General features: G+C 41.7%; 3 protein-coding genes across 8 annotated transcripts; 2 read left to right on the top strand and 1 right to left on the bottom strand.

Annotated features, from left to right (window-relative positions):
• Positions 1-18,531: 18,531 nt before the first annotated feature.
• Positions 18,532-26,178, bottom strand: PTTG1 (PTTG1 regulator of sister chromatid separation, securin). Of its 5 annotated transcripts, none has more exons than XM_047781827.1 (6): positions 26,077-26,178; positions 25,560-25,660; positions 25,020-25,204; positions 23,377-23,470; positions 19,907-20,065; positions 18,532-18,681 (listed from the first exon to the last, which is right to left on the bottom strand). In XM_047781827.1, the coding sequence occupies exons 2-6, from the start codon at positions 25,648-25,650 to the stop codon at positions 18,602-18,604; spliced, it is 609 nt and encodes a 202-aa protein (XP_047637783.1). In that variant the 5' UTR covers positions 25,651-25,660; positions 26,077-26,178; the 3' UTR covers positions 18,532-18,601. The 5 variants fall into 5 exon arrangements, with proteins under 5 accessions (XP_047637783.1, XP_047638034.1, XP_047637945.1 ...); XM_047782078.1 differs by having other exon boundaries at positions 25,020-25,201; positions 26,043-26,175; XM_047781989.1 differs by having other exon boundaries at positions 25,020-25,201; positions 26,058-26,175.
• A 6,081-nt stretch (positions 26,179-32,259) lies between these two features.
• On the top strand, positions 32,260-48,996 carry SLU7 (SLU7 homolog, splicing factor). Of its 2 annotated transcripts, none has more exons than XM_047781602.1 (16): positions 32,260-32,374; positions 34,318-34,503; positions 35,589-35,742; positions 36,077-36,157; positions 36,712-36,876; positions 37,909-37,977; positions 40,556-40,603; positions 40,799-40,930; positions 41,426-41,523; positions 42,227-42,294; positions 42,429-42,568; positions 43,947-44,108; positions 46,551-46,655; positions 46,815-46,886; positions 47,143-47,259; positions 47,896-48,996. In XM_047781602.1, the coding sequence occupies exons 2-16, from the start codon at positions 34,334-34,336 to the stop codon at positions 48,073-48,075; spliced, it is 1,761 nt and encodes a 586-aa protein (XP_047637558.1). In that variant the 5' UTR covers positions 32,260-32,374; positions 34,318-34,333; the 3' UTR covers positions 48,076-48,996. The 2 variants fall into 2 exon arrangements, with proteins under 2 accessions (XP_047637558.1, XP_047637465.1); XM_047781509.1 differs by lacking the exon at positions 32,260-32,374 and adding an exon at positions 33,936-33,954.
• A 3,621-nt stretch (positions 48,997-52,617) lies between these two features.
• On the top strand, positions 52,618-58,596 carry FAM200C (family with sequence similarity 200 member C). The gene is made up of 3 exons (XM_047781367.1): positions 52,618-52,736; positions 53,577-53,654; positions 56,637-58,596. Exon 3 carries the CDS (start codon positions 56,686-56,688, stop codon positions 58,468-58,470), a length of 1,785 nt encoding a protein of 594 aa, XP_047637323.1. The 5' UTR covers positions 52,618-52,736; positions 53,577-53,654; positions 56,637-56,685; the 3' UTR covers positions 58,471-58,596.
• Positions 58,597-71,562: the final 12,966 nt, after the last annotated feature.

Below are 71,562 nucleotides of genomic sequence, written 5' to 3'. Positions count from 1 at the left end.
ACCACAGCTCATGGCAACAACCCACTGAGCAAGGCCAGGGACTGAACCTGCATCCTCATGGATGCTAGTCAGTTCATTATCCCTGAGCCACAAGGGGAACTCCTCCGGCCCAGTTTTATTTTAAAAGGTCTCGGTAAATCTGTACTGAGTGATAAAAACAGAATCAAGGTGGTTTTTTTGGAGAAAACTTAGCACGCTCATCAAGCTGAGAATGTCCTGAAGAAAAAATCTGGACTTGCCACCCATTTCAGCTAAAAGAATATTTCCACATTAGAGAAAGCAGCCGATGAATGAATAAGAAGGCAGGAGGCGCCCTCTGGTGGCACAGTTACATATCTCGGGGCCGGGGTTGGGGAGGGCGGTTCTGGAAATAGAAAGCGGGGAAGGAGAGCGTAAGTCTCAAGGAGGACAAATCCAAGTGTTAAGCTGAGTCAGGGGACGACAATGCCTGGAAGGTAGAACGGGAGTTTACTGTCTCCTCAGTGGACCACCACAGATGCCTTTACTGCCTGACTTTACCCACAGGAAGTGGCTCACTCAAGGCGAGGTCGTTAGTCAAGGGTAGGGCAGGGAATTGAACCCCAAAGTGCCAACTACAAATGCAGAACTCTCTACCCTAGTGGGCAGCAAACCCCTTCAGAGTTGGACCTGTGACTTATGTCATTTTACATCCTGCCAGCACTTAGCAAGGAATTATGCAATCAATCAAATATTTCAAGTAATAATCAACATTTATGAAACCATCACTCTGTACCCAAAGCTATGCAAAGTGAGATTACTACATTATTTCACTTATTCATAGTAACTGTAAGAGGTGGCCTAGTTCATGGACAAGGAAACTAAGTCTCAGAGAGGTTAAGTCCCTTACCTAAGATCACAAAGCCTAGATTCCCACCCAAGCACACTAACTCCAGAACCTGGTCTCTCATCCACTAGTTCTCACAGTTTGGTCTCAGGTTTCCTTTATAGTCTTATCTTTAAAATTATTAAGGACCACAAACTGCTTGCTTTTTGTTTATACCTATCAATACATTATAGCATTAGAAATTAAAATAGAAATTTAAAAGTATTTGCTAGTTGGTTTAAATATTGTAATGACCCTTTTGATATTAACATAATTAAAATATCTCTATGAAAAATATTTTCTCAGAGTTCCTATTGTGGCTCATTGGGTTAAGAACTAGTATCCATGAGGAGTCGGGTTTGATCCCTGGCCTCACTCAGGAGGTTAAGGATCAGGTGTTGCCATGAACTGTGGCATAGGTCACAGATGCGGCTTGGATCTGGCCTTGCTGTGGCTGTGGTGTAGGTCAGCAGCTACAGCCTGGATTCGATCCCTAGCCTGGGAACTTCCATATGCCATGGGTGTGGCCATAAAAAAAAAAAAAAAACTTTTGGATAGAAAACACTTAGTGATTCGGACATTGTTTAATTTTTTTTTTTTTTTTTCCTTTTTAGGGCTGCACATGTGGCACGTGGAAGTTCCCAGGCTAGGGATGGGATCAGAGCTGCAACTACCAGCCTACACCACAGCCACAGCAATGCAGGATCTGAACCGTGTCTGTGACCTACACAACTCACAGCTATGCCAGATCCTTAACCCATAGATCGAGGCCAGGGATCAAACCTGCATCCTCACGGATACTAGTTGGATTTGTTACTGCTGAGCCACGACAGGAATTCCTGTTATATGTTTTTGTAGATTTCTTTAATAGCTGGCTTACAAGAAGACAGCTGAATTCTCCAATCCTCTGCACCCAGTCAGCCATGAGATCACATTTCACAAAACTTCTACAAAACCATATGCTTGTGAGAAAGAATGAAAAGGGAAAATAATATCTTGGTACTATTATTGAAAAATGCTTGACATTCCTGATTGTTAGAGAAATGCAGATCAAAACTACCATGAGACACCACCTCACACCAGTCAGAATGGCCATCATTAATAAGTCCACAAATAACAAATGGAGGGGGTGTGAAGAAAAGGAAACCCTCCTGCATTGTTGGTGGGAATGTAAGCTGGTACAACCACTGTGGAGAACAATATGGAGGTACTTTAGAAATCTATACATAGAACTACCATATGATCCAGCAATCGCACTCTTGGGCATGTATCTGGACAAAACTTTCCTTAAAAAAGATGCGTGTTCATTGCAGCACTATTCACAATGGCCAAGACAGGGAATCAACCCAAATGTCCATCGACAGTAAATTGGATTAGGAAGACATGGTATATATACACAGTGGAATACTACTCAGCCATAAAAAAGAACAAAATAATGTCATTTGCAGCAACATGGATGGAACCAGAGATTCTCATACTGAGTGAAGTAAGCCAGAAAGACAAATACCATATGATATCACTTATATCTGGAATCTAATATACAGCGCAAATGAACCTTTTCATAGAAAGGAAAATCATAGACTTGGAGAATAGACTTGTGGTTGCAAGTGGGAGGGGGAGGGAGTGGGGTGGTTGGGGAGCTTAGGGTTAATAGATGCAAACTATTGCTTGTGGAATGGATTAGCAATGAGATCCTGCTGTGTAGCACTGAAAAACATGTCTAGTCACTTATGATGGAGCATGATAATGGAAGAAAAAAGAATGTGTACATGTATGTATAACTGCATCACCATGCTGTACAGTAGGGGAAAAAAACTGTATTGGGGAAATAACAATAATTTTTTTAATTTAAATTAAAATTTTTTAATTTAAAAAAAAAAAGAAACTTGACCTCACATACCTCTAACAGGGTCTCAGGCCCCCAGGGACCTAGGCACCCTTGGAGAACCGCTTTGGACATGCTATCTACAGGGCAAATGAGTCGCTTCTCCCCAAAGTTCATTCCACCTGAAACATTCCTATTGACATAAATTCCTTTTCTTCCTCTTTTTTCTTCCTCCATTCTCCCTCTTTTCCTGACAACTGCATGTCTTCTAAATGAAATTTTTCTTCCACTGTGCTGCTCTGGATGCAGCCTATCAAGGCACTGATGGGGAATTCCCACTGTGGCTCAGTGGAAATGAATCTGACTAGTATCCACGAGCAAGCAGGTTAGATCCCTGGCCTCGCTCAGTGGGTTAAGGATGAGGCGTTGCATGAGCTGGGATGTAGGCTGCAGGCACAGCTCGGATCTGGCATTGCTGTGGCTGTGGTATAGGCCAGCAGCTACAGCTCAGGTTGGACCCCTAGCCTGAGAACCTCCATATGTCATGGGTGAGGCCCTAAAAACAAACAAACAAAAAGGCAATGATGAACCTCAGGACAGAAACTTACAAGTAGTAAAGAGGGCTCTGCCTTAATCCCAGATGCCTTCATCTAAAGCCCATGGGGCAGGAGTCCCCGTTGTGGCTCAGTGGTTAACGAATCCGACTAGGAACCATGAGGTTGCAGGTTCCATCCCTGGCCTTGCTCAGTGGGTTAAGGATCCAGCGTTGCCATGAACTATGGTGTAGGTTGCAGACGCAGCTTGGATCCCGCATTGCTGTGGCTCTGGCGTAGGCCGGCAGCTACAGCTCCGATTTGACCCCTACCCTGGGAACCTCCATGTGCCATGGGTGCGGCCCTAGAAAAGACAAAAAGACAAAAAAATAAATAAATAAAGACCAAGGGGCAGAAATGGTTAATTCCTGTTATTCCATGTCTCAGGAAGAGAACTTCTGAAAAATCCTTGCTCAATTTCATCTAGATGCAGAGGCCTAGTATGAAGAAGTGATAGTTTCATTTGAGTTTTATTAAAATAAGTAGATGAGTCATTAATAGCAATATCCTAAAACACATTCACACTTCACAGCTGGAGGGAAAGAAGCATGGCCCCCCAGCTACCATCCCTCCCTGGGTCTCCCATGAGCATCAATGAAGAGGAGCCTGGGCTCTACTGCTGCTTCCAGACCACGCGCCCTCCCTCTGCCCAGCTCCAACCTCATGTCCGCAGACTGCACCACCCACTGCCTGTCATGCTGTGAACACCGGGCTCATTCCCTTTCCTCCTTGAAGAATCTGACTCCAGCTTCACTGCCATTCTCTATAACACCACTCCTCCGTTCTGTTTATTCCTTCCAAGACCCTGCTCTCAGAATTCCTTGTCAGTTCTCCTCCAATGAGCTTGCCCTCCAACTACCTCAGTCACTCATTCCTCTGGTCATCTAGACACCATCCCTGTGGATAACTTCCAGCTCTCCATGATCTGCTCCTCGAGTACCCCACTCTCCATCTTCCCAGCTTAGCACTGCCCTATTCCCAACAATCTTTTGCCCTCCCTGCCTCCAGGGACCTACACTTAAAATCCAAAGGCCTTTCCATGGCCTTCAAGATCCTACATGATTTAGCTCCCACCTACCTCTCTGGCATCATCTCCCAGTCCTCTCCCTATTACTCATGATCCTCCAGCCCTTCTGACCTTCCTGCAACTCCTCAAACAGGCTAAGTCCATTCCTACCTCAGGACCTGTGTACTTGCTCTCTCCTCTCTCTGCCTAGACAGTCCTTACCCTGGATGTCCTCAGGGATCCTCCCCCACCTACTTCAAATCTTTGTTCAAAATTACCTCCTCAGGAGTCCCCTTGTGGTGCACTGGGTTAAGGATGCATCATTGGCACTGCTGCAGCTCAAGTTACTGCTGTGGCTCAGGTTCAGCCCCTGGCCTGGGAACTTCTATGTGCCATGGGCAAAGCCAAAAAAAAAAAAAAAAGTACTTTCTCAGTCTTCTCGATGTGGCTCTCTATAACCTATTTAAAGTTTCAACCCACCTACAGGACATACCCCCATCCCTATTTTATTTTTTCCATGGCAACTATCACTTTATAGCATATGGTGTAACATTATTTTGCAGCTAGTTTGTCTCTTCCAGCTAGAATGAAGGCAAAGATTTATATCTGTTCTGTTAATTGTTCTATCCTTAGTACCAAGGACAGTGCCTGACACATATCAGCCACTGCACAAAAAAAGGAAACTGGATTTTGCAGATTTCAAACAAAAGTTAAAAGGATTATGAAGTCATCTTCCACATAAAATTTTAAACTAAAAGCACCTACCAATTTTTCAGAATTGACCAGAATCATCTTTAAAGTTTCAACAGGTTTAAAATTGAAGTGTAAGCTATGTTTTTGCCACTACCACTTAGCTTTGCCTCTTTGGTAGAAACACATGACATCTATTATGGGCTGAATTGTGTCTCTGCTCCTTTGCCACTGTCCTGAAATTCACATAGTGAAAGTCCTAGCCCCTGGTACCTCAAAAGGTGACTACATTTGGAGACAGGGCCTTTAAAGGGCTAATTAAATTAAAAATGAGGTCCTTAGGGTAGACCCTAATTCCTGGTAGACTGGTGCTTTTCAAGATTAGGACACAGACAACACAGAGAGAAGGCAGCTGTCTGCAAACCAAAGGAGAGAGGGCTTGGAAAGAAACAACCCGCAACTCCTTAACCTTGGACTTCTACCCTTTGGAATTATCAGAAAATAAAGTTTTGTTGTTTAAGCCCCCAGTATATGGTATTATTTTATGGTAGCCCAAGCACACTAATACAGCATTCATGCCAGATTAGTCTTCAAGTACATAAATCTTTAATTATACAGGATCTTTAGAGCACATCCCTCCCATAAAAGTCACCAGTCCTGAGCGTGAGCACCTGCTGGATGCCAAGCTCTGTGTGATCTTATGTCTTCTGCCTTCTTAGTTCCCAGTTCTGTCTATTTTTCAAGGTCTGAGTCATGCCAGCCTTCCTTATCTCTCTTCACCTGACTGTCCCCTTCAGCATCTCTGCACACCAGCCTCACCCCTGTGCCTCACACTACAAGGCAAGACAGAAAGGCAACTTGTTTGACTGCTCTAGTTACAGTTTTCAACCAGGGAAGGCAGAACACTGTGCTCAACTAGCTTTTCATCTTTCCAGAATGACAAAGATGCTTCTTAACTATGCACCCTGCTCCGGACTACCTGGGTTAGTCTCCGCACTGTGCCCCCAGTGGACTGTCCCCTCTGGTGTGTCAGTGCAAGTGTGCAGGACACCAAAAGCCAGCTGGGGCCTGGGCTCTGAGCAGCACACCAGTGGCCAGCAGCTCCCACCTCTGAAGCAGTGCTGCAAGATGGATGGGAGGGATGGTACGTGCCATCACTATGGAAACCCCCTCCCACTCCTCGGGCACCAAGGGAAGGCAGGGCTTGCAGTCTTTTCCATTCCCAGCTCCACTGGGAAGAGAAGTGGCTCTTCCATCCTGGTTCCTCTTACAGCAAAGAGGCCTCTTCATGAGGAATGCAGGCACACATGGACACAGGCAGCCACCTGGCTGTCTTACTTCCTGCTGTAACTGAATCCCACAAACTGATTGTCTCCCTATTCCAGGCAAAGCTGTAGACATGGAGACTGCAAAGATAAACCATCCCTCAGCAGGTGTTCACTCTAGCCAGAGAGGGATGGACGATCCGGCATTTTTCATTGTTCCAGTTGCTTGAGCACATGAGGCTAAGGTCCCCAAAAGCCACTAAGTGCAACATGTTCTCAAGTTATTTATGAGCTTGGTGAGAGATGCCAGAACCAGCCCTGAGAGCATCAACCATTAGGAAAGAAAGCAGCCTGATACAGGTAGCCTTTGGGTGTCTGCAAGGAAAACCCATGTCCATGGTGGGAGAGTGAGATCCCTCCCCTCCTGTGGTCAAGGGTAGCTCTAAAGAAGTCACGTATGAAGGCTGGGGGACCTGCAAGAAGGAGGAGTGGCGCCTTGTCCCCTAGATGCACACCTTCTGAGATGCAGAAAGGATAGGCCCCCTGGTGTCAACAGAGCCAAGCATGGTGACAGGGAGGACTTGGGGAAGCATCCTGAGAGCCTGAGAATGTGGTTCTTTTCAGTCTTCTCACTGCACTATGGGAGGGTGGGGTAGGGATCTTCAGCATGTGGGGACTTGAACTCAAACACTGGTGGCCTGATCATGGCCCAGAGACTGCTCACCTGCCAAAGCAGCCCAGGACGACTGGGTAGAGCCTTTGAAAAGCCTCTGATGTGACGCCTGGGAAACCTTCACCCTAACCCATTCTCTGAGGTCCTCAAAGGGCATGGCTGTTGATGTGACACCGTTCCTGTGGAAAAGGACCCCAATGGCTTCGTTTGTTTTTGGTTTTTTGGTTTGTTTTGCTTTTTTAGGGCTGCACCTGCAGCATATGGCAGTTCCCAGGCTGGAGGTGGATCAGAGCTACAGCCTCTGGCCTACGCCACAGTCAGAGCCACAGCCACAGCCATGCAGGATCCAAGCTATGTCTGTGACATACACCATAGCTCACGGCAACACCGGATCCTTAACCCAACGAGCAAGGCCAGGGATCAAACCTGCATCCTCATGGATCCTAGTCAGGTTTGTTAACTGCTGAGCCATGAAGGGAACTCCCTGGATTTTTTTCGTTTTTTTATTGGTTTCTTTGTTTGACCCCACCAGCAGCATGTGATAGTTCCCAGGCCAGGGATCAAACCCGTACCACAGCAGCAACCTGAGCCACTGCACTGACAACAGCCAGATCCTTAACCTGCTGCACCACCAGGAAATTCTCACCAATGGTTATTAATGGAAGGGAAGAGGCCAGGGATGGCTCCTGGACCAAGCAAAAGGAGTCCCCTCCTAGGAGAAGCATGGGAAGAGGAGTGACTGATCTCACACACACACCCCCCCACAGTGGTAGGCATCAGCACCGCACAGAGCCCAACAGCCAGAGCAAAGCCAGGACACTCCCCATAACCAACATGAAGCCTGTCACACGAGCAGAATCCCTTCTCCCTCCAGCTGTCCGCCCTGGCACTGGGCTGCAGAAGGTCCACACGGGGCCTGACAGCTTCTGGGTGGGCAGCAGATGCACATGCTTGAGTCCCAGCTCCGGCCTCTGCCCAGGGACAGGGAAGAGAGTCTGCAATGAGTTTGAGATGGACGTTTTAAAACAAACAGGACTGAGGATCCTATGCTAAACCCCAAATTCTTTTTAACCAAAAGTGACCAGAGAGCTATGGAATCTGTTGAGATTATATTAAGCATCATGCACCACCTGGCAAGGAGGAGAGGTTGACAAAATACCACTGGTAGTAATTACTGAAGAAAGAAAACCACTTCACATTTCCACCTTAAACGCTACAATCTTCTTGATACACAGGTGGGCGGGGCTGAGAGAAAAACACAAATGCTTGTCTGTGGGTTTGGGGGGGAAGCAGGCCTCCCCACCCATGCCTCTGTGTGGAAACCTTTGATGGAGGAAGGCTCCTCAGTCCAGACTCTGAGCGATGCTGACACCGGGCACAGGGAAGTCTCTGGATCTCTAGAAACCAGAGACCGAGGACACAGTCATTAATTTCAGCAAATACCTGAGCACCTACCTTGTGCCAGGCAAGACTCAACAGCAGACAGACCTCAGCCAGTTCCCAGAGGGGCAGAAGAGAAAGCCAGCCAAACAAGCACACACAGTTTGGTAGGGTCAGTGCTAGAAGCTTAAGGATCTGGGGCTAATTGAGCAAAATGGAAGGAACGTAGCTCAATCTTGGAGTATCAGGAAAGGCTTCTGATAAGAGAAATGTGTCGGTGGAGAATTAAAGGACGGATACGTTTGAGCCAAGCAAAAAGGCAGAGCTTTCCAGGAGAGGAATCGTACCATCATCTCCCTGGGAGCCACCATGTGGCCTTGGGAGCCACGCAGACTTTATCCCAAGGGCAGTGGGGCATCATTAAAAAGTAAATGAAATGAGGAATGATTGCTTAATGGGCATGGGTTTCTTTTCCGGGGTGATGACATGTTCTGACATTAGGTAGTGGTGATGACCGAACAACACTGAAGGTACTAAAAGCCACTGAGTTACGTACTTCGAAACGGTTAAAATTTTTAAATTGTGAATTTTATGTTACGTGACTTTTACCTTATAAAAAGAAATAATAATAAGACGACGCCTGGAGGGAACTTTCAGTTCCAACCAAGATAGAGTAACAAGGAGCAATCTACCCCTCTGCTTGAAACAACTAAAACTGAGAAAAATATATGAAACACTGTTTCCGAGAGAATAGACATTGGGCAACAGTGATCCTTGAGGAATGGGAAATAAATGAGGTGAGCTCTAGGATTAGCCCAAGTTTAGTTTGGCGAGTTTTGAGTCCACAAAGCGAGGAAGAGAGGAGAGCCAAGCCAGCTCCCTGAGCTGAAGAGACAGAGCAGAGTTTGGGAAGCCCAAGGCAGCTGGAGTTCACAGGGCAGAGCACTGGAGAAAGAGCCGCACAGAGAGAAGCCTGAAAACATGCAGAGGATCTCCCTCTAGCAGTCATCACATGTTCCAAGAAAACTGCCTGGAAAGACAGAGGGAAGAGCATCCAGAACTCACACAGAGCTGGGAATAGTGTCTATTCCCAACAGTCAGACCATAAAAACCTCCTCACTCAGGGGACAGTGAATAGAGTATTAAGTGTCTCCATTTCTCAAAAAAATTAAAAATATGATCCAGCAATGCTACTTCTAGTACACAGCCAAAGGATAGGAAAATAGGATCCCGGAGAGATGTCTGCACTCCCATGTTCACTGTTGCATTATTCACCGCACATTATCCACAGACACAAAAACCACCTCAGCGTCCGTGAACAGATGAATGGATAAAAAAAAAGATGTGATATACATACATATCCTATTGAATAATAATCATGAGAAAGAAGGAAATCGTGTCATGTGCAACAACACAAAGGGACCTTAAGGACATTATGCTAAATGAACTAAGTCAGAGAAAGATAAATACTGTATGATATCATTTATAAATGGAATCTAAAACAGCCAAATTCATAGAAACCAAGTAGAGGGAGACGTTAGTCAAAGGGTACAAACTTCATTATAAGACAAATAAGGGAATTCCCACTGTGCTCAGCGATAGTGAATCTGCCTGGTATCCCTAACAATGCAGATTTGATCCCTGGGCTCACTCAGTGGGTTAAGCATCTGGCATTGCTGTGGCTATGGCATAGGCTGACACCTGCAGCTCCGATTTGACCCCTAGCCTGGGAATGTCCACATACTGTGGGTGTGGCCCTAAAAAGACAAAAAAAAAGACAAGTTCCAGGGTTCTAATGTACAGCATGGTATTATGGCGAATAATATTGTATTATGTGTTAGAAAGTTGCTAAGAGTAGATCTAAAAGGCTCCCACCCACCCCCCCAAAAAAGAAAAGATAATCTGGGGTACGATAGAGGTGTTAGCAAACACTAAGTGGTGATCATTTTGTAATACATAAGGCAATCAAATCAACACACTGTACACCTCAAACTTACACAGTGCTATGCGTCCACTGATCTCAATAAAGCTGAAAGGAAAAAAAAACACCAGGACACTGGGGCCAGAGAGATATGACTTCGATTCTAGGCTCCAACAACCTACCAGCTGTCACAAATTTGGAAGCTTGTTTCCTCATCTGCTAGGTAGGAATTCCTTTATTGCTGTAAAGAAAAATAGAAGAATACTTGTTCAAAGGGTTTTACCTCAATACTAAGAGGAAATTAGCCCAAGTCCTGTCTAACCTTAAAAGCAGGACTCAAACGAATCAAGCTGTTTCCAGTCAACTACATCCCAGAACAACATTTAAGAACATTTGTAGGAGTTCCCGTCATGGCGCAGTGGTTAACGAATCTGACTAGGAACCATGAGGTTGCGGGTTCGATCCCTGGCCATGCTCAGTGGCTTAAGGATCCGGTGTTGCCATGAGCTGAGGTGCAGGTGGAAGACGTGGCTTGGATCCCGCGTTGCTGTGGCTCTGGCATGGGCTGGTGGCTACAGCTCCAATTGGACCCCTAGCCTGGGAACCTCCATATGCCGCGAGAGTGGCCCAAGAAATGGCAAAAAGACAAAAAAAAAAAAAGAACATTTGTAATAGACTATATATATATATATATATTTTTTTTTTGTCTTTTTGTCTTTTCTAGGGTGGCTCCCACGGTATATGGAGGTTCCCAGGCTAAGGGTCGAATCAGAGCTGTAGCCGCCTGCCTACGCCACAGCCACAGCAACTCGGGATCCAAGCCGCGTCTTCCACCTGCACCTCAGCTCACGGCAACACCGGATCCTTAAGCCACTGAGCAAGGCCAGGGATCGAACCCGCAACCTCATGGTTCCTAGTCAGATTCGTTAACCACTGCGCCATGACGGGAACTCCAACTATAATTTTTAAAAATTTTAAAGAACATTTCTAAAAATGTAAAAATACCCATCACACACACACACACACAAAGGTAAAATTCACATGTGACATCCAATTAAAAACTGTCAGGCATATAAAGCAATGGGAAAACATGAACTGTAATGAGGGTAAAAAAATAAACGCTTGGAACCAACCCATAATTGACATAGATTCAGAATTAGCAGACAAGAACATTAAAAAAGATTATAACAATATTTCATGTGCTCAAAATGTGGGTTAGAGACATGGAAGGTATTTTAAAAACTGTAGTCAAACTTCTGCAGTTGAAAACTACAATGTCTGAAGTTGAATAATAACGTCACATTTGCTGCCTGCCTGGAGAATGGCTTTGGGGAAATATTTTTTTTTTTCTTTTTTTGGCCACACCCACAGCATAAGAAAGGTCACGAGGCACCCAGGGATCAAATCCAAGCCAGAGCTATGACCTACAACCATAGCCACAGAGAAAAGCTGGATCATTAACCCACTGCGCCACAGCAGGGACTCTGGGGAAATAATATGAAAGAATGAATAAGCTGTTAGAACATCGAGGTGAGAAATGAGGGTGGTCTGGGAGTTCCCGTCATGGCTCAGCAGAAACGACTGACTAGCATCCATGAGGACGCAGTTTCAATCCCTGACCTCGTTCAGCGGGTTAAGTATCCAGCGTTGTCTGCGAGCTGTGGTATAGGTCACAGACGTGGCTCAAATCCCATGTTGCTGTGGCTGTGGCGTATGCCGGTGGCTACAGCTCCGATTTGACCACTAGCCTGAGAACCACCACATGCCGCAGATGTGACCCTAAAAAGACAACAGAAAAGAATGCATGGACGGTGGGCAACTGGAAGAATCAGAGCTTTCTGAAACATTTAAGAGGTGGAATTGGCAGGATGTGGTGACTGCTCGGGTGTGTGAATGAGGTGATGAGCTAAGACACAGAATGAAGGAAGCAAGCAGTCCCTGCACTTGACATGAGATCACAGAGCACCAACAATGCCTCAGGTAGAATCAGTGATGGAAAAAGGAATCCAAAATGCAATTCAGGAGGCCACGAAGAGCCACACAACCAAGTAATGCCTCTTGCAGAGGCCACATCAGGAGCAGGAACAGTGCACTCAAGAACTCAAAGACGGGTGCAGCCAGGTTCTGGGGAGACAGAGTGTGGCATAAGGGAACACTGAAAGGCCAGGCAGGGGTCAGAGCAGGCAGGGCCTCCAGGGCCAGGGAGGCGAGTTCAGATGTAACCCAAGGCCCAGTGGCAAACTGCTTAGATTGCAGTCAGAGCAGGGCACGCACAATTAGATTTGCCTTTTTAATGTCACTCTGTCAATGTTTGGAATGAACTGGAAGGGGAGTGAGCAGAAGCAGAATGACCAGTTAGAGGGCCCCTTGGTCGTAGTGACAGATAATGCCTTGCATTGGAGGAGTGGAAAAGAAGTGAGCCAAGGAGAAATATGCCCTAGAAGCAGAACCATGAGGTTTGGTTTGGAATAAGTAAATGCCATTTATTGCTGTAGAGAAGGCTCGCAAAGGGCAGATTCGGAAGGGGTGAATCGAGAGTTCTAATTCAGATTACTAGAACTAAGATCTCAAGAAGTAACTCTTGATAGCAGGTGTGGGAGTTCAGAGGAGACCTGGGTTAGAGACACAGATATGGGTTAGAGATAGAAATGCAACACAGAGGTGGGATTCTAAACCACAGCAGTAGGTAAGATCACATGGGGAGGGTTTGCAGAGTGAGAAAAGAGGCCAGCACTGAGCCCTTACAATCTGACATTTAAGCAAGATGTGGAGATAAGGAAGGAAATTTACAGACAGGGTTGAGACTAGAGAAGCTGCAAACATAAAATAAAAAGTAGAGAAATGTGATTACTGACGAGAGGAGGGGACCCAGAGCATATGTGGAGGGACTGGCCCATGAGAAGGAGAGACACCTCAGCTGTAAGATGCAGGTGACTTTGTAGGATAAACAGTAGCAAGATGAAGGCATTCCTGACTGCTGGCAGGAGTCATCCTCTACTGCAGGGAGGTACAGCACCAAAGAGGCAGGGGTACCGGGGGAAAGGTACAAGTTTCATGGGTAGAAAAGCTATGAAAACTGGAGTTCCCGTCATGGCTTGGCAGAAACGAATCTGACTAGCATCCATGAGGACACAGTTTCGATCCCTGGCTTCACTCAATGGGTTAGGGATCCAGTGTTGCCGTGAGCTGTGGTGTAGGTCACAGACACAGCTCGGATCTGGTCCAATCCAGGTCTGATTGGACCCCTAGCCTGGGAACCTCCATATGCTGCAGGAGCGGCCCTAGAAAAGGCAAAAAGACCAAAAAGAAAAGAAAAGCTATGAAAACAGTAGACTCACACACTGTGGGCGAATGAATATGAGTAAACAGCAACACTGTCAGGCAGTGCTGCATGCCCAGGCCAGTTCCCCAAGTTGGTTGATCCTAAGCCCTTAGGGATGCTAACTTCCTCCATGGGGTAGTTTTTCACTAGGAACAAGTTTTTCACTAGGAACAATCTTCAGTTCTCAAAAGGCACTAAGACCAAAGTAGCTCATCCCACCCCTAGCTTCCTTTGAAGCTGTTTCAGAATCGGGTGCACTGTCACCAACCCTCATCACAAACTACCGGGTGTTCAGACACCCTAGAACCTTAGATGCAGGTATCAAGGTAAGGCTCAAACCCAGTGCCCTCACCCCTACAACGAGATCTGTGGGGAATCAGCGAGAGGAAGGCAATCTTTCTGGCCTCCAAGTTCTCAAGGTTCCAGAGGAAAGGGTGTTTTCTCATTCTTTAAATGGTATAATCCTATTAATATACAAATTTTCGTAAATTTAAAGTATGCTAATCTCTCATATGCATGCACACATAAGACAAGCCTGGTAAGAGATGAATATATACATTTACAGACATTTTTATACCCCAAAATAAACCAAACCATAACAGTAACTAAAACTCACAAAGGCTTTCTCCACAAAGAACCCATTTTGGGTGTTCACGCATCAGCTCGTATAATCCTCTGGACAACTTCCCAAGGTCACAGATTACGATGCTGAGCCAGGATCTGATTTTTGAGGCTGTACTCCTCACTACTCTGCTTTTCTGTCTCATGGAAGCACGTATGTATATAAATAAAAGTGATCGTAGAGACCACTACAACCCACATTTTATTTATCTATTTTCTTTTTAGGGCCACACCCACACCCATATGGAGTTCCCAGACTAGGGGTCGAGTCAGAGCTGCAGCCACTGGCCTACACCACAGCCACAGCAATGCCAGATCCCAGCCACATCTGCTAACTACACCACAGCTCATGACAATGCCGGATCCTTAACCTTAAACTTTTTATACCAAAAACTTTTCATGGTTATTTTTCCACGTCTACCTAAGTAGATCCGCCCTCTCCTTTTTAATGAACACATTTTATTCAATTGTATACCTGCACCATGGTTTTCCATTATAAACTATGCAGCAACGACCATCACACCTGTGGACGCTTGTATGTGGGGTTTTCCCATGCCTTCTCCCCACTATTTGCCATCCTGCCAGTTCCAACTCCTGGATCCCTCCTGAAATCTTGCTCTTTTCTCCACTGTCATCTCAAGGTTATTTCATCATCATCACCATTGTGATTCCAAATTGGTCTCCCTGACTCCAGAAAAAGGAAGGTACTAAAACACAAACCTGACCTTGTCACTTCTCTCCTTAAAACCTTCCTAGGGCATCCAACATCACCAGCACAAACTCTTAACCCTCTGCACAGTTTACAAAGCCATATGACCTTACTTTACTCTCCAGACTCCTTTGTTATCCACCACTGTGCTTGCTCAAATTTCAAGTGGGGGAACGGAAGCAGTTTCATTTAACAAGCTGATTTCTTTCCTCCTGCCATCTGCAAAAGCTGTCCCCTCTGCCCAGAACACTCCTAGTCCACCAAGTTTCTGTCCACATGTCCCCCCTGTCAGAAAGGCTTCCATGCCCTTCCCTAGACTGGTCCCCCACCCAGCCCCATGTGCATCTTCCTGTGTCCTGATGGCATTTGGTACCTCTCTTCTCACTGGATGCCAGGCACCTGAGGGCAAGGGTGATGTTACCTAAACATCATAGGCTTGGTCCCTAACATGTGGGGCCTCAATAAATGACTAACATTTAAACTAATGGAAAGAGGAGTTCCCATCTCGGCACAGCGGAAACAAATCCGACTAGGAACCATGAGGGTTGTGAGTTCAATCCCTGACCTCGCTCAGGTTAAGGATCCGGCATTGAGTGAGCTACAGTGTAGGTTGCAGGCTGAGCTTGGACCTGTGGCTGTGGCATAGGCCAGCAGCTGTTACCCTGATTGGACCCCTAGCCTGGGAACCACCATACACCATGGGTGTGGCCCTAAACAAGACAAAAAGACCCCCCCAAAAAATATATATATAAAATAAAATAAAAAATAAACTACTGGGAAGAACAAAGTCAACTTAGGAATTTCTACCATAGTGCTGACCCTTTTGGGACTCAGTATAGGGACTAATCTTCCTATATAGGTTAGTTCAGAATTAGTCTAATAGAGAATATAAACAGTAATATACTTAAAAGGCTTTGTGTTCCTGTTGAAGGCTAACTGGAATGTGAAACCTGAAAAATGCCAAGGCAAGAAGAGTAAGCTGGTCATGAGCGAAACTTACATAGGTAGAAGCACCAGTAAGATCCCGTGTCGGAATCTAAAATATGGGAGATAATCCTATCTACAAAGCAGAAACAAAGCATGGACATGGAGAGCAGACTTGTCTTTGCCGGGGTGGGGATGGAAGGGGGGGTTGGAGTTGGTAGATGCAGAGCGTTAGATTTGGAATAGATAAGCAATGGAGTCCTGCTATACGACACAAGGAACTATGTCCGATCTCTTGGAACAGAACATAATAGAACCTAGTATGAAAAAAAAAAAATGTTCATACATATATGACTGGGTCACTTTGCTGTACAACACAAGTTGAAGGAACACTGTAAACAAACTACCTTTAATAAAAAATGTTTAAAATACATAAAATGAAGAGTAAATCTGCCCGTGAAAAAAAAATGAATAAAGTCCAGTGTAGGAGAACTGTCTGATTGAAAGAAAGAAACTTCAGGAAGTTCCCTGGTGGTCTAGTGGTTCGGATTTGGCTCTTTCACTGGGTTCAATCCCAGGTCTGGGAAGTGAGATCCCATGTCGAGCAGCTGCAGCCAAAAAAATAAATAAACTTTAATCCTCAAGGATTACCACTTGGACAGCTTAGATTTCCAAATAGGGCCTCTCATAAGCTTTTTCAAGTATTAAAGCCAAATGCATGATACGAACAGCAATAATTCCCGCAAAATGAGAATTACTTATATTAATGGAGAAATATCTGTTTAAAGTTCTCAAAATCACCACAAACACTACGCACTTCGGGTCCTAATTAACAGCAGTGAAAAAAAGGTCACTGGTGCTCAGGTCTGACCAAGGATAGTGACTAACTGGTAAAGGATTGACTTTGCTCCCGGCCCTTTGTTCCCTTCACAAGAAACCCTTTCCAGAGCTTCTAAATGTGCAGTATGAAAGCCACTCAGAACTAGGCTATGCTTTTCAAAGTGGCCCTGTTACACCCAAGGATGTGAGGTCTAAAACTTTCCCTTAAACTCAAGTGCCCGAGTGGTCTTCTCTTTTTTTTTTTCCGTTTTGTTTTTTCTTTAATGGCCATACCTATGGCATATGGAAGTTCCCGGACCAGGGACTGAATCCAAGCCACAGCCACAACCTACACCACAGTTGCAGTAATGCTGGATCCTTTAACACACTGCACCAGGCTAGGGATCGAACCCATCTCTCCACAGAAACTTGAGCCACTGCAGTCAGATTCTTAACCCACTGTGCCACAGCAGGATTTCCAAGTAGTCTTATTTTATTCCAGCAATTCAGAGTAATTCCATAAAAGGCTGAAGGTCAGGATCATTGTCTGTATGTGTTCCTAGTATTTCATGCCTAATATCTTGCAGCTTCCTATAATAATGATGGAAAGAAAAGGCTCACATTCTAATCTGAGTGTAGATGCTACAAACATTTCAGGGGAAAGGCTTCCTGTACGAGTTACTATTAAGCAAGGATCAAATTCAACTGACTGCCTGGCCCAGGTAAGTGAAGTTAAGCAGGCTGGGTCGGAGCAGAGAGAGAGTAAAAGGAACACTTCAATTCTCTCTGCAAGCCACCTCGTGAAGGGTCTAGAGGACAAAAAACCAACACCCACCTAAAAGGCAGCCAGCACACCATGAGAGACAAGGACGTACTACTACTGACAGGTCAGCTTTTCCAAGAGAAGCTCTAGAGATATGTGAACATCTAATTTTATTTTATTTTCTTGTTTGTCTATTTTTAGGGCCAAACTCACAGCATATGGAGGTTCCCAGGGTATGGGCTGAATCAGAGCTGTAGCTGCCAGCCTACGCCACAGCCACACCAGATCTGAGCCACATCTGCAAGCTACACCACAGCTCACAGCAACAGCAGATCCTTAACCCACCGAACAAGGCCAGGGATCAAAACTGCATCCTCAGGGATACTAGTCAGATTTGTTTCCACTGAGCCACAATGGGAACTATGAAACTAATTTTAAATGGTGGCTCCAAGTGACTTTTTTTTTTTAAGCATCATCCACCCCCTCCGCCCAAAAAAAGAAAATCCATGGGCAATCATTTTATAATGTTATTTTGATTTCAATCTCAGTTATGGAATCAAAATACCAGCTCTATCATTTTCTAGCTCTTCCTGCCTTTGGTGTATCAGTGAATCTCTGATGTTCACTGTCATCTGAAAAATAAGGTCATAAACATGAAACACAGTGATGCATATTAAATACTTATTAAAAACAATTCCCAGCTCATGGTAAGCAACTAAATATAATTTCCCATGGGGGAGAATAGATCTTACTCTCAGTAAATTATCCGCTGTGGTCTTCAAAGAGCCCCACTGAAGATCACAAGGAGGTCAAGTTTCTTAGGTTTAGACCCTTTCAAATTCTGATCACTGAATACAGAAACTGAAAAGAGCCAGCAATAAAGAACGCTGAGCAACGATACTTAATGAGCCGCAAGTGGTTCTTCTAATTAAGAGGTCTAGTAACTGCCACTAGTTCGGCCACAAAAAGGTAGTAAAGTACACATTGAGAGGTGTATGTTTCAGAGAAAGCAGTGGGAGCTTCCAAAATAAGCTGTCCAAACAAACGGGAGGAGTCCAGAGTAAGTTTTTCAACTCAAACTTCTCAGATTATACCCTTGTCTGTTAAGCACGTCCACTAGTTTTCATACTGTTTTGAGCAAATCCCAAAGAATACCAAGCACAATATTTGGAAGAGTCTGTTAAAGAGTTGCTTTATTAATACAAACTGTTAATACATACCCACAGACCATAAAGTGCTAAGAAAGTTAAATATGTAAGTCATAGCAAACAGGTGGCAATTCAACATCCAGGGTCGACAGAATGCTTGAGGGAGACTGCAACACATCTAGAAAACAGGAATTTCTTACTCAACATCTGTAAATCCTCAGGTCCATCAACACAGACACTCATTGTCACTTTATTTATCTTGTCTTTTGTAGGGCCACACCTGTAGCATATGGAGGTCTAGGCTAGGGGTCTCATTGGAGCTGTAGCTGCCGGCCTACTCCAGAGCCACAGCCACGTGGGATCCAAGCCGCATGATCCTTAACCCACTGAGCAAGACCAGGGATGGAACCCAAAACCTCATGGTTCCTAGTTGGGTTCGTTAACCACTGAGCCACGACGGGAACTCCTCGCTGTCACCTTTTTTTTTTTTGTCTTTTTGCCTTTTCTAGGGCTGCTCCCACGGCATAGGCATATGGAGGTTCCCAGGCTAGGGGTCTAATCATAGCTGTAGCCACCAGCCTAGGCCAGAGCCACAGCAACTCAGGATCCGAGCGGCATCTGCAACCTACACCACAGCTCATGGCAACGCCGGATCTTTAACCCACTGAGCAAAGCCAGGGACCAAACCTGCAACGTCATGGTTCCTAGTCAGATTCATTAACCACTGTGCCACGACGGGAACTCCCTCACTGTCACTTTTAATCATGAATTCTTCTTTTCCCCTGTGTCTAATGAATCCTTACCCCAGCCCCACCTACATACCTACACACACACCTCACTTCTTGGAATGTGGCTGTGGTCCCAGAACTAACCTTCATTAGGAAATAAATCTCAGAAGCACCCAAAACTGTATCATTCTTAGAGACCCAGTAAGAGCCAACAATTATCACTAGTGTCATTTTTAAAATAGTGTTAAGTTATTCTTCCATCAAAATGAATAGAACATACTAATGACGACTTTTGACCACCAGTTTAAACCAAACCTCAACCTTCAGCCGTAAGGTTGCCAATCACTGCAGTTGCGCAGGTCTTAATCCCAGCTTTGGATACAATTTGGAATTCTCATCCCAAGCTAGTCTATTTAACTTCAATTTAAAACCTAAGAAGTTATACACTAAATTTCATCCTGCTTGAATCTAAGAGTGTCCAAATTCCAGGATGACTTCATTTTACTGGGCATTTGGGGCTAACAAGCAATACCAATGGACAAGAGTTTTCATTATCCTGAGACCTCATCCATGTGGTTTGAGGGATTCTCCTTCTGCAGCATTCTGTGCCCACGGTACTGAAGTGTTAAGACACAGACTGTTCACAGCCCTCCTAGAAGGCACGCGTTCACTTACCAGACTCCCACGGCGGAGAAGGCATGTTCAGAGGCGAAGGGGGGCCCAGGTGTAACAGCTGCTCAAGTTCCCTCTCCTCACGGAGGACCATCAGAGGCACGCCATTTAAGGGCAGGTGTGCGATCTGGTGCTCTTCAGGCAGGTCGAAACTCTCAAAATCTGCAATAGGGAGAAAGCACTTTGTCAGGGCAGTGGTTCTCAGGGTGCTCAGTGGACCCCTGGGTGTCTGAGGCCCTTTTGCAGGGCCCTTGAGGTCCAACTACTTTCATAATAGAGACCCAGTAAGGGTGTCTATTATGAAAATAGAGACTATTTCCTATTGTTTTGGATATAATTTAGAATTGCATAGGATAAAGCAATGTTGGATAAAATCGCTGTGGCGATAAACTATATTTACTAGTCACTACATTTCATGCTACCATTCACCTGCAGTAAAAAATGCCTGTTTCACATAATATCACTTTACTATATGCAGTAAAAAGCATTAATTTTATTAGCTCGCAGCCCTTGAGAACATGTCTTTTTAGTATTCTGTATGGCAAGATGTGAGTATGCCATAAAACACTTCTGCTGCATACTGAAGGACCATAGTATTCTCCAAGAATAAAGATTTGGGCAATTATTTGATTTGCAAGCTAAACTAGAGTCCTTGGAGTTCCCGTTGTGGCTCAGCAGTAACAAACCCGACTAGTAAACATGAGGATGTGGATTTGATCCCTGGCCTCGCTCAGTGGGTTAAGTATTTGGCGTTGCCATGAGCTGTGGTGTAGGTCACAGATGTGGCTCAGATCCCGCATTGCTGTGGCTATAGTGTAGGCTGGCAGCTGCCACTCCGATTCAACCCCTTGCCTGGGAACTTTCATATGCTGCAGGTGCAGCCCTCAAAAAAATAAAATAATACGGACTAGAGGTCTTATTCCTGGACACTATTTACTTGAAAGAACTGACAAGACAAACTGTGGTTACTCAGACTTGGGTTTGGGTTGCACAGTTTCCCTGAGGAATGAAAGAAGTCTATCACTTCAAGGCAAACAGTATTCACTGCCAATAATAAAATCCACAACTTCAAAGGGAAAAGAACTAGAATTTCAAAAAACTTATGTGTAATCATTAGCTTGACAGCTTCCTAATACTAAAGACCTCTCTGACGAGCTCACGGAGTGTGCTTTTGATACTGCATAATGCAACATTTAAATGACCCACATTTCCTAGCAAACCAATGAATGATAAATGTAAGATAAAAAATACAATCAAAGTGCAAAACAGAGCAATGGCTCTTATTGTCAGAGTACACAATGTTCACTGAAATGGTTTCAGATTCCACACTGGCAGCTATACATACAAAAACAGCCATCTGTTGAATTTCAGTGTCATATCAAAGACTTAAAATACTTCTCTGTTCTAACTAAGTATCTCCATAGAGCCAGAATCTCTTCATATACATCAACCCGAAACAGAGGCAACAGACAACACAGAATCTGATGTGAATGCAGCTACTTTATGTTAAGCCAAATAAAGCAAATTTTCAAAAACATAAAATCATGCCAATCTTCGCACTAACTGTTTTATCTTAAAAGAAAATGTTTAAGGTATATACATTAATGTAATGGGCTTAAAGAATTAATACTTTTTTTCAATGTCTCAATTTTAGTTTCTAGTGTAAGATATATAAACAACACAAAAAAAGTTCTTTGGGGTCTTCACTAATTTTTAAGGGTACAAAAATCCTAAATCCAAATTTAAGAACCATGATTTTAGGCAAAATTCCTTTTTTTTTTTTTTTTTTTGGTCTTTTTGCCATTTCTTGGGCCGCTCCCACGGCATATGGAGGTTCCCAGGCTAGGGGTCTAATCGGAGCTGTAGCTGCCAGCCTACACCAGAGCCATAGCAACACGGGATCTGAGCCGCATCTGCAACCTACACCACAGCTCAGGGCAACGCCGGATCATTAACCCACTGAGCAAGGGCAGGAATGGAACGCGCAACCTCATGGTTCCTAATCGGATTCGTTAACCACTGAGCCATGTCGAGAACTCCCACAGAAAGCTCTTTACATACACACACAGTCTAAGAAATCACAAAATCAAGAGAAAACAAAGAAACAGGAAATTAAAAAAGAAAAATTTTAAATGACCAATAATCAAATATACTCATACTCACACATCCCAGTTTTAAACAATGAGATACCCAATACCTTTCTGATTGAGATTAGAGTTTTAAAACATTTGTTGTTAGCTGTAATTATTGAATGTGTTCAATAATTTACGCTCCCATTTTGGAAGGCAATATCACTTTCCTCTAATACAGTACGTCATAGTCCTCTTTTCTGGTCAATAGGCATAAATCTACCTCATTTTTCTGAATGGTAATCATTAGAATGAAAGCACATTATATCAAAACTTAATCACACAACTTTGAGACCCAGTCATCTTCCTTAAAGTCTGTCCTCTGGGTATACTCACAAACTCTCAACAGTAATTTACATAATACTAAGAGTAGAATTGTTTTATATTGTATAAAAGCCAGAAACTACCTAGATGTGCACTAATAACATGATTAAATGTTCTTTGGGTAAAACACCAAAAAAATACAGCTCATGTGTGATCTGCCCCCACCCCCTTACCAGTATCATCCTTGACTCTGCCTTTGTTTCCCAGAACCACCCCAGTCCTTTATTCTGCCTCAGGATCTTTGCACACACTTTCCTCTGTTACAGTGCTCTTACCCTGACTCAGCCCTTCTTCACCCGAATACCTCATGTTCCTAAGGGAATTCATCCTTGCTCTTCCAGGCTCAGTTCAGATCTCACTACCAGACCCTGTTTTTCCTCCTTCCTCAAAGTGAGATGCTTTGTTCAGTGCCTGACTTTGCCTCCAAATCATGGGCTTCCTTGTGGTGGGGCCTGCCTTGTTAATCCCAGCATCCCAAGCCTAATTGTGCCTGGCACACAGTAGCCTCTCCTCAAAATATGAGTAAATTAAAGCTTGACAAGTTGGCTCTACAGCAGAAAATATTTCAGATACATGAAGCAAGTTGAAAGAGAAAAACGCACAAACACACATGTTTTCACTGGCTATGTGGATTTTTCAAGCATTGTTCAACTTGACATAAAGCCAACTTTCCAAAAGGTCTGCTAGTTAGACTGTCCACTTTAGACTTGTTCCATGTCAGTGGACACATCTCAGCTCCCCTAGGTGTTAAGTTTTTGAGGACAGGAACAATATTTGGAACATCTTTGTTCCAATTCCCCTTCTGACCCAAGATGTAACCTTAGAAATAAATCCACAAAGATATTTGTTCAAAAGAACCCACATTCTGACAGCCTTGTTATAGGTTGGGGTCATATATCACTATCCATAACCATATCAAGTCACAGTGGAATTCAGGATCCTAAGACAAGGCACAGTGGAATTCAGGATCCTAAGACAAACTCAAGACTAAAGCATTTGTGCAATACCAAAAGATACTACCTAGTGGATTGAAGGGAAAGAATTTTTCTATTTCTGGATAGTTGTCATCTGAGGCAGGAACAGAGCTTTTTGCTTTAACAGTCTTCTCAGTCACCTAAAACCACCAAAGAAAATATGCATTACCAAGAGTGGAAGCCTGGTCAACTGATTAGTCCAAGAGATCCCAGGGTTTCTCCAAGACATGCGATTGCTTCACCACATTTTAAATTTTTTTTGATTTCATGCTGACTTTTTTGGGGGTGGGGGGCCATACCTACAGCAGAGAACAATTCCCACAGCCACACCAACTCAGGGTCTGGGCCACGTCTGCGACCCACACCACAGCTCACGGGAACTTGGGATCCTTAACACACTGAGCAGGGCCAGGGATCGAACCCACATCCTCATGGTTACTAGTCGGGTTCGTTACTGCTGGACACAACAGGAACTCCTCATGCTGACTTCTAAGAAACCTAATCCTTCATTCTCATGATTACATACAAATACAATTCAGCAAGCAAGCCTAGTATCATGGCTCAAAAGTTTGAAATTTAAGTATTCCCACCTATTAGCAGAAGTTATCAAGAATGCAGAGTTGAGTTAATTCAAAGCTAATCAATTTAATCACCCAATCAAATGAGGAGAAAATAGGCATAAATCAACCAGAATAGAAGCTAATCCTAGAAGCCATTTTTGGCTTTGGGAATGGCATGTTTCCATTGGTGTGTCTCAGTATTAGCTAAATAATTTGTTTGGTTAATATTAAAAAAACTAATGTTTGTTCCTCAAACATACACATAGAATAAGGGGCAGCAAAAGACATCCAAGGACTTTAGAAGCCCACGATGGATAATTCCCTAATCTGGAATTGCCAGACAGTCTACAATGGTAGTGAGCCAGAACAGAAGCCTGAATAGAGTTGATTTATTCTTTCATCACATGTGCATACCCAGAGGAAATCTCTTAGGCAGGGGTTCCCAAACTTCAGTTCTATCACATTCTTGCTACTTTTGTCATATTCTTTGCAATACTTACATTTAACATTTCTCTTACTTAACTCAGTTTTTTTTTTTTTAAAGACATCCTTGTCCTAAGACCATACATGTGGGTCTTGGTTTGAAGTCAAATACCAGTTGTTTTTTTCCTAATACATATTAAACAAAAGTTATTCAAATAAAGTGTTAATGGACATGCTGAAGTAAACTTTCATAGCCAAGCCCTCTCAGTCCAGCAAGCACTGACCTATTGTTTGTACACACATATACAAAGGTGAACATGCTAGCAAGATAACACCTAAAACCTGGTGCTTGCTCTGGAAGGTAGGGAGAAGGATGGCAGAACCAGAGCTATTTGTTTTATTAGCCAGGTGACCTCTTGCAAAGTACCCTCTCAGTACTTTTTGTATCTTCAAGTAGATACTACCAACCAATGTGCTGTAATACACTCACTAAAGGCAGGTGAGGAAAAATATTCACCAGCTGTTTCTGATACTTGTGATCTTGGAGTTACAAAGTCCACAGTCTGAATCTCTTCTGCTAATTTATGTTTGCTCATCTATATTTCCTTCTATTCACAAAGAAGAAAGCCAAGTAGAATGCCAATAATTGTCTTCAGAGTCAAAGGTGCTGAAATGTTTAAACAGTGTCTTCATAGCCAACGCTTACCTTTTTGGCAGAGAAGGTTGTCTGTTTCTGTTTGAAGGGCCCATTAGTCTTTACTGACTTTTCTGTAGCTCTGTTGACAGTTCCCAAAGCCTTTCTGGCAGTTTTAGGAACAGCTGGTGGAGCATCAAACACTTTGCCAACATGTGGTGTTGAAACGTGAGATCTCCCATCTAAAGCTTTGACTGCTAAAGAAAAAGTCTTACCATAAGATTATTCCAGCAACAAACACCTGAGCAACTTGAAGGCTGACTGTGCCTACATATTTGGCCTAATTCTTACACACTTAACCTCCATTTTTGACAGTGGCATGGTCATATGCCTTCATAGTTCAATTCAGTACCCTCTAAAATAATCTCACTAAGATATTGAACATGAAATGAGAGACCATGGCAAGCCTCTCTAAGTATCGAGAGTAAATTCAACTCCAATTGCCAATTGCCCAGGAAGTACACTAAATACCTCCCCTTCCTCCCTAGATCCAGGCCACACCCACCATTAATTCACCATACCTGTGTATCCAATTTCAACTAGTATACTCACAAGGCCCACACCCCCGCTTTAGCCGGTCCTTAGGAGCCACTTGGGTGCCTGCTTCTCCATTTTCCTTATCAACAAAGATCAGAGTAGACATTCTGGATTACCTAGGGGTGTGAAATACTCATTAGACCCTGGGAATTGGGGAAGCTGGGAGAAGCTAAGGTGTAGCAAAGACCCAACTTTCTACTCTAGCACGTCCACGCAAAGAGCTAAGCAGAGGGTAAGGCCCCATCTTGAGTCAACAGGCACTTAATCCATCTCTTAACTCTTGAAGGCTGCATCAGAGGCCCTAAGTTCCGGAAGAGTTGGCGATTTGGAACTGGCACAGCCCTCATCAGAAGCAAACCGCCGTGGGTCACGGATACAGTCCAAGGCCGCGGCGCAACCCGGTTCCTTGCTACAAACATCGGCGGGGATTCCAACCCCCCCACGCCTCGTCTCCCCGATCCCCCGCAAGCCAGTTCACAGAACGCCCCCGGCCCCTACCCGGCCAGACCCTCCCCGGCCAACGACTCGAGACCTCTCTATTCGCCCACGTTAGGATCAACAGCCACACTCCTCGCAAGACACGGTCTCCAGCGGTCGCGCCAGCTTCGGTGTTTAAACCACAACTTACGCCCCTATTGGTTCATCCGTCCAGGAGGCGGGACCTGGGTGGGGCGGAGGCTTCCAGGAAGAACCAATGAGAGGAACGCAAGCCCAGGGGCGCCGCTTTTCCCGGGACTTCGCAGCTTGTTTCCTTGGAAGAAAAAAAGCAAGCCGGCTGACACTTTGATCGTGAAATTCTAGCAGTTTTTAAACCTGCTCCCCACAGAGATAGAAGGGGAGTAAATATGATCTCAATTCCAAGAAATAAATAATTATTACGATTATTATAATACCAAGATACGAAGTTGTTTCGCGGGCTTGGGTTTTGTTCTGTCTTTACTAGGGCCGCACCCGCGCAGCATATAGAGGTCCCCAAGTTAGGGGTCTAATACGAGCTGTAGCCGCCGGCCTATGCCAGAGCCACAGCAACCCAGCAACCCGGCGTGGGATCCGAACCGCCTCTGCTACCTACATCACAGCTCACGGCAACACTGGATTCTTAATCCACTGAGCGAGGCCAGGGAACGAACCCGCAAACTCATGGTTTCCTAGTCGGATTCGTTAACCACTGAGCCACGGCGGGAACTCCTTTCTTTTGTTTTTTTAGCTAAGACACTTCGGTGTCCCAAGACACTTTTAAATGAAGATTGTGAAGTTCAAAAAGTCAAGGTGAGGAGTTCCCGTCCTGGCACAGTGGTTAATGAATCTGACTAGGAACCATGAGGTTGCAGGTTCCATCCCTGGCCTTGCTCAGTGGGTTAAGGATCCGGCATTGCAGTGAGCTGTGGTGTAGGTTGCAGACGCGGCTCGGATCTGATGTTGCTGTGGCTGTGGTATAGGCCGGCGGCTACAGCTCCGATTGGACCCCTAACCTGGGAACTTACATATGACGCGGGAGTGGCCCTACAAAATGTAAAAAGACACACACACACACACATACACACACACAAAAAGTCAAGGTTGTGGCTCAGCAGGTTACAAACCCGCTGAGTATCGACCAGGAGGTGGGTTGGATCCCTGACCTGGCTCAGTGGGTTAAGGATTCTGCGCTGTGGTGAGCTGTGGTGTAGGTCACAGACGCAGTTCAGATTTCCTGTGGCTGTGAAGTAGGCCAGCAGCTCCAGCTCTGATTCGACCCATAGCCTGGGAACTTTCATGTGCCGCAGGAAAAAGCCCCCAAAAGCAAAAAACAAAATTAAAAAAAAAAAGTCAGTGAGGAGTTCCCTGGTAGCTCATGAGGTTAAGGATCCAGCATTGCCACTGCTGTGAGATGGGTCACTGCCATGATGCAGATCCGGTCCCTGGGCTGCGTGCTGATGGAATGGACAAAAAAGAAAAGAAAGTCAAAGTGAGATGGTGACAGAACTGTTTTCCTAAAGTCTTCAACTAATCAACTATTTTCCTAGAAAGAAGAAGCATCAGTTCCCACTGTGGCACAGTGGAAATGAATCCCACAATTATCCATGAGGATGCAAGTTCCATCCCTGGCCTTGCTCAGTGAGTCAGGGATCTGACATTGCTGGGAGCTGTGGTGTAAGTCACAGACACAGCTCAGATACCATTGTTGCCCTGCTTTAGGCCAGCAGCTGAAGCTCTGATTCAGTCCCTAGCCTGGGAATTTCCATTTGCTGAAAGTGCCCGGCCCTAAAAAGCAAAAAAAAAAAAAAAAAAAGAGGCAGCACTGGAGGAAAGGCATTGTTGTCACCAGGAAAATGACCAAAAAAGAGGATATATAATAGCTGTATTTCAATTAGAGATATGAAAAATACACACAACATTGTAGATCAACTATATTTCAATTTAAAAAATTTTTAAAGAAAGATACATATACAGCCAACATATAGTGGGTTGGGAAAAACATATTAGGTCTACAGAATAGTAGCAGAGCTGAATTAAATATTAAGGGAGTTCCTGTTGTGGCTTAGCAGGCTAAGAACCTGACAGTGTCCATGAGGATATGGGTTCTATCCCTGGCCTTGCTCAGTGAGTTAAGGATCCAGTGTTGCCGTGAGCTACTACACAAGTCACAGATGCAGCTCAGATCCGGTGTTCCTGTGGCTGTGGCATAGGCCTCAGCTGCAGCTCTGATTCCACCCCAGCCCAGGAACTTCCATATGCCAAAGGTGTGGCCGTAACAAGGAAAAAAAAAATTTAAGAAGAAATTTAAGTACAAATAGATAAAATGGCAGTGTATGAGTAATTTTGTTGTGCTTGTGATTAAGAATAGACTGATTCTGAAACTAATATTGTACGTCAATTATACTTCCATTTTTTTAAAAGGACTAATGATTATTCCCTAATTGAAGCACTATCATCAATATTTCAAGTTAGGACTCTAATATACATAGCATCAGGAATCCGGCTTAGGAACAAAATGATGATCTAATGACTATATAGTTCAGGCTTACTTTAAAATTACATCATTTAATAGGAACTTATTTTAAAACTTTAAACCTTTGTGCTTCAGCAGATTGAGGATCCAGTGTTGTCACTGCAGTGGCTTAGGTCACTGCTGTGACATGGGTTTGATTTCTGGCCTGGAAACTTCCACATACCTCAGGCACAGCAAAAATAAATAAATTAATTAACCTGTAAGATCTCAATAGTATATTCATCAAAGCTGATGGAGGAAGGCCAGAAGAATGAACAAGAGAAAGAGATTAGAGAAATAATAATGATGTAGAAAAAGAATTCCAATTTCCTAGATACAGGAAGAAATTTTGCTTGAAAAAAGTTGATGATCTTTTCCTATTTCTATAGTAAATGGACATATATTAAACAAGATAAAAGAATCAATTCAGAACACAAAGCTGACCTGTCATCCAAATCCTATTCTCCACAGGTTACCACATACCTTTTAACTTGACGGTAAGTTGGGATAGAGGAGTTGAGCCCACATTAGCCTTTCACAAGAGGCTTAGCACTACGCTGGGCATAGATGTGGTTCAAAATATATGCCAGTTCATTGTCCCTTCTTCCCTGGCATTTCAGGACCAAAACTGATTGAATGATTCATTCAATCAACAAATATTTATGGAATGCTTTTTTTTTTGGTCTTTTTAGGACCGGACCCCCGGCATATGGAGGTTCCCAGGCTAGGGGTCTAATCAGAGCTGTAGCCTCCGTTCTACACCACAACCACGGCAACTCCAGATCCTTAACCCACTGAGCGAGGCCAGGGATCGAACCCACAACCTCGTGGTTACTAGTTGGGATTGTTAACCACTGAGCCATGACGGGAACTCTGTGAATATTTATTAAATGCTGGTCACTGTGCTAGATGCAAAGAAAAGAGGCAGGACAAAAAAAAATGCATACCTTTACTGTCCATTCCCTGTCCTTTCTCCCCTTTATTCCTATCTCTCCTCTTATTCTTTCCCTATATCTCTTTCTAAATGTCTCAGCTCCATATTATGTCATCAGCACACAAAAGTATGTATTTCAAAACCAAATCTGCACAACACTGTCAAAAAACAAAATTCAATCAAGTAAATTTGAAGATCTAATTGGCTTTATTCAACAACTTGTGAATCAGACAGCATCCCACAGAACAATCAGAAGTGTGTTCCAAGGGGCTGTACAAGCTGAAGTGTTTTTGAAGGAAGAAGGATGAGGCATAGGAACTATCAGCAAAATAAAGGATTTTGAGGCCGGGACATCTTTGCCGGTGGTGGAGGCGGGGAACAACAAGAATTTTACAAGACGATTGCCTCTTCTTCCTCCGAGAGGTGGAGTGGGGGGTAGGGGATGATGGAAAGGGTCCATGTGACAGAGAAACTCCTTGGCACTGACCAGGAAATTCCAAACTGATTAGATTACATTTCTTTGACACTGATTGGTAAATTCTAAACTCGTTGATTGGATCACATTTTTGGAGATTACATTTCGGAGTTGTGATTAGGTTAAGTGTTAAATCTAGATCTGGTATCATGGGCACAAGTGACTCGATTTGGGGCCAGTGGCTTCTCTCTTTAACAACACCCACAGCTTCCAGGTGGGAGTTCTTTATTTCCTGAGGTCTTTGGCTAGTACAAGGTTAACATCTCCCTAGGGTAAGTCTTCCCCCTACAATAGAAAGCATTATGTCTCACAGGTCCTGTAGTAACTGTAAAATGCCCCAACCACTCCATCTTTTTTTTTTTCTCTCTTTTTTTAGGGCCACACCTGAGGCATATGTAAGTTCCCTGGCTAATAATCAAATTGGAGCTGCAACTGCCGGCGTACACCACAGCCCCAGCAACACCAGAACCAAGTCGCATCTGTGATCTGCACCAGCAGCTTGCAGCAAGGGGTGTAGGTCATTAAGCCTAGGTGAGTTAAGCTCAGCTCAACCCAATGAGAGAGGCCTGGGATTGAACCGGCATCCTCAAAGACATTGTGTCCAATTCTTAACCCACTGAGCCACAACAGGAACTTCCAACAACCACTCCATCTTTGAGTAACCACTGTTTTCTTACTAATGATGCCCCTGAATATGAATGGGGATACGTAATTGCTAAATGACCATCACCACATAACTGCACCTATGTCCTAATTAAACCCAAGCTATCAAACAACAAACCATCCAGAACTGATCCCTGCTTCCTTAGATCCTCATCGGAATCCTCCAGGGGGAATCCAAACCTTACAAAAGATTAGAGAAGAATCTTGTCAAGCACATATAATTCCTCTGGGAGATGTGCTCCCTGGTTTGTTCTTGGTGGTTTTAACTAAACAGGCCTTTACACTTCCAAGCAAATTTCAGGAATTGTTTTAAGAAGATAAAAATAAAGCTTGAGTGATTCACAGACTGATCAAGTTCAGACTATTTTCTGACAACTTCTTTTCAACTATTGCCTTGTACAATCAAAATTAATAATTACATTCTTATGCCCTGGACACTGAAAATTAATAAGAAAAAAATAGATTATATGATAATGAGATCTTTTATTGAGGCAAGGATGTTAGCTATTTTCACTTTGACATTTGGAAGGAATATATACGTGTTATTTCAAAAAACAAAATGTTGACCAGAACATTGGAGTTCCCGTAGTGGCTCAACGGTTAACTAATCTGACTAGCATCCATGAGGATGCAGGTTCAATCCCTGGTCTTGTTCAGTGGGTTAAGGATCCGGCATTGCCGTGAGCTGTAGTGTAGGTCAAAGACACAACTGGGATCCTGTAGGCCCACAGCTACAGATCTGATTCGACCCTAGCTTGAGAATCTCCATAAGACCACGGGTGTGGCCCTAAAAAAGCAAAAAAAAAAAAAAAATCAGAGAACGTTCTACTCCAAAATTACTGCTTATTTTCCAGTACTTTATTTTATATTATACTTTAAAGGAAAGTTCAGATGCCATATATATCATTGTTTTGTTTTCACACAACGGAAATCGTTCTATAGAGTTTTTTTCCTAAGAGTAAAACACAAGATCACTTTGGGGCAAAGTGTTGCAATTACGGATTAGATCCATATATTCTCAGAGCACCTGGTATTCCTTTGATAGCAGCTTTCTACAAATTACCGGAAAAACTTAGTGTCTTTCTCACTCTGTATGATGTAAATTCGAAGAGGGAAAGACTGTGTTTACCACGTCCCCAGCGTGTTACATTAGCTACTAATTAATACTAATTTTAACTCTTTCATTTTTGGCTACCCAACGGCATATGGAGTTCCCTGGCCAGGGATGAGAACCGAGCCACAGCTGCGACCTACGCTGCAGGCAGGATCCTTAACCCACCGCACAGGCTGGGGAAGGAACCCGCTTCCCAGCGCTCCAGTAGAAACGCCGCCGGTGTCTCTGAGCCTCAGCAGGAAAACTTTCACTGCTTTTTTAGCTTCAAGCAGTTCCGCATTCATTTCGTTGCACTTTGATTTCATTTCGTGAAGCTTAAGCTGTTGTCTGTTCTCGGCACTAAAACTTTTGTTTGCATGTTTTGTTTTACGTCGTAAAATTCTGCGACTCAAAAAGAACGAGTTGAAAAAGCACAGGATGTAAAATGAGCAGCTCAATTCCAACCTAAAACTAGAGACCCCCTGTAGAGAGGTAGGTACTGATCGAGATCTCGCGAGACCAGCGTCGTTTGGGAGTCTGAGACCCAGAGTCTTTGGTGCGCATGTGTTAGTCGTCCGGAAGGCACCGCAGTGGGTGCCGGGAGAGGAAGGAAAGTCAGGAAGTAAACATTGACGATCCGCTTCCTTCGTGTCCGGCTGTTTTGGGGTCAGCAACTGCGCGACCTCGTGACCAGGTGAGGGATTATTGTGAGAATCTGGGGAAGGGGAGGAGGGTGAAGGTGAAGAACTCAGGGAAGTGAGCTAGAGGCTAATACAGATATCCTCATGGCGTTGACGAACGCCAGGTTGAGGAGAGAATGGGAACAGGGGACCGAGAAGGATGCCGCCGTGCTAGGCCTCATACGTGGTACTTGTGCCCAGTTAGACCAGGACTGTATCTTCAGTGGCATGACATATAGTGCTGGTGTTATATTTCTCTCGGACAGTCCTGCATTGGAGGTTTTTAAGCTTGGGTAGTGGGACATGATATGGTTAAATCTGTTTTTAAAAATAGCACTGCAGTGTGGAGAATTAATTGTAGGGAATCAGAAGAGACTCAAAGGAAAAAGTAATAAGGTTGTTGAGAGCAGAAGTAGATGAATTTGAGTGATATTCAGAAGGTGAAAATAATACTTAGTGCTGACAGAGATATGGGTACTAGCTAGAACGTTGTTAAGTGATGGATGATGGTGTCTGTCTTTCATCAAGAGAGGGAACAGTGGAGGAGATTAGATTTCAGAGAGAAGATTAAGATTTGTTGAGTTCAGGGAGTTCCTCTTGTGGTGCAGCGAAACGAATCCGACTAGTATCCATGAGGATGCGGGTTTGATCCCTGGCCTCTATCAGTGGGTTAAGGATCCGGTGTCGCCATGAGGCGTTCTGGTTGCAGACTGAGAAGAGGAAAAAACAAAAACAAAACTGTTTGTTGAGTTTAGTTTTCTCTGTGGTATATAAGTGGAGATACTTTGAAGCAAGTAATTGTAATGTACTTATCTGAAGCTCAAATAAAAGGTCTGGAGTAGAGAAATAAGTTGGAGAGCCAACAGTTGTGTATTTTGGCTGTTGAAGCCTTGGAAATAGATAAGCTTGTCCTCTTCTGGAGTTAAGAGTGATGAAGAAGGCCCTAGGATTGAGCCTTGTGGAATCCAACATTAAATGACTGTACAGAAATGAATGAACTTGCAAAGGAGACAGGAACCAGTTTGGATCTGGTGTGGCTGCAGCATCGGCTAGCAGCTGCAGCTCTGATTTGAGCCCTAGCCTGAGAACTTCCATATGCCATGGGTAAGGTCCTAAAACACTAATATATATATATATTAGTGTGTATATATGTATATATGTGTGTGTGTATATATAAAAAGGTATAGAACTAAAAAGTGTCCACAGGACTTAACGCATTGACAACTTAGTGGTATCTTTGGAGTGGTGGGAGTGGAAGGTGAATCAGAGTGATTGACGGAGGTAGAAGATGAAGAAATAGATGCAATGAATATAGGTAATCTTTTTTTTTTTTTTTGTCTTTTTGCCATTTCTTGGGCCGCTCCCACGGCATATGGAAGTTCCCAGGCTAGGTGTCCAATCAGAGCTGTAGCCGCCAGCCTACGCCAGAGCCACAGCAATGCAGGATCCGAGCCGAGTCTGCAACCTACACCACAGCCCACAGCAACGCCGGATCGTCAACCCACTGAGCAAGGGCAGGGATCGAACCTGCAACCTCATGGTTCCTAGTTGGATTCGTTAACCACTGCGCCATGATGGGAACTCCTGAATATAGGTAATCTTAAAGCATTCAGTCTTTAAGAGGAGCAGAGGTAGGACTCTGTGTACTTGCTAAGGGTTAGTGTGATGGAAAAGTTTGAGACACACACATAGAGAGGACTTCAGGAATATATATGAGAGAAAGAATCTTTATGTCTCTCTCCAGTTGTAAATTAGAGTTGAGAGAAAACAACAGTATATAGGCACTTTTGTGGAGGGAAAAGAGACCTTTTCCTTACAGACACTATGAAAGAATAAGAACACATGAAACATTTCATACAACCCACAGTATGTATTTTTAGAGTGTACTTTTGATAGTCACACTGATGAATTCACAAAGGCCTGGTTTATACTAAGAGATATTTCTTCCTTTTCATAGGGGAGACCGGATAACCATGTCAGCTGCAGCTGTGGATGCAGTTAATGCTACCCCCATGTCGGGGTCTAAAGAAATGAGTTTGGAGGAACCAAAGAAGATGACCCGAGAGGACTGGAGAAAGAAGAAGGAGCTAGAAGAACAGCGAAAATTGGGTAATGCCCCTGCAGAAGTTGATGAAGAAGGAAAGTAAGTAATTTTTTATAAGATCTGTTCATTCAAAATTCAAATTCATGTCTACTTTTTTTTTTTTCATGGCCACACCCATGGCATATTGAAGTTCCCAGGCCAGAAAGTGAAACAGAGCCACAGCTGTGACCTACGCTACAGCTGGGGCGACACCAGATTCTTCAACCCACTGTGCCAGGCCAGGAATCCAACCCAAGCCTCTGCAGCAACCCGAGCTGATGCAATCTTAATTCACTACACCGCAGTGGGAATGCCTCAAATTCATGTCTACTTAGTTTACCAGTTTCTCATCCCTTGCTTTGACAAGAAGCCATCTCGTTACCACCATTTACATCATTTTTGTTTTATTTATTTTAGCAATGTGATGTATAAGGTTTAGTAATTGAATAACAATGAAGGACTTTTAGTTAATAGCTTTAGTCCTTCTCAGTTCTTCCCATTCCCTGTCCTCCCCTGCACAAATGGCTATGGTTGACCCTTGAACAACACAGGTTTGAGCTGTGCGAGTCCACTTATACTCAAAATTGTTTTCAGTGAGTGTGCATTCCACTACTGATTGAGTCTACAGATTCCAAACCGCACATATGCAGGTCCAAGCTATGCAGCTTGAGCATTCACAGATTTTGTTATCCAAGGCAGGTCCTGGAACCAGTCCCTCACAGATACTAAGGGATGACTTTAGTTATCATTCTGTTTTGAGTTCTTCTGGTTGACCCGCCACATCCCTAAATAATATACGTACCCCATTATTATAATTAATTCTAGGCATTATTAGTTAACTTCTTGCTCTGATACAAGATTAATCTCACTAACAAAGGTTCGTATCTTCCTCTCCCTTCATCTCTCCTCCCCCTTCAGTTACATCGCTGTTCTTACTTTCTTTGTTGTAAATTTTTTTGCTCTAATATAAGTTGCTTTATTTTTGTTTTTTATGATATTATAGAGATAACAAGTATATTCTATCTCCCTTCTCCCACTGCAATATTCTTAGATTCTGTATAGGCTGCCTTTGTAATTATAACATCAATTATTTTTCAGCTTCATTCTGTAAAAAAAAAAAATTTTTTTTTTTCATTTTATTACAGAGACATCAATCCTCATATCCCTCAGTATATTTCTTCAGTGCCATGGTATATTGATCCATCAAAAAGACCTACCTTAAAGCACCAGAGACCACAGCCAGAGAAACAGAAGCAGTATAGCTCATCTGGAGAATGGTACAAGAGGGGCGTGAAAGAGGTATGTAGGCAACCTGTATGTGTGTGTGTGCATGGGGAAATGAAGATTTTATTTTAAGAACATTAAATGCAATACTATGTAAAACAGAAACAGATTACATAACTTTTTATAAGGTATTAAAATTCACAATACATACTGTTTTAGCTTCTTTATCTTATAATTTTATATTGCTGAAGTCGTTAAACCTTTTATTTATGAAAGTGTGGAGATTCTAACTGGTTTTTCCTCTTAACAAATAAATCATTTCAGTAGACAATATACTAATGAGAGCCAAAGTTATTTTAACTTGTTTAGATAGATAAATCATTTTGTTTTTCTTTATATCCACTTACAGAATTCCATAACTACTAAGTACCGCAAAGGAGCATGTGAAAACTGTGGAGCCATGACACACAAAAAAAAAGACTGCTTTGAGGTCAGTTCACCTTTGAGAATTCTAGAAACTGTTGTCAAAGAGTCTCTTTCTTTATTCTTGTTAGAGAGTTTAATTTTATTTTTCTAAAATTACCTATATTTAGGAACAAGTTAAATAAAAATTAACTTGAGTGAAATTAGTTTAGCGTCATCGGAATTTTTTTTTTTTTTGCCTTTTGCACTTTCGGCATATGGAGGTTCCCAGGCTAGGGGTCTAATCAGAGCTCTTGCTGCTGGCCTATGCCAGAGTCATAGCAAGCCAGATCCTAGCCACATCTGCGACCTACACCACAGCTTATAGCAACGCTGGATCCTTAACGCCCTGAGCAGAGGCCAGGGATCGAACCCGCAACCTCGTGGTTCCTAGTCAGATTTGTTTCCGCTGCACCATGACGGACACTCCAAGTCATCGGAATTTTTTGCTGGAAGAATAACTGATAATTGAATAAATCATAAAGCCCCATGTCTGGTCACACACACTCTATAAAGATTATATGAAATTTTCTTTCGGCTACAGGGATTTAGGAAAAGATTTGATTTTATTCTGTTTTCCAGAGACCTAGGCGTGTTGGAGCAAAATTTACAGGTACTAATATAGCTCCAGATGAACATATCCAGCCTCAGCTAATGTTTGACTACGATGGAAAGAGGGATCGGTGGAATGGCTACAATCCAGAAGAACACATGAAAATTGTAGAAGAATATGCCAAAGTTGATCTGGTGAGCACCATTCCCTGCTTTCTTGCTATGCTTAAAGCATGTACATTTTGCTGTATCTCTAATTTATCAACTCTATTTTTTGAGTTTTCAAGCAGTATAAAAATGATGACATTTTTATCATTGTAATAATAGTAAGCCTAATTGAATAGTGAAGTAATCAATGTGCTAGCCCTATTTGGCAGCAACTTTTTTTTTTTTTTTTTTAATTCTTGTATTATCCTTTCCTCCCTGACCTAGGTTGCAGAAAATGCTGGAAGGATGAGAGCAGATTAGTGTCCAAAGCTTTTGGCTTTGGGAGTTAGAAACTCTTGACTGTATCTTGCCTCTGGGCCTGTTTTATAGTTGTCTCACATAGCATTTGAGGGTGGTAGAAAGGGATAGAATAACTCACTTCGTGAAACTGAGTTTTATTTTAGTTTAACCTCAGTTTTTTTGTTGTGATTTTACCTTTTCAGTCTCATTTTTTTAAAAAAAAACACACTGCTGCTTTTTTTTTTTTTAAAGTAGAATTAACATAAATCATGGGATTTTAGGGAGTTCCCTGATAGCCTAGTAGTAGTGGTTAGGACTCTGTCCTTTCATTGCTGAGGCCCAGGTTCAATCCCAGATCTGGGAACTAAGATCCCACATCAAGTTGCCACACGCCACAGCCAAAGATAAATAAATAACTAAAATCATAGGATTCCACATAAAAATATGAATTTCATCTTTTCTTGCACAATGAAGTATGTGGTAATTCTAAGCCTGCTTGAAACAGCCAGTCATCTCGAGTCAGGTGGCCCATGCCCCTTGTCAGCAGGGCTTACTCTCTGCAGCTTACCCCTGGTGCTGTCTAACTCAGTTTACATTAATGTCTGGTTCAAAAAGGAGTTGGTCACTCCTATTGTTTAGGAGCCAAAAGTCTAGAGCTGCAAGACATGACCTTGTCCAGTGACCTTCTCTGAAAGCAATAAACTTATTTATTTTATGTATGTAAAAATTAAATGTTCATTTGAATGCTACAAATAAATTTCATGTTTCTTTCTTTCTTAGGCAAAACGAACACTGAAAGCCCAAAAACTCCAAGAAGAATTAGCCTCAGGAAAGTTAGTGGAACAGGCTGTAAGTAATAAAATGATCATTTTTAAAAAATCCAGACTCTTAGTAAACAAAAAATGAAGGTTTAAACAGAAGTTCATTTTTTATCTCTCCAGTTAGAAAAGATTTTATGGAGAGAGAAGTGCTGTTGAGGGGAAGGAGTAAAACTGACACAGGGTTCATGAGACTATAAATTGATCCATTCATTTTGGAGAGACTGTTTCAGGCAGTTTTCAAAGCACAAGTTAGCAGGTAATTGATGTTAAAAGTCAGTTCTGCCCCTGGCTAGCTACTAGTCCTCAGAAAACTCATTTGCTTCCCTCTGTATCAGCCTCAGTGGATCATCCCTAAAGCAGAGAAACAACACCTACCCCGCAGGAGGCTTAGCATATATATCACAGAGTAAACCCTTGGTTATTGGTAGCTACTGTTGGGATTGTTCTTAATCATTAACAACTCTGGAAAAAGGAAAAAGGCTTCTTACTCTTTTCTAACATATTCTTTGTTGTTGTTTCTTATAAACATAATTTATTTCCCCAATAATTAGCATGCTTAAATGTATGTAAGGCACTGAAGAATTTTGCCCATTTGGATATGATGATTAACTACATAGCCTAGAGCCGTGTCTACTATAGAGACTTAGCTCTCAGTAGCAAAAAATTATTTAAAAAAAAAAATTTCCAGTTTTGAAGGTTACACATTTTCAGAAAAAAATTAAGAAGAAACATATCCCCTGTTTTAACTGTTAACATTTTGAAGTAGGCCTTTTATTTTTTGTCTTTTTGCCTTTTCTAGGGCCACTCCCGCAGCATATGGAGATTCCCAGGCTAGGAGTCTAATCGGAGCCGTAGCCACCAGCCTGTGCCAGGGCCACAGCAATGCAGGATCCAAGCTGCATCAGAGTTCATGGCAACGCTGGATCCTCAACCCACTGAGCAAGGCCAGCGATCGAACCCGCAACCTCATGGTTCCTAGTCGGATTCATTAAGCACTGCACCACGACGGGAACTCCTGAAGTAGGCCTTTTAGTGTCCCAGTCTACCCCCTCACACATATCTCTGAATGTATGTGACTGTAATACATGTTTTTTTTTAATGGATTCATCTTTAGGTACTGATTTATAACCTACTTTTTCAATTAAACGATATACAGTGAGGACTTGTTCTCTGTATCATTACATTAAATGTGCAGTGAGGACTTGTTCTCTGTATCGTTAAATATAGACCTATAACATTTTTATATAAATTTGCATAGTTCAATAATAAAAATCATTTAAGAGAGATGTACATTGAAAAGTCACCCACCCCAGCCTCTATCCACCTGATTCTAAACCTCACTGCCCCCATAATCTTTTTTATTTTTCTTACAGATTCTTTCAGTTTATTGTGTCAATACAAACAAATACAAATATGTAATCTCATCCCCTTTTCTCCCTCTTTTTTTTTAAACCAAAAAAAGTAGCAAAGTATATGTATTTTTCTGCACCTTGGACAGAATTACTTAATGTTGTTCAGTGTTTATTGATTACAGTAATTTATATAACCAAGTATCTCTTGTTGATTTGGTTTTTTCGTACACAAAAAACCAGTTATTTATATCGTACACAAAACTAGATTCTTATGCATATGTCTTTATATAATACACATATTATTTTGTAGGATAAATTCCTAAAAGTGTAATTGTTAACGCACCGAATATGTGTTTGTAAAATTTGATGACTTATCACTTAGGTACCATTCAGAAAGGCTGTACAAATTTATACTTCTACCAATATTCCCTCTCCCCCTCTCTCTATATAGAGAGAGACATGCATGTTTCCACATCCCCCCACTAATGCCGTAAGGTATTCTTTCTAACCTTTGAAGCCTTTTTAAGGAGATATGAGGAGGTACTGAGCAACTTGCTTTGGGCATTTTGTGCAGTTAGGGAATATCCTGACCCGTGGCTAATGAAGAAAAATTGTCTCAGGCAAGGATTTCACACTCGCCTTAAATCACAATATATTATCCACCTGAGTAGATTTCTTCACTGCCCAGATTCTACAAAGGCTGCTTTTGCTCTAAAGATACTTATTACATAACCCTGGTAAGTTTTCTTTTTGGCCTTAGTAGGAAAATAGTGAAGGAAGTTCATCTGTGGCGCAGCAGGTTAAGGATCTAGAGTTGCCACCACAACTGTGGCACAGGCTACAAGTGTGTCATGGGTTCGAACCCTGGCCTGGGAACCTCCACATGCTGCAGGCGAGGCCAAAAAAGAAAAAAGAAAAATAGTGAAGTTTAATGAGAATGTTGTGTCTGAAGATGCACACATATGAAATGAATATTTATCAAGTATATTGATAACCTTTATTTTTCTGTTATATTTGTATGATTTATAATCCTATCAGTGATAATTTTGGATTTGTAGACAGTCTAATAAAATTAACCATTCACAATGACATACTTGTATTTAAAACTTAACGTGCTTGCTACAAGTGAAAAATGAGAATTTGTTCGGTTAAATTTAAGTTATTTTAACTAGGAATTAAAGTGTCAAATAATCATTTGATTCAGTGGAATAAAATTACAAGTTTCCCTTTTTTTTTTTTTTTTTTGTGATTCAGAATTCTCCAAAACACCAGTGGGGAGAAGAGGAACCAAATTCTCAAACGGTAGTAAATATATGCCCTATCTGGGCATAGATGACATTTTTAAAATTTTGATGCCTAATAATAATAATAATATATAATTCATAATAATAATAGGTTTAAAGAACAAAATGAGTAAGGGTTTGGTTAAAGGGAAAATAAGAATTAGCTGTTGCTCCTTTTTTCTTAAAAATTTTTCCCCTCTCCTTTCTCTTCCAGGAAAAAGATCATAATAGTGAAGATGAAGATGAAGATAAATATGCAGATGATATTGACATGCCTGGACAGAATTTTGACTCTAAGAGACGAATTACTGTCCGGAATCTCAGAATTCGAGAAGATATAGCAAAAGTAAGCCTTGCCAACTTAATGTACATATTCAAAAAATATGGTCTTCCTAGCCTAAATTTTGTCTTCTCATGTGGTACCTGTATAGTGTATGGGTAATACAGTCAGTCTTTCCAAGGGTAGGTAACATTCTGGGGTTTTTTTCTCTTCAGTTATACCCCAGATAGGCGCATGCGTGAAAACACACACACACACTAAACTGACTCCTGCTATTAGTCTCCTGAAATCTTCTTTGATGGAAGTAAACATTAATGAAATCTTTATTTTTAAATGTTTATTATAGTTTATTTACAATGTCCTGTCAAACACACACACACACACACACACACCCACTCTAAACTGACTCCTGCTACTAGTCTGCTGAAATCTTCTTTGATGGAAGTAAACATTAATGAAATCTTTATTTTTAAATGTTTATTATAGTTCATTTACAATGTCCTGTCAAATTTTGCTGTACAGCAACATTAATGCAATTTTAAAACATTTTTCTCCTTCTAGTATTTGCGGAATTTAGATCCAAATTCTGCTTACTATGATCCCAAAACTAGAGCAATGAGAGAGAATCCCTATGCCAATGCAGGAAAGAATCCAGATGAGTAAGTATCAAGGTGGATGTATAGATTTCAACATAGGGGCTGGGAGTTTTTATTCATAATATGCAATCTGGGAGTTCCTGTTGTGGCTCAGCAGGCTAAGGACCTGACATTGACTCTGTGAGGATCCAGGTCGATCCCTGGTCTCACTCACTGAGTTAAGGATCCATCATGGCGGTAAGGTGCAGTATAGGTTGCAGATGGACCTCCGATCCAGTGTTGCCATGGCTGTGACTTAGGCCAGCAGCTGCAGCTCTGATTCGACCCCTGGCCCAGGAACTTCCATGTGCCACAGATATGGCTGTAAAAAGAATAACAAAACAAAATAAAAAACACTGCAGTCTGAAATTAGAAGAAGCATCTTGGAGTTCCCGTTGTAGATCAGCATGTTTCCTAACCCAGCTAGTATCCATGAGGATACAGGTTTGATCCCTTGCCTCACTCAGTGGGGTAAGGATCCAGCATTGCCATGAGCTATGGTGTAGGTCATACAACAGCTATGGCTGTAGTGTAGGCTGGCAGCTGCAGTGCTGATTCGACCCCTAGCCTGGGAACTTACATATGCCACAGGTGCAGCCCTAAAAAACAAAAAAATAAAAATAAAATTCTTTTTTAAATGAGCATTTTCGCATCACCTTATGGTCAGGTCAGAAAGAATTTTCTTAAGTCAATCTCTGAAATAATTTTTTTTAATTTGTGTTTACAGAGTGAGCTATGCAGGGGATAACTTTGTTAGATACACAGGCGATACAATATCAATGGCTCAGACACAATGTAAGTGTTTCCTTTATGTCAAGGTATTTCATATTGGCTCATAATAAATTTGGGTGCATTTTTTAATGCTTGTTTTCAAGAAGCATGCAATAAATGCAACTGACAACTCATTAAGATGTTTTAAATTACTCTAGTGTTTGCTTGGGAAGCCTATGACAAAGGGTCTGAAGTGCATCTGCAAGCCGATCCTACAAAACTAGAGCTGTTGTATAAGTCCTTCAAAGTCAAGAAAGAAGACTTCAAAGAACAGCAGAAAGAAAGCATCCTGGAAAAGGTAATTTTGACCACGTTGCTAAAGAAAAACATTTCTTAATGAGAAATTGCCAGGTAATAGCATTTGATTTACATTTGGCATGTAATACACAGTTCCATCAGGATTAGTCCTTTCCTTCCATTGACTTAATCAATTGGTATATAATGTTTGTATAGTTATGTCAGTGAGCTTTTTTTGTTTTCGTTATTTTTTTTTTACTCAATGAATTTTATTACATTTATAGTTGTACAACAATCATCACAACCCAATTTTGTGTCTCACTATTTGACAAACTTCACTTAGCATGATAATTTCTGAGTCCATCCATGTTGCTGCAAATGCCATTATTTCTTTCCTTTTAATGGCTGAGTAATATTCCATTGTGTATATGTACCACATTTTCTTTATCTACTCTTCTGTCAGTGGACATTTAGATTGTTTCCATGTCTTGGCTATTGTATATCATGCTACAATGAACATTGGAGTACACGGATCTTTTCAAGTCATGGTTTTCTCTGGATAGATGCCCAGGAGTGGAATTGCTGGATTAAATGGTAATTCTCTTCTTTTGCAGCAAAACAAACCACTTCAAAACTAAAAAGTATTTCTTACTTCTCACCATTTTGTTAGGTTAGTTGGGTCTCCTGGTCTGGGCCTGTCCATCTGAAGCAAAACGATCTAGAATGTCCTCACTCTGGTTTCAGGCAATTAGCAGGCCTCATCTGTCCTGAGAAGGCCTCAGTTAAAACAGCTCATCTCTGCCAGACATGGGCTCTCCTCCTCTGATAAGCTGGCCCAGTTTCTTTATATGGCATTCTTAGGATACCAGAGATAGCAACAAAAAGTAGCACAGCCATGCCCAGATCAGGGAATGGAGCGGCAGAGTCATGTGGCAAATGGGCATGCGCACAGGTTAAGACGGATTTTATAGCCATTTTGTAATCAACCACACTCCACAGATGAATAGCAACTGAGACATCTTTTATTCACCTATGAAAATTTGGTGTGGGTTTTTTTTTTTTTTCACTTTTTCCAAAGTCTTTTGTTGTTGTTGTTGTTGTTGTTGCTATTTCTTGGGCCGCTCCCGCGGCATATGGAGGTTCCCAGGCTAGGGGTCTAATCGGAACTGTAGCCACCGGCCTACGCCAGAGCCACAGCAACGCAGGATCCGAGCCGCGTCTGCAACCTACACCACAGCTCATGGCAACGCCAGATCCTTAACCCACTGAGCAAGGGCAGGGACCGAACCCGCAACCTCATGGTTCCTAGTCGGATTTGTTAACCACTGCGCCATGACGGGAACTCCCCACCCATCTTTGATTGGAAATAAAGCTTTCAGCAGAGAATTTGAATGCAAATATTTGTAAAAGTTACTTAATAATGTTCATTGTCCTTTTAGTATGGTGGCCAGGAACACTTGGATGCCCCTCCAGCCGAACTGCTTTTAGCTCAGACTGAAGACTATGTGGAGTACTCAAGACATGGGACGGTCATCAAGGGACAGGAGCGGGCTGTTGCCTGCTCCAAGTATGAGGAGGATGTGAAGATCAACAATCATACGGTATCTGTTGAACCAGAACCAGTTTTGTGTTCTTCTTAGCATTTTGCTCTGGACTGTATATTTTTTGTTTGAACCTCATTAGTAAATTATTGCAGTATTTTGTTTTTTTTACATTTTAACTTTGTTTTAATGTTTCTTAAATCCAATTTTTAAAAATTACATTCCATTTACAGTTAAGAGAAAATATTGACTATATTCCCCATGTTGTACAATACATCTTTGTGGCCTTATACCCAATAATTTGTGCCTCCCACTCTCCCACCTCTATATTGCCCCTTTCCCCCACAGAGGGATAGGGAAGTGATAACCACTATTATGTCTTTCTCTGTCTTATTTCACTTGACATAATGCCCTCCAAGTCCATCCATGTTGCTGCAGATGACAAAAATTCATTCTTTTTTATGGCTGAGTAGTATTCCATTATATATGTGTGTGTGTGTGTGTGTATACCACTTTACACAGTCATTTTCTTTACACACTCATCTATTGATGGACACTTAGGTTGCGTTTACATCTTGGCATTTGTAAATAATGCCACTGTGAACAGTGGGGTACATATGTCTTTTCAAATTAATGTTTTGGGGGTTTTTTGGATATATACCCAGGAGTGGAATTGCTGGGTCATATGATAGTTCTATTTTTAGTTTTCTGAGAAAACTCCGTATTTTCCACAGTAGCTGCACCAATTGCTGTTTTATGAAATTTTCTCAGGATGCGAAATACTATTACATCCACTCATATATCCACCATCTAGATTCATTTTTTTTTTTTTTTTACAGATTGCCATATATGCTTTGTCTAGGGGACTGTGTGTGTATAACTACATTTTTTTCACTGAAACATTTGGAAATTTACAGATGATAGGACATTTCATTCATAAACATTGTATCATCTATCCTAAAATTAAGATTGTTCTATATATTATCATTATCACACTTCAGAAAATTGACATTAATGCCTCATTATCACCTAACCTCTAGTCCTTAATCACATTTTTCAAAATATAACCAAAAATGCTGTTAAATAGCTGTTGGTGATTTTTTGGTTGGAGGAGGGATTTTATGTATATGTATGTGACACAGTATTCAATCAGTTTACAGTTTATTTTGATTGTTATTTGGTTATTGTTATCTTTTTTTTTTGTCTTTTGTTGTTGTTATTGTTGTTGTTGCTATTTCTTGGGCCGCTCCCGCGGCATATGGAGGTTCCCAGGCTAGGGGTTGAATCGGAGCTGTAGCTACCGGCCTACGCCAGAGCCACAGCAACGCGGGATCCGAGCTGCGTCTGCAACCTACACCACAGCTCACGGCAATGCCGGATCGTTAACCCACTGAGCAAGGGCAGGGACCGAACCCGCAACCTCATGGTTCCTAGTTGGATTCGTTAACCACTGCGCCACGACGGGAACTCCAGTTATTGTTATCTTTTTTTCTAACATGTATTTCCCTTTTCATGATAGTGACTATTTAACAGATCATGCCATTTATCTTGTAAACTGTCTCATATTCTGTATTTGACTGGTTCCTAATGATATCATATAACTTATTCCTTATTCCCTGTATTTCCTATAAATAAGATCAGAAATAAAGGCTTGGTTAGATATAAGTTAAATATTTTGACAGGAACAGTTCACACGTGATGCAGTATATATCATATTGCATCACATCATAAAGCATATAATTTGCTGTACAAGTGTAGTTTGAAGTACCCAAACTGCACTTGTGTAAGTATCAAAAAACATAACTAGGAGTTCCCGTCGTGGCGCAGTGGTTAACGAATCCGACTAGGAACCATGAGGTTGCGGGTTCGGTCCCTGCCCTTGCTCAGTGGGTTAATGATTCGGCGTTGCCGTGAGCTGTGGTGTAGGTTGCAGACGCGGCTCGGATCCAGCATTGCTGTGGCTCTGGCGTAGGCCGGTGGCTACAGCTCCGATTCAACCCCTAGCCTGGGAACCTCCATATGCCGAGGGAGCGGCCCAAGAAATAGCAAAAAAAGACAAAAAAAAAACATAACTACTTATAGGAGCCAGGCCAGTAATTGTATATGAGTGAAATGAGCCAGGCAAGTTTTACAGACTAGAAAACACAAGAGCCAGGCCAGTTATCGTGTATGAGCGAAATGAGCCAGACAAGTTTTACACACTGGAGAACATAAGACCTGTCTGATAGGCCCATGCACTGGTCAGCAACAGCCAGTTATTGACAAGTGGGAATGTGGGCCCAGAATTTTCCAATCCTTCTAAATTTTTCAAGAAGTCCTAAATTTAAATTTATCCTAAATTTAAAGTTTTTGGGGGAGTAGAATGTAAAACCATTGTAACCACAACCTCTCCCTGTTAGCTAGCCCTAGAATCCCTGTAATTTTCCTTCTTTTATCAACAGTATATAAGAGATCCCAGTTTCAGGTTTCTTTTTAAATAACCTCCTCTCTCTTTTTCTGTAGCATATCTGGGGATCTTATTGGAAAGATGGCCGATGGGGATACAAATGCTGTCACTCATTTTTCAAGTATTCCTATTGTACTGGAGAAGCTGGGAAAGAGATTGCTGTAAGTCATTGTCCTCTATTTCCTAAAAGTGAAAAACAGCCAAAGCTCTTAAGTCAAAATCTGTATGAAAAAATCTTTTTATGTTTTAAATGTTAAGCTTTTCCGAGATCACTGGTAACTGTTGACACCTCAAGTTAGATTACACATATTTTTCCACAGAATTCAGAGGAATGTATTATGAATGATACAACTGGAGAAGAATCTGTGAAGAAACCTCAAACCCTCATGGAGGTAAGTCCATGATCAATTGTCCTCAATTTTTTTTTTTTTGGACAACACTTGCAGTGTGTGGAAGTTCCTGGGCTAGGAATCAAACCTGTGCTACAGTAGTGACCTGAGCCTCTGCAGTGACAACGCCAGATCCTTAACCAGCTATGCCACAAGGGAACTCCCATCCTAAATTTTTACGTGTTGGAGGGAGGACTTTAAAACTGGAACTAGAGCTTTGTTTTTGCATTAATAACACTATTTCAATTCTCTGTGTCAGATGCATCAGGAAAAACTAAAAGAGGAGAAAAAGAAGAAAAAGAAGAAGAAGAGGAAACATAGAAAGAGCAGTTCAGAGAGCGATGATGAAGAAAAGAAACATGAAAAATTGAAAAAGGTACTTTGTAAAGGCTAAATAGTACAAGTGACTCAGTATTCTTTATTTGTAAGGACCTTAGAAAATTGTCAAGTCCTCTTCCCAGGCTCATTTTTAAAATGAGCAAATGAGCCCCAACCTTGGAAAAGTTGCTGACGTCACCTATCAGGTCTAGAAAATCAACAGAGACTGTGTGTGACTTGGTGTGCCTGCTTCTTGAACTATTTGTTAAGTGTCACTAATGCACAGAAGAAAAGTGCTTGGTATAGCTGTTACTTTAGAGCTATTGACATGTTGCCCAGAGAAAGTTGTCTTCTAGCTCTATAATTCGTGTCAGCAAGTCTGTCTTGAGAAAATTCAGAATTGCATCAGTTGCCAGCTTCTGTCAGTAAAATGTACATCAGTTTTTGTTGTTAAATAAAATTTCTTTAACATTGAAAATGTCATGGAATGTTTTGTGCTTTATGAAAATATGTGAGTCAAATAGTGATTAGTTGTAGCTTGATAGCAAAAGGGCTGACTGCCAGGCTCTTTCAGGCAATCTAGGTTTTTGATGTAGTAATTCATAGTCAGTGGGGTTTTTTGGTACTCTGCCACCTTTGAACAAAAGAGATCTGATGAAGAGTCATGGTCCTCATGTCTTTCTTCTCACTGCAGGCACTGAATGCAGAGGAGGCCCGCCTTCTTCATGTCAAGGAGATCATGCAGATCGATGAGAGGAAGCGGCCTTACAACAGTGTATATGAAACTCGGGAACCCACTGAAGAGGAAATGGAGGCCTACAGAATGAAACGTCAGAGGCCAGATGACCCCATGGCCTCCTTCCTTGGACAGTAATAACTGGTCACAGACAGTCACCCAAGATAGACATTGCTGATATATTCTCTTAGATTCTTGCTGATGATTATTGATGGGAAAATCCATATCGATTCTTCCTGCTTCCTGGCTTTAATAAAGCATCCAGAAGTCTCATAGAAAATTCATTCCTTTCCATACTGAAGAAACAAGAAGAAATAAGCAGGACATTAGGGGCAGAGTAAGGTTTTATTTCCAATTTTATATTTGTGAGGTGGAAAAAAGTCTTGGCTCTCCACCTATCACATATTTTTGCAATATTTATTAAGTTTCAGACTTTTAATTCCTCAATTTTTATGGCCATTTATCTTGTCTTAGCACTCATTTAAAGGGCAATTAATTACTCTTTCTCTACTCTCTCAGAACAAGGGCTTCATTTTTTTTAAATTAGTAGTAACTATAATTGTAGTTATATAGTAATCATTTGTTTTCACCTTCTTAAATTTTTCTGATTTGAAAGTAATACTCCTTTCTTGAGCTTTGGGTTACTTGAATAACTTTATCCGTGATGTCAATCTGTGTAGTAATAATTGTTTTCCACTTGGTTATAAATTTATTTTCATTCTTAAATTTTGTTGCGGTTATAAAATTTTGATTTTCAAAGTATTTCCTTGAATCTTACATTCAAGGAAGTGTAAGCCTTTGAATGAGAAAGACAAAACTGTATTGTCACTCTTGAATCAGTGTAGACTGATCAGTACTAGGTCTTTTACCGTTCTGGAAATGAGTGTTTAGACACAGAAATCCTTTCCTTTATCACAGAGGATATGGTTTGTGATACTCTTTGTTGTTTTCATTGTGAATGCCTTTATATAACAATCATGAATATTGGATATTTTAATATTTGTTGTATGTAATCTTTATAAGCAACAGGTGTCTTGTAAAATTTGCAAAAAAACATAAGCTGAAGTTGAAGGTTTCTTCAAAGAATAAGTTCAGCTTTTGGGACTGTTTGTTAGTAACTGAGACTGCCACAACTCTTAGGCTTCTACTAAGAACACTGCTAAATAATACAGTAACAGTGGCAGCGTTGAAAACAGCCTGTTTAAAACCCCTAACATAAGGACACTGACTTTTCATAGCTCACTTGTTTTTCTCAACTACCATACCACTAGAATATTGCGTTAAATGATCATCTCAGAAATATGGAGTTCACATCATGGCATGGCAGAAACGAATCTGACTAGGAACCATGAGGTTGCAGGTTCAATCCCTGGCCTCACTCAGTGGGTTAAGGATCCGGTGTTGCTGTGAGCTGCAGTGTAGGTCAAAGGCGAGACTCGGATCTGATGTGGCTGTGACTGTAGTGTAGGCCAGCAGCTGTAGCTCCTATTTGACCCCTAGCCTAGGAACCCCCATATGCTGCAGATGCGGCCCTGAAAAAAACAAGAAAAAGTGCTGGTGGGAGTGTAACTGAATCAGTTTGTCAAATACAATGAATATACATGCTGTCTAGATTCAGACCAGTATGAAATTAAAACAGCAATGCAAATAGGTCTAATTCTTAATCTACCTTAAGAATCTCAAAAATTTGTTTTCGGAGTTACCATTGTGGCTCAGCAGGTTAAGAACCCAACTAGTATCTGTGAGGATTCAGGTTCAATCCCTGGCTTTACTCAGCAAGTTAAGGATCTGACACTGCCGCAAGCTGCAGCTCAGATCTGGCACTGCTGTGGCTGTGGTGCAGGCCAGCAGCTGCAACTCTGATTTGAGCCCTAGCCTGGGAACTTCCATTTAATGCAGGTGTGGCCGTAAGAAAAAAAGGAAAATCTGTTTTCATATTCCTACTTTAACAATAGGATAGTCAACATAAAGCCATATTGGTGTCTATTTTATATTTCATTTACCTTTTGTTAATAAAGATGTATACTTCAGAAAACTGCAAGTGGCTTGTAGCATATTTTCAAATACTTGGCAGAAAGTGATTTATAGGGCTGGTGGGAGCCTGGGTTAGTTTTTGTGCATTTGACTTAGGAAATTTCAGGACACTTTCAACTCAAGAAAAATGTGTTACCTAACATTTCTGGACTTTTTTTTTTAGGGCCAAACCTATGGCACATGGAAATTCCCAGGCTAGGAGTAGAATCAGAGCTGTAGCTGCAGGCCTACGCAACAGCCATAGCAACTCGGGATCCGAGCTGCATCTTCGACTTAGACCACAGCTCACAGCAATGTCAGATCCCCAGCCCACAGATTGAGGTCAGGGATCAAACCTGCATCCTCATGGATACTAGTTGGATTTGTTTCCACTGTCACAATGGGAATTCCAACATTTCTGGGCTTCTGTTCCATCTTCTGTGAAACCTAATTTACTCTGATTTTAGGAAGAATTCTATAATATTTGAAATCATGTCGTAGTTCTGTTTCATTCTGGAAAAAAGGTAACATCTTGAACATTACTGAAGATAAGAGGTGTGATTTTATTATCTCAATAATTACCTTTTGAATGCTGGAACTTTGGGCTGGAACTTTTTTTCTTTTTCTTTTTTTTTCTTCACAGGGCCGCACCTGCAACATAGGGAAGTTCACAGACTAGGGGTCAAATCGGAGCTGCTGCTGCCAACCTATGCCACAACCATGGCGATGCCGCATCTGAGCCACATATGTGGCCTATGCTTCAGCTTGCACCAATGCCAGATCCTTAACCCACTCAGCAAGGCCAGAGATCAAACCTGAATCCTCATGGATACTAGTCAGGTTCTTAACCCACTGAGCCACAACAGTAACTCCTGTAATTTTCATGTGTTATCTCTTCAAAAGAATTTCATGGGGTGAGTAATGGATAACAGCCATATTTTATAGTTAGCTAAGGACTTAATAACTCCAGGTAACTTGCTCAAGTCCTAACAGTTAAAAGTGTTGGTGCCAGTACATAAAGCCAAGTCTCTGACTCTAAAGCCCACTCCTTTCCCTTGCATTTAAAGCCCAGGTTTCTGGACCAGGAAGGCTGCTCTTTTGCAATTTCTCTCACTGACAGAAACCTTAGATAGCCTCTCAATCTTTTTATCAGGTTCACCCTCAATACTTGAAAATGATGCATCAGGAGTTCCCATCATGGCTCAGTGGTTAACGAATCTGACTAGGAACCATGAGGTTTCAGGTTCAATCCCTGGCCTTGATCAGTGGGTTAAGGATCTGGTGTTGCCGTGAGCTGTGGTGTAGGTCGCAGACATGGCTCGGATCCTGCATTGCTGTGGCTCTGGTGTAGGCTGAAGGCTATGGCTAGGATTAGACCCCTAGCCTGGGAACCTCCATATGCTGAGGGGAGCGGCCCTAGAAAAGGCAAAAAGACAAAAAAAAAAAAAATGACGCATCTCTCCCACATTCTTTGACACTTTCCCTTCCCCCACTTTTTCAGGATGCTTCTCACAAGATTATATAAAAAATAAATAGAATGTGATTTCATTAAATACCCTCAAAATAGGAAAGAGTAGGTTGGTTTGTTTTGCCATTTTCTAGTTTACAGCTTGGGGTTTTTCTCTGAAGTCTATCATGCATTTATAGCTTTAAGAGCCTGTAATCTAAGAATTTTAAATAAAAAATCTTTTGGCGTCCCCGCCATAGCACAGTGGGTTAAGAACCCTACTGCAGCAGCTCAGGAGGGTTTGATCCCCAGCCCTGCACAGTGTTATTGGATCTGGTGTTGCCACAGCTGCAGCTAGCTGGAGCCACAGCTGTGGCTTGGATTCAATACCTGTCCCGGGAACTAACATATCTGCAGGTGTGGGCTTTAAAATTTTTAAACAATCTTTTCTCCTATGATTCTTAGAAAATTCATCCACAAGCTCTAATTTATGGGAAGAGGGCAACACATGTGGGCAAGAGGACTCATCCTCTACCATTAGCATCTTAATGGCATTTACAACTTGTCCCATTTGCCTGAATGTTTAATTTGGGAGTGGAATGAGCTTCCTTCTCTTTTACCTCATTTATTACACATAGGAAATGGTTAATTACTGGAGTTTATAATCTCCAAGCCCAAACAAACCCTGACACAATATAAAGTTTCATTTCTAGTGCTCTGAATGTTAAAAGGTAGAACTATATGGACGTCCAGTGTCTTCCATCTCTGAGACTCTACAATTCATCCTTTTTGGCCGACACAATAAGCAAAAAATTTCCAGCTCCACTAGTCTGAAAAGCGGGCCGGCGCGCATGCTCCTTAGTCAAGTCAGCGGTGCCTTCAGCCTTTTGCCATCGCGCCTGCGTGCCGGGATGCGCCTCGCCCAGTGTGCGGGCGGGAAGCCATCCGGAGAACCCGGATGGAACCCAGCGCGGCTGGAGCTGAGGAGACTGCGGGCGCTCCTGTCTCACCGCGCTCTGCAAGTTCCTGCTCCGGGGTCGGACCCGAGGCGCCACCGCTGGTTTCAACGCCCCGAGGCTGGGTCCCAGCCTGAGTCGAGAGCGAATTGGAGCCTGAGGCAGGCGCCTAAAAGCCCGAGCATCCGTTGGGCCTGCGCCTCTGGCTCCGAGACGGCGGGCAGAGACCAAGCAGTCTTCTTCCCGCGCCGCCAGCGTACTTAACTCGCCCGGGCCGCCTCCTAAACGCTCCGTCCTTAATAATACACAACAGGTCCTACTAGTTACAAGGTGGTGTTCTTTACATGCATGCTCACAATTAAACCTCCCAACAATCCTATAAGGTAGGTACTATTGTCATCCCCAGTTGAGGGATTGAAGCCTGGACAGGTACCCAGCCTCTAAGTGACAAAGCCAGGATCCCAGGCGTTCGTTTGCTTCTGCAGAATATGCTCAGCGACTGCATTCCTGTCGCTTCTCTCCTGGCTGTTGCTTTTAACTGTAAGAGGTAATGACTCAATCCTCTGCCTCCCTGACACCCGCACCAACTATGGACCGGCATAGGCGGTGGCCAGGTATAAGTTGGACTGTATTTGGTTTGGAGTTTTAGTTTTACAACTGTACTTTGGTATTGCCACTGCTGATATTGATGTTTTAGCCTTCCCCACATTATTTCGGTTCTGTGAATGTTCACTTGTAACTGGTTTTTCTCTCAGTTGTACTTTTTCATATGTACCTTTCATAAACTTGCAAAATACTCTTGTTAAATCTGGTCTTTCATTCTGCATCTTCAGAAAGCTCTCAACGAACTCTCCAATGAATCATTCTAAAATCAAATTATGTCTATCTCAATAAGATAATCCTTTTCATTTTACTGTCTATTATGGAAATTTTCCAGTGTACATAGAAAATAGTGAGAATGTGTACCCATTACCCACCTTCAGCAGTTACCAGTTCAAGGCCAATCCTAGTCTATTTCCACCCCATTATATGTGTGTGTGTGTGTGTGTGTTCAGTATTTCAAAGGAAATCCCAGACATCTTATTTCCCTTGTAAATAATTAAGGCTGTACCTCTAATAAACAAAGACCTTATTTTTAACACAACCCATACCATTATTACACTGTTTCAATTAACAATAATTACTTAATAAGATGATGCTTTTTTAATGTTTACCTATTTTAGGATATTGTGATTGCTAAATACCACAAAGGAGCAAGTGAAAATTGTAAGGTTCTAAAACACAAGCAAGCCTCTTGGGCGGTAAGTTCATCTCTGAGGATCTTGTAAATTCTTTCTACCTATTCTTTTTCAAGGGGGATGGAGAAGAATACTAGAAATGACTGTTTCTAAAAATTCTTTTGTTCCAAGCAGATAACTCTTCAGTCAAAATATACTTGAGCAGCATAGTCAGAGTGTATAAGAATGTACTCTTAACTCATCCTATGATTTCTAATGAGACTAAAGTAAAGCTTTTTCCCTTACTCCTTCTGCCCCCCAAATACATGTAACAGAATACAGAAGTATAAGCATTTTTATGTTCATGTCATAATTTTATCATTATTAATTAGGAGAGGTTCAGTTGGCCTATAGTCTCATCTCTTGCCCAAAGAAAGCTTGAGATCAACTCCGAACTTCAAATTGTTTTGACTGGCAGACATCTTCCAATGTTAAACTGACTGACAACAACCATATGGCAGATCAACTTAGTAGTTACACAGAGATAAATTTTACAACTAGTTATTCTTGGCAGAGTCACTAGAAAACTTTTAATATTCATGGCTTACTTATTGTGATTTTTTTTAATGGCCAAATTGAGCATTTGGATTTAAATGTACCCCATCACATCATTTAAGCCATGTTATGTGGCATAGAACTTTGGAGACTTTGGGGATCACTTATTTATCTGGCAGATAGAATTGTTTTCTAAAGTATATTTGGCCCTATCTATGGTTTATACTTTTGCTCATTGCTCAGAGAAAAAGAAAAAAAGGTATGGCTTTCTTTTTAGGCCTCTCAACTTTCACAGGAAGTTGTCATCAACTCAGAAAACATAAATGCCTATTAAATCATTTAGACTGTTTACTTAGCAACCTAGAATATCTGCAAGCTAGGGATTGCCAGAGGGTATGTTTCATTCCTCGGAATCTGCCTACATATTAGGATGTGTATCAGAATCACTTGGACGACTTTATTTTGGGTTCTTTGGTCCTACTTCTGGAGATGATGATTTATTAGTTCTAAGGTAATATAGGGAAATGTATACTTTCAATAGAGTTCCCAGTGATTTGATGGGCATCTCTTGTTAAAGATAACTGCTCTAGGTACTGTTCATAAGAATTATCTAAAATGCTTATTTAGAATACAGATTTTGGTTTCCTACTCCAGAGCTAGAGAATCAGAATCTCAAGTTGGGACCCAGGAATCTGGATTTTGGTAAGAGACTTAGATGATTCCTCCATTTACTACACCAGAAAACCACTGCCTCCTACATCCTGTCCTACGGTAATTGAGGGTGTTCTTTTAGATGAGAGAAATTTTTCTGAAGTCTAAGGTCTCAGTAATAAGAATAGTTGTGTTTCTCCTGAGCAACTTGTTTTGCTTTTCTACATGGACAGTGTGAATCATGAACTGATAGTGTGTATCCTACTCTTATGTCAAGGGTAGCTTGGTCACACCTGTTTGAAATTCTCTGCTTCAGTTGGAAACAAAGCTATTCGAGGATCAAGAGTTTCAAATCTGTTTAATCCTTAAGTCTATGTATATACAAAAGTTGCTGAAAGTAGATCTTAAGTTTTTATCACAAGAAACATAATTGTGACTTTGTGTAGTGATGACAGTCAACTAGACATTGTGCTCATTTTGCAGTATATACATAGAGCAAATAATTGTGTTGTACACCTAAAACTAATATAATGTGGTATGTCAATTAAATCTCCAAAAAACCTTTTTAAAAAAGAATTGGATCTCTTGAAAGAAAAAGTACCAATATAGTTATAACGGGAGTTATTAGAAATTTGTTGGTGATATTTTATGGTTTAGTATTGCTTCTGTTTGTTAATCAGGGGCCAGCAGATAATCTTTAATGTTGAAACCATAAAATTTCTTAATCCAGCCCTGCTCGCCACAGAAACAGCGCCTCCCTCTGGTCTTGGTATCAACTGTGGATACTAAAATATTAGTGTATAATTACGTCCATGTATATATCATAATGTGAACACATGGAACTGGCTGATAAAACCATGGATCCTAGCAGAGAAGGAAACTATAACAGGCCTAAGAAGAAACCTGTGATAGGAGGAACAAATGTGTTAGGGCCAAGGTGGCCATGGTCAGGTGTGTTCTCTGCTGAACAATTAAACTTTGTAGAAAAAGAAACTTTGTGGGAGTTCCCGTTGTGGCTCAGCGGTTAATGCATCTGACTAGCATCCATGAGGATGCAGATCTGATCCCTGTCCTTGCTTAGTGGGTTAAGAATCCAGTGTTGCTGTGAGCTGTGGTGTAGGTTGCAGATGCAGCTCAAATCCTGCATTGCTATGGCTGTGGTGTAGGCCACTGGCTACAGCTCCGATTGGACCCCTACCCTGGGAACCTCCATATGCCATGAGTGTGGCCCTAAAAAGCAAAAATAAAGAAAAAAGAAACTTTGTGAAGCACAAAAAATGTAAGTGCCTCTTTGCTATGTTAAATTGCATATGTGTATATAATTTTTTAAGTTCAGTAATAACTCTTTATGTGTATTTAAAAAATAATTTTAAAAAAGCTAGCCACCATATCAAAATCTGCCCTTCCTTAAAATATTTAGTAAATTACTCCCTTCTCTGTTCACTAGATCATAACTGGGGGTGTGCATACCTCCTTGGCACAGGATGGAAGGAATGGGTGGTGGTGAGATGCTTTTTCTGGGGATACAAAATAAACCTGATTTGTTTGGAACATACATCACTGAAAACAAATATAAGCTTTAACTTCAGTTCCCCAAGAGAGGACTTATAGGTGTTCACAATTTGCATAAACCCAGATCTCCCATATGTAACTTGCTGGCAAGTTAGTTATTCCAGGGCTTTAGCTGTGAGTTGCTAAATTTAAGTTGGACTGTCATGCTGTCATGGCTTACTTTGGACTGACGTGTTACAGCTTATTTCTTGATATGTACATAAATGACAGGATGGTATATGGTGTGACTTTGTTTTAATTCAGTTAGCCACTGATTCTTAACGTCTGGGTTCTGTTTTACTCCCAAAGCAAAAATCTGCGACATCTCTGGAATACTACCTGAGAGTGTTGGGGTGCCATGTCGAAGAAACGCAAATGGGATGACGACTATGTTCGTTACTGGTTCACCTGTACGACAGAGGTTGATGGAACTCAGCGCCCACAGTGTGTGTTGTGTAACTCAGTATTTTCAAATGCTGATCTCCGACCATCAAAACTATCTGACCATTTCAACAGGCGGCATGGTGGTGTAGGTGGGCACGATCTCAACAGCCTGAAACATGTGCCAGCACCATCTGATCAGAGTGAAACCCTAAAAGCATTTGGAGTTGCATCTCAGGAGGATGCCTTACTTCAGGCATCATATCAGTTTGCATATTTATGTGCCAAGGAGAAGAATCCTCATACAATAGCTGAAAAACTAGTGAAACCTTGTGCGTTGGAAATAGCACAAATAGTTTTGGGACCAGATGCACAAAAGAAACTTCAGCAGGTACCCTTATCAGATGATGTGATCCATTCTAGAATTGAGGAAATGAGCCAGGATATCTTACAGCAAATTCTAGAAGATATCAAAGCCAGTCCTCTTAAAGTGGGTATCCAACTTGCTGAGACAACAGACATGGATGACTGCAGTCGGCTAATGGCATTTGTTCGATACATAAAAGAAAGAGAGATCATAGAAGAGTTCCTGTTCTGTGAACCATTGCAGTTAACAATGAAAGGAAAAGATGTGTTCCGTCTATTCAGAGACTTCTTTTTGAAGCATAAGATATCACTTGATGTGTGTGGCTCTGTTTGTACTGACGGCGCCTCTTCTATGCTAGGAGAAAATTCAGAATTTGTTGCCTGTGTGAAAAAAGAGGTACCTCATATCGTGATCACACATTGTTTGTTGAACCCCCATGAACTTGTCACAAAGACACTGCCTTCAAAACTAAAGGATGCTCTTTTTACTGTGGTGAAGGTAATAAATTTTATCAAAGGGCGAGCTCCAAATCATCGCCTGTTTCAGGCTTTTTTTGAAGAAATTGGAATAGAGTATAGTGTTCTCCTTTTCCATACTGAAATGAGGTGGCTTTCCCGAGGCCAAATACTTACTCATATTTTTGAAATGTATGAAGAAATAAATCAGTTTCTTCACCACCAAAGCAGCAATTTAGTTGATGGCTTTGAAAATAAAGACTTTAAAATTCACCTAGCATACCTGGCAGATTTATTCAAACACCTAAATGAACTTGGTGCATCTATGCAAAGGACTGGGATGAACACAGTATCAGCTAGAGAGAAGTTATCTGCTTTTGTTAGGAAGTTTCCATTTTGGCTTAAGCGCATTGAAAAAAGAAATTTTACCAATTTTCCTTTTCTTGAAGAAATCATTGTTTCAGCTAATGAAGCATTATGCATTGCAGCTGAAATAACACTGCACCTGCAACAGTTGAGCAGCTCCTTCCACGAATATTTCTCTGTTGGAGATCTTGATGAGGCAAGTAAATGGATACTGGATCCATTTCTTTTTAATCTGGACTTTGTTGATGATGGTTATTTAATGAAAAATGACCTTGCTGAATTACGAGCTAGTGGCCAAATCCTAATGGAATTTGAGACAATGAAGCTTGAGGATTTCTGGTGTGCTCAATTCACAGTGTTTCCAAGCCTGGCAAAAACCGCTCTAGAAATCCTTATACTATTTGCAACTACATACCTTTGTGAGCTGGGATTTTCTTCACTTTTACATTTTAAAACAAAGTCCAGAAGCTGCTTGAATATGAGTGATGACATCCGTGTGGCTATTTCAAAAAAAGTTCCTCGTTTCTCAGACATCATCGAACAAAAACTCCAGCTACAGCAGAAATCAGTGTAAGCTGGCAGACTTTTTTTTTTTTTTTTTTTTTTGACTGCAGCATACAGCAGCTGGATGTGGGATCACAGTTCTGAAACCAGGAATTGAACCTGAGCCACAGGGGTGAAAGCTCAGAATCCTAACCACCAGACCACCAGGGAACTCCCTGATAGACTTTTTAAATGTATTGTTTTTAATATATTCTCAATTCCATTATAAAATTAATTCTTTCCTTTTATATTTATGATATACCAAATCCTATGTTAAAAGTTTAGCATCTGTAACTTAATTTTCACATGAGGCATGGGAAAATATGTTTTGAGAATGAACACAGCAGCATAAAATTAAGTACCACTGAGACATAGCATTTTTCTAAGTATCTGTTTCACTTGTTGATGTGATTCCATAAAAAAGACACCCAAGCACTAGAATATCCAAGCTAAATGGTACAGTAGGCCACAAATAGAGCCAAGAGAACAAGAGAAAACCTCCCAGAAAGTGCACCTTCATGTTAAAGGTCAAAGGATAAAATGACAGACTGAGTCCTCCCAAATCCTTGAGGCTTGTTTTGGGGACGTTAATGAAATCAGAAAAGGATTATGAAATGTTATAGTGAGAGAAGGGATGATTCCAATTTATGTAGGATTTTTTTTTTTTTTTTTTGGTCTTTTTGCCATTTCTTGGGCCGCTCCTGCGGCATATGGAGGTTCTCAGGCTAGGGGTCCAATCGGAGCCGCAGCTGCCGGCCTACACCAGAGCCACAGCAATGCAGGATCCGAGCCGCATCTGCAACCTATACCACAGCTCACGGCAATGCCAGATCCTTACCCCCCTGAGCAAGGCCAGGGATCCAAACCCGCAACCTCATGGTTCCTAGTCGGATTCATTAACCACTGTGCCACGACGGGAACTCCTGTAGGATTTATTTTTAAACGGATTCTTTGGGGTCAGTCTCACAATGTCCACTCCTCTACCTCTCAGACTCTAAATTCCATGACATTAATAAATATCCTAATAACCTGTTAGTTGGTCTTTGTCTTTTTTAAAGTTACATCCGGACTCCACGGACTCCAAGTCATCAGGGCTGCTGAAAAGATCCCAGAGCCTTATTCAAGAGATTATGATTTAGCAGATCTGCGATAAGATCAAGGATCTTCTTTCTTAACCAGCTTTCCAGATGGTTCCCATGGATTCTTTGGTTCTTTTACCTCATCCTATTTTTCCTTTACCCCAGTTTCCTCACTTATTTACATCCTATGCTATATATATTTTTTCTAAGGTAATTCAAAACCTTTGAGTGGACCAGAATATAATGAAATTGACATGAAGTCACTGTAGTAATTCAGGGCCACCAAAAAGTTCCCCATAGGAATCTAAGTTAATATACATTTCTGGATGATAATTTAACTAGATTTATTTTAAAATTTAAGTAATCTTTTATTTCAAAATTTAATGTTTTATCCATATGATCAAGGCTGGAAAAATAATGAGTCCTAAAATGAAGTGCCACAGTCCCCTTCCTACCTAATTACCTTAATAATTTCTGCTTTAACTTCCTAAGGTTCCACTCATATCTCTCAGTAATAACGTTATACCAAATACATATGCCAGTTTTGATTTATCAGACAGCAATTATATATTGACTCCTCTAGATAACAGGCAAGGATTGAATTTATAAAAAACATCCTCTCCTCTCCTACTACTTCCAATTTTTGTTATAATACTACTAATTTTAGTCCCTCTATTGATTCTTCGCAGCCCTTTGGTTAAGGATTTTTTCCCTCTAGGGGTTTATCACATGGAAAGAATCAGGGGTGTCCACCAAGTTTATAAGGTGTATAATCACAACACTCATAATACATTTTTTTCTTGGTTTTTCATTTTGATTTTTTTTTTTTTTAAGGGCTGCACCCCTGAAGTATATAGAAGTTCCCAGGCTAGGGGTCCATTCAGAGTTACAGCTGCCAGCGCGCACCACAGCCATAGCAACTCGAGATCCGAGCCGCATCTGTGACCTACACCACAGCTTACGGCAACACTGGATCCTTAACCCACTGAGCGAGGCCAGGGATGGAACCCACATCCTCATGGATACTACTCAGGTTCCTTTCTGCTACACTACAACGGGAACTCCTTGACATTTTTTTTTAAGCTTGAAGGGAAATGGAGTCCGACTATCAAATTTACATGCCACCTAAGTACACAAATTGAAGATATTTCCTACACAAAATTAAATTTTATCACTACCCTTCAAAATGCTTTATCAATAAATATAAATACATGCCTTCTTTAAAAATATAGTTAGAAAAATGTAACTCCTAATTTTTCCTAGTATAATCTAATATCAAGAGCAGTGGGGGAAATTTCCAAAGCTAATACAGGAACAAATCTGGAAGAGTATTATGAAGTTTAATACGTATGCATAGCTAAAGATAGGAAGGAAGTAGGGATGGGAGCAAGGGCATGCATGAAATCTGGGACCTAACAAGATCAGGATGAAATGCCAGAAGCAAATCACCTTTAAGAGCCAGTCTTTCATTAGGTAGCACTAGAATTTTCTAGGACTAAATTCACTAAGTTCTGCTTTGAAAAAAAACCCCAAAAGGTACTTTAAAGGAAATGGCTGAGTTTTTAATTCATTTTTCAAATTCTCCAACGGTTCAAATGAAAGAGATCACAGTATCTGCTAAAATGAAGAAATTTAGATTTTATTTTTTAGTTTTAAAAATACCCCACAGTGGTACATATACTGGCACATGTTTTGGTTTATTTATCTCCCAAGGATGATATAATTGTTTTTCTTACATTTCACAATATAATTAAGATCACTGATAAACTGCAAAAAGGCGTCAAGACAATATAAAGAAACCTTTATGACCAGTAGATGTCACTGTCAGCATATGACTGGTTGAAAGCAAACCCTCTCATTACAGATGTTGCCAAATATCTGATTTTAAACATCTCTAGAAAAGGGATTAATAGATCAAATTAAAAATGCCCACCTGAGCCTCTGCGGGCACAAAACTTGTGACAACTTGGAGCCAATTACTACCAGACTGCAAGAAATCTGGGAAACAGAGTAAGAAAGAGAAGATATGAAGGGTATTTTACCTAAAACTGACTTAACATGTGGGTTGACATCTTGGCTGCTTTGATAAGCCACCAAAAGCCATTTTTAGTGGGTGGATAGGTCAACATTTTCACACAAGATCCAATGAGAATCAAAACCAAGTAGACACAAGCTTTTAAAGGGTGAACTTTATGTGAGGTATATCTCACTTTTTTTAATAGGATATTTATGGTAGAGAGTCTTTCTAGCACTAAATTCTATCAAAATAGTGTAAGCTTGGCTTTAATATCTACTAAGCATCTATAAAAGTCAAATTTGGAATTCCCATCGTGGCTCAGTGGTTAACGAATCCAAATAGGAACCATGAGGTTGCAGGTTTGATCCCTGGCCTCGCTCAGTGGGTTAAGGATCCAGCGTTGCTGTGACCTGTGGTGTAGGTTGCAGACGTGGCTCCGATCCCGCATGGCTATGGCTATGGCTATGGCGTAGGACAGCGGCTACAGCTCTGATTAGACCTCTAGCCTGGGAACCTCCATATGTCTCAGGAATGGCCCCAGAGAAGGCAAAAAAAAAAAAAGAAAAAAGTCAAATTTGAAGCTTCTGATATATAAGGTAACTGTTTAATTCATTGTATTTTTAGCTTTATCTTCTAAGAGTATCTTTTGAGAACCTAAGGTTTTTTCCCTTCTGTTTTACAAGGTTGCTCTAAGTCTTACTCTAATACAGAAATGGATTCAGCTACTTACTAGCAGACTAAACTCTATAGCCCTCAGCATATAGAAATCAAGAGGTCTGGCGAACCCTGCATCTCTTATTTTTGTCTGCTCAGCAATGATTCATTTATTCACTGGGTTTTTTTTCTTTCTGATGGCCGCACTCATAGCATATGGAAATTCCTGGCCAGGGACTGAATCTGAGCTGCAGCTTCAACCTACACCACAGCTACAGTGATGCCAGATCCTTTAACCCACTGTGCAGGGGAGGTGATCAAACCCATGCCTCTGCAGCAACCTGGGCCACTGCAGTCAGATTCTTAACCCACTGTACCACAGAGGGAACTCCTCGCTTGCTTCTTAATGGCACTCTTATTTTTCTTTAAGGAAGTTCCTTACCCCACTGTCAGTTTTTATGGCCCCACCCTGGCTAATTAGAGTCAGCTCCATTTCTTTTGTTGGAATTAATGGGAAAGATGTTATGCTAGCTAAAATAGCAGGATATGAGTCTGGAGCTTCCAGTGATCAACTCTGTTGCCAGAGGGTGAAGCCAACAAAGACAAAACCAAGAAAAGGAAGGAGACAGATTCCTTATGAAATTGCTTTAGCACCTAAATGCAGTCATACTTTTTTACTTTTCAGTTATATGATCTAACAAATTCCCCCTTTTGCAGTTTCCTGTCACATGCAGCCAAGAGACCTACTTCATATACTCGGTTTCCAATCTTATTATGAATTGCTAAAGGGAAAGTTTTGACTCCAATAATTTTACTCTGTGATTTTGGACAACTCTCACCTGTTCTGGGCCTCAGTTTCCTCCCCTATAAAATGAAACAGTTGAACAAGTTTTCCCAGGAGAAGCTTTGCATCTTTTTCTACAGAGACCACATTTCATTCACTTAATTTTGGAATTTTGGTGATAGGACCTTTCCTAGACATAAACAGAAAAGACCCCCCCCTTTTTTTTTTTTGCTTTGTTGTTGTTGGTGTTGTAATGGCATCAGCTTGGTTTCTGGAGCAATCACAGTTCCTATGTGTCATTTCCCTCTTGTAACAAAAGAACTAACCTTTAATTCTGGAGACTTTCACCCTTTTTCAGGTTTACTTTTTTATTCTGGTCCTGACATTTATCCAGACTTTCAGGATTTATCCCCAATGTTGTATCATGAAAGGTCTCAAACATACCAAAAAGTTTTAATAATAATACAATGTACAGGAGTTCCTGTTGTGGCGCAGTGGTTAACGAATCCGACTAGGAACCATGAGGTTGCGGGTTCGGTCCCTGCCCTTGCTCAGTGGGTTAACGATCCGGCGTTGCCGTGAGCTGTGGTGTAGGTTGCAGACGCGGCTCGGATCCCGCATTGCTGTGGCTCTGGCGTAGGCCGGTGGCTACAGTTCCGATTCGACCCCTAGCCTGGGAACCTCCATATGCCACGGGAGCGGCCCAAGAAATAGCAACAACAACAACAACAACAAAAGACAAAAAAAATAAAAATAAAAAATAAAAAAATAATAATAATACAATGTACACCCATATGGCTATTTTCTAGATCCCAAAATTGTTAACATTTTGCCATAGCTAATCTATTTATATAAATGTATAGGTATTTATGTATCAAACAAGGTCAAATAAGAACAAAAACTGTACCAATTTTTAAATTATAAGAATCTACAACAGGAGTTCTCATCATGGCTCAGTGGTTAACGAATCCCACTAGGAACCATGAGGTTTCGGGTTCGATCCCTGGCCTCGCTCAGTGGGCTAATGATCCGGTGTCACTGTGAGCTGTGGTGTAGGTCACAGATGAGGCTCAGATCTGGCATTGCTGTGGCGTAGGCCAGCGGCTACAGTTCCAATTAGACCCCTAGCCTAGGAACCTCCATATGCCGAGGGTGCAGCCCTAAAAATACAAAAGACAAAAAAATAAAAAATGAAAACAGCCCTTGCCTGACTGGTATTATTGTCTTAAGAGCTCAAAAGTCTGAAGATGGGTGTCAGCCTACTGGTGCTGCCATCTCTGACCACGCATGATGAGGCTGGCTCTGGAGGTGTGAAAAAACTGAAAACTGCTACTACTGGACTAACTCTCACTGCCAGGGTGAAGAAACACTGCAGAGATGATAAAATAGCAGCAGAAAGCAAAGGAGGAAGGATCGAGTCCCTGGTCCTTCCTGTAGATCTCCACCATGTCTCTAGTATCCCTTATTTGCAGAGCCTAAGAGAAAACTAAGTGATAAAGAAATGTACTTTGTGGGGTTCCAGCCCCGGCATGACAAAGCAGATTACAGGAAGTATAGAACGGTGAGTTTGAAGCTAGAAGATGATAGCCTAGTCCTGCCCTTTGGCTATTCAGCATCCTTCTATCCGTAACTGAATTTCTATACAATAAACACAGCTTTGTGCTTAAGATGAAACTATCCTCTGTACAAATAAGATGCTCTTACCTTTTCTCCACAATAAGGAGACAAAAAGTTTCTACTCACTTCTCAAATTTCGTAGCAGTCCCATTAATTATTCTGTTGGCTAAAAACTAGCCCCAACAACTAAGTTTGGGGGGGTTTTTGGGGGGAGTTGGCAGGGTTGAGGGGTACAGAAGTCTCCAGGTATAAATAATCCATCTCACTGTTATAATAAACAGTAATGACAAACTGATACATACCACCCTGAAGCTCCTCAGGCACACAGTCATAAAGCAACACTATTTATCAGGACATGCCATGCCTCGGTCAAGTCAATTTCGGGCCCACTGGCATTAACCCTCATAGTACAAGCTAAAAATGGTCAGTAGCAGACGCAACTACCAATTCAGAAGAAACACTATTATGTCCCTTGGTGAAAGCATTCCTCCCTTGGGAACCAAGACTTCCTAAATATCAGAATCACAGTCACAGCAATGGGAAGCAAAAATTCTGAATGTGTGAATTATTAGGTGCCCACCACTTGATTCCAAGATCAATGTATTCTGGCTTGGGGGGAAAAAAGAAAAGCATATTCATTGGTTACCAATTCAAAGCACATATTGTGTCCTCTAAGACAGAACCTTATCTTTTAGGTTAACTTCTAGTTGCAAGTTAACTGAGTCTTACGTAGATCATCCTGTAATTCTAATAGACCAGGTGCTTCTGAGTGATGAAGTACATGACAAGACCAATAAATTCCACAGGCATCAGTCTGCTTCCACACTCTGCTATGAACTAAATGTTTGTGTCTGCCCCCAAGTTCATATGGTGAAATCCTAACCCCTCAATGTGTGATATGTGAAGATATGGCCTTTGGGAGGTAATTAGGTTTAGATGAAGTCACAAGGGTTGGAGCCTGGCCCATTGGGATCAATGCTTTATAAAAAGCTTGATCTCTCTCTTTCTGGGGCACAAATAAGAGGTCATGTGAGCACCCAGAAAGATGGCAGCCCCCTACAAGCCATGAAAAGAGGCCTCCTGGAAGCCACACCTTGATCTTGGACTGACTAGCCTCCAGAACTGAGAAGTTTCTGTTGTTAAGCCACCAGTCTCTTTCATTTTCTTATGGCAGCCCAAGCCGACTAACACACACTCCTTAGCTACTGCTTGATAAGATGCTGTGTTACCATGCAGGATATCTTAACACTTAATAAGGCTGGCAGAAGTACTAAGGACAAAGCCACATCTAGATTATGTGTCTTTTTCAGTGAGGATAAATAGCTGCCCCTTTCATGATAGAGGGGTCTAATGTAATAAACCTGCCACCAAGTTTCCATATTAGAGACTAAGTGCTGATCTCCGCTGTTGGCAGGTCCAGCACTCAGGTGGTCAGCCTTGGAGGGAAGTCCATGTTGAGGAATGGCTCCATCCTTGCCCACAGAGCCATTCTTGTCCATGGGCCCATGGGCAATCATTAGGATGACTGGAGAAAGAGGCTACAAAGTACATCATCTTGTTCTCTTGATTATTGAGAGCTTTCTCTTCACTAATTTAGGTTCAGCAAGGCCATCAGGAAGTCCTCAGGCTAAAGCTAGCTGTCACAGGAGACCCAAATATCCCAGGAATAGGCCTGCCTTAGTTTCCCTGCCACTCTCAGTCATTTGCTAGGAGCAGCCCGTGGGAAGCAGTGGTGAGCATCAGAGGGCAGCAGCTGGAGCTCTGATTGTGTTCCCTGTAGTTGTATGTCTGCAAAGTACATTCTCATGGCTCAACAGAGTCCTTTGGTGAGCATTCACACAGAGCAAAATTATCTTCAATCTTCTGCCCATTGTGAGAGGTTCATCCATGTATTTCATCCCCAGACCTTCTTGTCACTTGTCTTCTAAATCTTTACTTTCCAAGACCCTCACCATTCATCAAACCATGAATAACTGCCCTTGATTACTAGAGTTTAGACCCATACTTCTGGATAGTGCTCAGTTTAGACACAGTAGGCAACTAAATGTAGTGCTCAAAATTCTGAACCCTGGAAAGATTTCTCTTTAGTAAGATCTTTCAAAGACATACCTGATTGGGGTATAATAGTGCAGGAATTTTTGTAGCAACTGGTTGATACTAGCATATTGGGCAGAATAAACTGTAAACCAAGCCTAAACTTCATCCTTATAATCAGCTAGTCATAAGGAACTTCCCAGGCAGCCAAAATTACAGATTGAGGAAAAGCTACTCCTTGCACCAGAAGTAGCTCTCAGAGGAGTTGGCCCACTTACTCAGGCAACTTGCTTATGTCTTCCAGATCCGCCTGAGCTCTATCCCTCAAAATAGACAAAACTGCAAAAAAAGGAATGGACTATTGCAACCTGCTCCAGACCACTAGCCTATCAGAAACTTCACCAAAGTAGATGAGTCCCTGGACTTTTATGGGGTTTATCTCCCACTCTCTGACTAACAAGAATTTTACCAAGGCACCTAAAGTACTTGCTACTACCTTCTTATATGATCTCATCAGTGAAGTAATCAGTGAAGTGGACAGGTTTGATGCTCTATAAAATGTCAAGATGATCAAGATCTCTGCAGACTAGATTATCACAGACATTAAGTTGAGGTAGCCCCAAGGCAGGTCTGTGAAGGTGATCTCTTGTTCCTGCAAGGTGAAAACCTGCTTATGGGTTCACTGTAAATTGATATAGAGGGATGAGAAAAGCATTTGCCAGATCACTAATGGTACACGAGGTACCATGGGTTATGCTGATTCTCTCTCATAGAGATGCCACATCCAGAACAGTACTTGCAATGAGAGTCATTGCCTAATTAAGTTTATAACAATCCACAGTCATGCTCCAGATCCAACAACACTCTGCACAGGAAAAGCAGATGAAATTAAATGGGGATATGATAGATACTAACACTATAATAGTGACATTAATTTCTGAAATTTCCTCTAGGAATGTGGTATTGCTTTTAATTTACTACCCTGGTAGGGAAGGGAACTTTTAGGGACTTCTAACTTGGCCTGTTTTACCGTAATAGCTCTCATTCCATGGATCAGCAAACAAATCTGGGGATTCTGCCAGGAATAGATTATGTCTATTCTTATTAAACATTCAAGAACTACAGATATAACTACTGGATTCACAGACCTACTGGGATCCTTTAACTTCAGCTTGGGCCAACACTCCATTCATCACCTGACCACCACAAGCTCTCACTTTAACTGGTAGGCCATAGTAGTATTTTAGGGTCCCAGGAATTAGCATCAGTTCAGGGCCAGTGCCTATTAGTTAATCCCTAAAAGATCTTAGGATTTTCTTGTTTTGTAATACAAAGTCACTGCAGGTCTCTGGAGAAGCTGTGGAGGAAGTCTATAGCATCAACTTGTGACAGTTAAGGGAGTTAAGGGAACTCAGCATGTCCTTCAATCAAGAAGCCCTGGATCAGACAAGTGGTTTAGATCTGGAAAGTGGAGGAGAGGCTGTGACTCTCTCTGCAGTGACTTTAGTCAGATTTCTGGACACCAGATCCAGTGTTTTTCCTGTTAAAAAGATCAAGCCATATTTTAGTAGACTGACTTTCTATTTGCATTCCTAGATCCACTGTAGCATTTAGCTACTGTATTAATCAGTGTTTTCCAAATAAAACAAATCAATAGGATCAATTCATTGATTATAAGGAATTGTTTCACATAATTATGAAGGCTGGCAAATCCAAACTCTGCTGGATGAGCCAGTGGGCCAGCAGGCCAGAGCTCCAGGAGAGCCAATGTTGCTGTTCCAGTCCTGCAAGAGTCAGCTAAAGAACTCTCTCTTGCTTGGGGGAAGTTTGTTTTTTTCATCCATTCTGGTTTCCAACTCACTGGATCAGGCCTACCCACATTTTGTAGTGCAATCTAGCTTTACTCAAAGTCCACCAATTTAAATGTTAATCTGATCCAAAAACATCCTCACAGAAACACCCAGAATAATGTTGGGCCAATTATCTGGGCACCTGGTGACCCAGCCAAGTTAACACATAAAATTAACCATCATAGCCACTATCTTTTTAAATTTTTTTTTCTGTTTTGGGCCACACCTGTGGTATATGGAAGTTTCCAGTCTAGGAGTCAAATTGGAGCTGCAGCTATAAGCCTATGCCACAAGCCACAGTACATCAGCAGGGATCAGAGCTGCATCTGTAACCTACACCACAGCCCACAGCAACACCAGATCTGTAACCTACTGACTGAGGCCAGGAAACGAACCCACATCCTCATGGGTACTAGCAGGATTCTTAACCTGCTGAGCCACAAGAGGAACTCCCATCACAGCTACTATCAACAATCCCTATGGGTCAAAATATTCTGATCACCCTTTTGTCTCTGCCTCACATTAAGTGCATCCACCTTCTCTTTCGTGCTAAACACTACCACTTGGCCTCTGCTACACCAGAATCCTCTCAACCCCACTAAAATCAATGAACTCATCTCAGTGGCAGCATCTTCTACCATCATACAGCCTGTAGAGAATAGCCACCAAAGAGGTTTTCAAAGATATTGGTGGTCTCCTCACTAACATATTGCTCAATACCTCAGAAAAGGAGAGTCCTCCAGGACTTTTTGAACTGTATAGTAGTGAGGGGCAGTGGGTAAAAGGAGTTCAAAGATCACACATGAGAGGTTTACCCAACATTTGTATCTAAGTCTTTGAATTCCTTTCTCTACATTTTGCCAGGGAAGTTCTGGGATCTCAAACTCATTATATGTATACAGATCACTGTTTGGTCCAAGTTGCTATCATCCAAATAAGTAATTTTTTTTTGCACCCCCCTCCCTGAGGCATGTGGAGTTCCCAAGCCAAGGATCAGATCCAAGCTGTAGTTGCAACCTATGCCACAAGTGTGGCAATGCCAGATCCTTAACCCACTTTGCCAGGCTGAGGATTGAACCTGCATCCTAGCACTCCAAAGACACTGCCCCCGCTACTGCACCACAGCAGGGACTCCAAGTAAATTCTTACATAAGCTGCTAACACATTAAATCCAGAATCCTGATAAGTACAGCCATATCAGTAAATCTGGCCTGTTACATTCTGCCTTCTTTAGTCTAACACTTAGAATTCCATTACCATATATATTTATCAGGTTCCTTCCTCTATAAATTAGAAAAATCTTGCAATTCTTTTGGATTACAGATTCTTTCCCTTAGGTTCAGATTTGTACTTGTTCCTTTGGAATATGTTGGATCTAAACCTAGTTTTGGATCTAGTGGCAGCAAAGAGTAGTGGAGCAGGTCTTGAAGAGGACAAACATCTCCTTGAAAGTCACCTGCTTCAAATATGGTTAGTACTACAAGGTTATCAAGCAAAAGCAGCCTAATCTTGGACACAAAAGGTGAAGGTAAGGAAGGCTCTGAGTGGTTTAGAAGTTAAGATTCTCAGATTCATCTGAGATGAATTTGGACGTCCTCATTCTAAGTCCTGGGGATAATTTCCCCAGTCTTGATCCTAACTTTCACTGAGAGATGTAGGCTATACATGCAATTTACCTTTAATTCTGCAAACCTCACCAGTAAATACTGTGACTGAATTTGCAGCTACAAGAGATTTGGTATTTCTTTTTAGGGCTGCTATAGAATTTCTCTAGTTCTCTGACCTGTACTTGAGCTGAGATATTAAAGGGCTGTTTTTTCTTTCTATAAGCACTCCAGAGCACTCCGGAGGAGGCATCCCACCACCATGGTCCTTGTAATCATCATTATTCCCAGTAGCCACTTGGTCCTCCAAGGAACCTGATTCAGGAGGTTCTTTATCACAATGATTAAATAATCGTGATAATTATTTAATCACAACCAATAATCTGATTAGTCAGGGCCACTCCAGGTCATGGGTTACCAGCATCTCATTTCCATGACAAGGAGCCCAACACAGCATTCAAGTCTAAAGACAAACCCAAACACCTAAGAAAAAGGTCTATTTCATGAGACTTCTACTTTCAATTTCTGTATCAGTCAGGAGACACAAACTCCACCAGTTACTTTTGCAAAGAAAATTTAACTTAAAGAATTAACTCGGCCATTAAAAAGAACAAAATAATGCTATCTGCAGCAACATGGATGGAACTAGAGCCTCTCATACTAAGTGAAGTAAGTCAGAAAGAAAAAGACAAATACCATACGATATCACTTATATCTGGAATCTAATATACAGCACAAATAAACCTTTCTACAGAAAAGAAAAAAAAAAAAAACTCATGGACTTGGAGAACAGACTTGTGGTTGCCAAGAGGGGAGGCAGTGGGATTTACTGGGAATCTGGGGTTAACAGATGAAAACTATTGCATTTGGAAGGGATAAGCAATGAGATCCTGCTGTATAGCACTGGGAACTGTAACTAGTCACTTGTGATGGAGCATGATGGAGGATAATGTGAGAAAAAGAATGTATATATGTATGTGTGACTGGGCCACCTTGCTGTACAGTAGAAAACTGACAGAACACTGTGAAACAACTATAACGGAAAAAATAAAAATCATTTAAAAACAAAAAATTATTAACCAGGCATTGGAGAACTGGAAAGGTGAAAGGAATACTGCAGTAAACACAGAAATCAGTTACCATCCCTAGAGCTGGGAGAACAAGGAGAGGAGCTCACTGGGACTAAAAGAACTTAGAAGACTAAACAAAGGTCCCACGGAGCTTCAGCTGGAAGGCATCTGCCAGCTGATAACAGGTATGTCTAAAGAAGCATAAGGAGGCTGGTTCTGAGACTGTGTAAAAAAATGTAAACTTAAACCAGCTGCTCCTCCAGGAAATAACCATCATTCCTAGGTAAGGAACTGTTGCCTGAGGGAGGCTGAGAGTAACAGGAAGCAAAACAGAAAGAAGCCTGGGGAGGAAATGTGGGGGAAAGGGATAAATCAGGAATCTGGGATTAATTAACATATACACATTACTAGGTA

This window comes from Phacochoerus africanus, chromosome 1, assembly GCF_016906955.1.
Source record: "Phacochoerus africanus isolate WHEZ1 chromosome 1, ROS_Pafr_v1, whole genome shotgun sequence".
In the NCBI taxonomy this organism is placed as follows: Eukaryota; Metazoa; Chordata; class Mammalia; order Artiodactyla; family Suidae; genus Phacochoerus; species Phacochoerus africanus.
The sequence above is the reverse complement of the archived record's forward strand: the minus strand, read 5'-3'. Positions and strand labels throughout refer to the sequence as shown.

Excerpts from the sequence above, each read along its gene's own strand:
- PTTG1 (XM_047781827.1), bottom strand. The coding sequence starts at position 25,650 with ATGTCTACTCTGATCTTTGTTGATAAGGAAAATGGAGAAGCAGGCACC. Across the intron at positions 23,471-25,019 it reads CAACCTTCTCTGCCAAAAAG|GTGACTGAGAAGACTGTTAA; the intron begins GTAAGCGTTGGC and ends TGGTGGTTTTAG. Across the intron at positions 18,682-19,906 it reads TTCTCCGCCGTGGGAGTCTG|ATGTGTTGCAGTCTCCCTCA; the intron begins GTAAGTGAACGC and ends CCTGTTTTCTAG.
- FAM200C (XM_047781367.1), top strand. The coding sequence starts at position 56,686 with ATGTCGAAGAAACGCAAATGGGATGACGACTATGTTCGTTACTGGTTC.
- SLU7 (XM_047781602.1), top strand. The coding sequence starts at position 34,334 with ATGTCAGCTGCAGCTGTGGATGCAGTTAATGCTACCCCCATGTCGGGG. Across the intron at positions 36,877-37,908 it reads AATATGCCAAAGTTGATCTG|GCAAAACGAACACTGAAAGC; the intron begins GTGAGCACCATT and ends TTTCTTTCTTAG. Across the intron at positions 46,656-46,814 it reads AAGCTGGGAAAGAGATTGCT|AATTCAGAGGAATGTATTAT; the intron begins GTAAGTCATTGT and ends ATTTTTCCACAG.